General features: G+C 44.4%; 1 protein-coding gene and 1 long non-coding RNA gene across 2 annotated transcripts; one reads left to right on the top strand and one right to left on the bottom strand.

Annotated features, from left to right (window-relative positions):
* The first annotated feature begins 34,111 nt into the window (after positions 1 to 34,111).
* On the top strand, positions 34,112 to 60,056 carry LOC140843844 (nuclear envelope pore membrane protein POM 121-like). Its single transcript, XM_073214257.1, has 9 exons — positions 34,112 to 34,314; positions 35,713 to 35,922; positions 36,245 to 36,385; positions 37,689 to 37,860; positions 39,280 to 39,371; positions 39,990 to 40,060; positions 41,793 to 42,119; positions 43,668 to 43,790; positions 59,866 to 60,056. The coding sequence occupies exons 1-9, from the start codon at positions 34,112 to 34,114 to the stop codon at positions 60,054 to 60,056; spliced, it is 1,530 nt and encodes a 509-aa protein (XP_073070358.1).
* Positions 50,962 to 59,095, bottom strand: LOC140844006 (uncharacterized). The gene is made up of 2 exons (XR_012122062.1): positions 58,981 to 59,095; positions 50,962 to 53,943 (listed from the first exon to the last, which is right to left on the bottom strand). It is a non-coding gene; the product is annotated as an uncharacterized lncRNA (long non-coding RNA).
* Positions 60,057 to 72,089: the final 12,033 nt, after the last annotated feature.

The following is a 72,089-nucleotide window of genomic DNA, read 5'->3' as shown; positions in this document are numbered from 1 at the left end:
TACCCGGATGTAGCACTCGGGATTATATAGTGCATTGGGGCTCTGGGACTATGAAAAAAATTCAAAGTGCCTGCTTTTATGTATGCCCGGCCCCCTCAACTGATGCCGAGGTCTCACAATGTGGAGGGCAGACAGATTTTTTCTGTAAGAATTGGGGTTGTGAACAGACAGGGACATGCCATTGGCTGACAGGAAGCGCAGGGAGACCCCCTCCAGGCCTTATAAAAATCCAACGAGGTGCCACTCATGCCCAGTGCAAGACTCATCCCACCTGCAATCTCATTGATATCTCCTTCACAGATGCAGGAAAAAGGGCAGCAAACTGGGAAAAGGGGCTTACTTGGGGACTAAGACTGTACCAGAGTGGGTATGACAATGGAGTCTTATTTATGCTCAGGCTAAAAGTAGAAACTCTCCCGGCTATCCCAGTGGGACCCAACACTGTCCTACAGGACCGGCCGCGTCTCCCAGCCCTGGCCCCCGAGCAGACCCCAGCCCCTCCTGTAGACTCTACCGCCGCTCCCTCTGTTTCCACTCCTGGTCAAGTTGCCCCTTTCCCTAGCACAGGACGACGCCTCCTTAACCTCCTTGAAGGAGCTTTTCAGGCCTTAAACACCACCAATCCTAAAACTACTGAATCCTGTTGGTTGTGTTTCTCTTCTGGGCCGCCTTATTATGAAGGATTAGGATTGTTAGGCAATTTTAATAAAACAACCCGTCACGAGATCTGTAGCTGGGGAAGCCACCGGAAACTAACTCTAACTGAAGTAACTGGAAAAGGAAAATGTTTAGGTACAGTCCCCCCCACCCATAAAGCCTTGTGTAATGAAACCGTAGCTATAATCCCCTCAGGTAAAAATGAGTATCTAGTCCCTCCCCCCAAGGGATGGTGGGCTTGTAATACTGGAGTGACCCCATGTGTCTCTACTTCTGCCTTCAATTCCTCTCGCGATTTCTGTATTATGGTTCAGCTAGTACCCAGGTTAATGTATCATGATGATCTCTCATTCGTAACTGAATTTGAACCTAGGCATAGATATAAAAGAGAGCCGGTCTCGCTGACCTTAGCCGTGTTGTTAGGGATAGGAGTTGCAGCCGGAGTGGGAACGGGGGCAGCCGCTATTGTTCAAGGGAACCAGCATTATGAAGGACTAAGGACTGCTATTGATGAAGACCTAAAAACAATAGAGCAATCCATTACAAAACTTGAAGAATCTCTAACTTCCCTCTCTGAGGTAGTCTTACAGAATAGACGAGGGCTGGATCTACTGTTCCTAAAAGAAGGAGGACTGTGTGCAGCTTTAAGAGAAGAATGCTGCTTTTATGCAGATCATTCCGGGATAGTAAGAGATTCAATGTCAAAACTTAGAGAGAGGCTAGATCAGAGGAAGAGAGAGCGAGAAGCAGGCCAAGGACTGTTTGAATCTTGGTTCACCAGGTCCCCGTGGTTTACAACCCTGATATCCACTCTGGCTGGGCCCCTACTCATCCTTGTGTTGCTTCTAACTTTAGGACCCTGCATGTTAAACCGGTTAATAACTTTTGTTAGAGAAAGAGTGAGTGCCGTTCATGTACTAATGTTGAAGCAACAATACCACTCACTCAACTCACAAGAAGATACAAACATTCCATGATTGGAATGCCCCAAAAAGAGAAGTGGGGAAATGTAGGATCTGAAGAATCAAAAGTTAGCATAAGTACAGCCATCTTAAGGCCTAAATACCACCCCCTAACCCAAAAGAAGGAAAATCATTAGAATCTTGAAAAACAAGTCAGTTAGCCTGTGTCAATTGTAGTGACCTTTCTGTGTCAATTGTAGTGACCTTTAGTTAGCTAACCGTAAATCAGTTAATCATACACGCCTAGCTTATCTTACTAGAACCACCCTAGACATTCCGTAGGTGATCTCATCTAATCAGACCCCAGGATGTGGCGCCAGCAAAAGATTTATGAGCCTATAGAAAAAAACCCTGTATTGTAATTATGGAAAATTTTACCCCTTTTGAAAATGCTATAAAACCTTCTGCCTTAGTGTGCTCGGGGTCCTCGTTGAGACCCGCTGCGACGGGCTGACGTGGACCCCAGCTAGTTGGCTTCTGAATAAATTCCTCTTGCTTGTTGCATCAAGAAACGTCTTTGGTGAGTGATTTGGGGCGGCGCCTTCCTCAGGGGAATCCAACAGGGGGATCCCCCAACCTTTCAGGGAACTCCTCTCTGTGCGGTCTCCCACACTTCCTAAGTGCATAAACTTTTAATCTTAAACTTTCTCTCTCCAACCTTCCAGAGCACCTCTCCTTGCTCAGGTGGCCTGTACTTTTTCTCTCTTTAAGTAACTTCAAATAAATCTTTTACTCTGCTTCACTACTGTGTCTCTGCCCTTCAATTCTTTGTTGGCGCAGGGACAAGGACTGAGGAAAATACACAATGTTCACTCAAGAGTAATATTTAGTTCTGTTCTTCTCACACAGCCCACTTCTGACAGACTGCTTGATTTTCTTTTTGCCTGTTGTGTTCAGTAATTTGAATATAATATGACTAGGTTTGAGGGCTAGTTATTTATTCTTGATAATTATTCAGCTTGGTATTCTGTGAAATTTTCAGATTGATTTCATATCTATCACCAATTCTGGAAAATTGTCTGCCATTGATTTTGTATATATTCCTCAAAGAATTTCTGTGTTCACCTAGTTAGGAGCTGAGCTTTGTTTGAAGCTTGTGGTTGGCTATGGCGTGTATCCCTCAGTCAGCCTCGGATCTGGGATTGCTGTAGTGATACTTGCACTTACTGCAGGGGCTATCTCACCAGACCGCTTTTCTGGATATCTGTCCCCACTTGGCTGGGTCCTCCTGTTTGGCTTTGGCACTTCTCTTTGCACTGCTCCTGGAGGGAAGCTGTCTTTTGTAGCTCTTTGTGTTTGATTCTGCTGTCATGACTCTCAGTGTTTGCTGGCATTGACTGGAGTGGGATGCAGGTGATGTCATCATTAAGCCTGCATTTTAGGAAGGTAATGAGAACCTGGGTTTCCAGTGTTTGGCCTTGCTGAGAGCTTCTCTCTCTCATCCACAGTAATGCTGGATCTAGCTTGCATTTCTATCCCTGCTCCTCTGTGACAGCTTCATGGATTTCCACCAATGCCAGTGGCCATGATTTTGTGGCTTTACTCCCTGAAGTTTGTGGCATTTATTTCTTAATGCAGACATGGGATAGAGGTCTTGCCAGAGTTGCAGAGATGACTGACATTTCTGTCAAAGCAGGAGCTCTCAGGCTATACTTTTGTTATCTTGCCCTGAAGATTTGATTTTAATCCTATAGGGCATTTAAAGGTATGAGTCTGGGAAAAGTTTCAGCATCAGCTGCTGTTTGTTTCCCATCTCACCTCCCACACAATGGGGAGAGCTGGCTCAGGATAGTTTCTTGGTGGGCTTCCTGGAGGAAATGTAAAATAGAGTTCAAATACCCTTCTGTTTGCAAATAGCCTTCTAATGGCTTCACATTCTCCTAGTAGCCAGGCTTAACATTCAGTAATTTGTTAAAAGTATCTGGCAGAGTGCTCAATCAATTACAGGTCTATATGGTATTAGGGTTATTTCTGCCACTTAAAAGCAAACATATATATTCTGTTATTTCCTGCTGATACCTGCCACACCCTAAAATCAGGGTTAATTGTTTTGAAACCTCAGCTCTTTCATTGGTTTATGAAAAATCATTCATTTGTAGCTTATCAGTTTTTTATCTTGTTAGGAGTGGGAACTATTTTCTTCTATCTTTCTTCATCTCTGAGCTATCAAAGAGCTCCCTGATTATTTTTGAATTGTTCTGACCCATCTGACAGGATATCTCCCTGGGTCAACTAGTTAAAAGTATCTCTCTTCATTCGGTAATTTGTAGAGAAACAAAACTATAGATTATTTGTTAAGTGGCCCCTTATATCTGATCCCATTGTTTTGTGATAGATTTATCAGATGTTAGTTATCAGATCACCCTCTTCTTGTGGTTATATAGGTAGATGACACAATGACAAAATTCATTAAACTGTACACTTAAAAAGGGTGTATTTGTCCTTTGTCCTTTGTCATTCCTGAAAAAATCCTTAAAATGGGGATCCCCCAAATTTTCAGTAGGCTCTTCTCTCTGAGGTCAACCCACTTTCTGAGTGCATAACTTTAACTTTTCCCAACCTTTGAGGCCTCCTTTCTCTCTGAGGTCACCTGCATTTTTTCTCTAAGTAACTTTAAATATAGCTTTTACTCTGCTTCACTACTGTGTCTTTGCCTTTCAATTCTTTGTTGCAGCAGGGACAAGATCCAAGGAAAATACTCAACACCTGTAAGTCTGGGGAAAGGAAATCCTAGACAAAATACCTCTAAAACCGAAATCAGTCAGAGGCAGAAATAAAGTTTAAAACCCATTTATAGCTTACAAACTGCAGTCTGGGGGCTGTCCCTCTGTCTCTCTGACTCAGACAGAGGAAAAACCAGCACTCCCCTAAACTCTCAGTATCAGATAAGCCCTCCTTTGCCCAGATATATTGATATGGAGATGAACCATCTTCACACCTGAGGAACACCTATTGATATGCAAATGCACTGAAGCAGTACTCATCTCCACCCCTGAATGCCTGGTGATTGTACAGATTCACTAAAGCCAGGTGAGATTTTCTGGAAATATTGTAATTTATGACCCCAAAGAAGGAAGCTGCTCTCCTGGCAGGGACCTGAGCAGTAAATTTCTTGTGTTAACTAAATTTTAAATATTCAGAGACCACTTAATAAGTCTGCACCCCCAGCCCTTTGTAATTTCTGAAAAATCCTTAAAAGGGGGAACCCCCAACCTTTCAGTGCACTCTTCTCTCTGAGGTCACCTGCACTTATTCTCAAAGTAACTTTATTTATTTATTTATTTATTAAATTTTTTATTAAGGTATGATTGATACACACTCTTATGAAGGTTTCACATGAAAAAGCAATGTGGTTACTACACTTACCCATATTATCAAGTCCCCACCCATACCCCAATGCAGTCATGTTGTGACCAAAGTAATGAATCCCAGAAGACCAGCAAGGAGCCAACACCAATGCAAAAGCAAAGAGCCTTTATTTGAGCTAGCTCGAGCTCAATCTCTCATCTACACCAACACAGTGGCAAGATGCCAGAGAAAAAAGAGCACGTTTTCCCCAGAACAAAGGTTTTATGGGTTTCCAGGGCGGTTTGGGGAGGTGATGGCTGTGGCCCTGGCTGATTGGCTGGGCCTGGGTGTAGTTGGGGGTGATGAGTCATGGCTTTGGTCAGTTGGCAGGGTCCAGGGGTGGTGGGTGTTCTTGCTGACTGGAGGGGAGAGAGGGACTAAGCTCCGATTGGGTGAAATAGGATCCAGGTCCCGATTGGGTGAAATAGGATCCAGGTCCCAATTGGCTGAAATAGGATACAGGTTCCAATTGGCTGAAATAGAATCTGGGAGCTTGCCCTTTCATTCCCCCCTTTTTCTGGATCCTAAGAAGGGACCTGAAGGGTCCCCACCAGTAAGATGGCAAACTTTCGGCTTCTCTTCGGGGTCCTCGGTTCCCACCAGCGCCACCTGAAGACCAATCACCTCTTGCCCCCCCCCCAAATCCCAGCACCTAGTCAACAGCCACCAGCCCCATAGAAGTAACACCACAATCACCCTATGCCCCTTCCTATATAACCCAGCACCTTTCCCTAATAAAACGGAATTCTCTGGTGAATTGCTGCTGTGTGTTGCTCCTTTCCTTTCATTGGTGCCGAAACCCAGGAGACGGGACACCCCAACTGGGCCCCGTCTTCCCCCCAACACCAGCAGCAGCTTGCCCTCACCCTCTTTTTCCGGCGCTGGCTCATAACACTCACTACTCCTCTCTGGCCTTTAGGTAAGTTTTCCCCCGGAGTGGGCCACTCTTCCCCGATCTATCGCAGTGCCATTGACAGTGATCGTCCAGCAAGGCCCTGACGCTCGGGGATGAGGAGGGAACTCTCCCCGCCTCAGGCCTTCACGGCTGCAGCAGACCCTCAGGCCCCTTCTCCAACAGCCATAAACCCCCGCCTCAGGCCCTAAACTTTTTAAGCAAAATTTCCCCGGAGTGGGCCACTCTTCTCCGAGCTATCGCAGTGCCATTGACCGTGATCGTCCGGCAAGGCCCTGACGCTCGGGGACGAGGAGGGAACTCTCCCCGCCTCAGGCCTTCACGGCTGTGGCGGACCCTCAGGCCCCTCCTCCGATAGTCATAAATGCACTCACTGTCCCTTCCATCAGTGCCGAAACTTTTTAAGCAAAGTTTCCCCAGAGTGGGCCACTCTTCTCCGAGCTATCGTAGTGCCATTGACCATGATCGTTGGGCAAGGCCCTGATGCTCGGGGACGAGGAGGGAACTCTACTGGTCTCAAGCCTTCACAGCTGCGGCAGACCCTCAGGCCCCCCTCCAACAGCCATCAATGAGGTGACTCCTTTGCAGATGAGAACGCTCCCTTCCCACCCCCCACCTCCTTCTGTTCCATCCGCCGAAATCTGTTCTGTCTGCCGAAAACTCCTAGCGCTAGGTACCTCGTGACTCTGGCAAACTGCCTTCTTAGGGAAGTCTGGGTGATGACCCACACTTCCTAAGAAATTCCAACTCGTGTACGAGTTTCCGCAGACCACCAAGGATCATCAGGGATGCCCTTTGTCTCCTTGCGGTCTGCTTCCAGTCCGAGGATCTCCGTTCGTCTTCCCCTGTTTGTCTCCTTCTCTGTCCTTTAGCTCTGGGAGCCTCCTCATCCCTCCCTGAAAGTTAACCTCTTGAATGCCTGCTTAAGCATCTGGCTACCCTCTCCCTGATGCCTGATATAAAACCAAAACTTCTCCATAAATATTGCTCCCAAGATTGGCCGACATACCCCCTGGAGAATAACAACCAATGGCCCGCAGGGGGAACTCTTGATCCTAACATCACTCGCAATCTCTTTAACTACTGCCAGTGCCTGAAAAAATGGAAGGAGATTCCCTATATTGAAGGTTTTCGCCTCCTAGCTCAAAATCTCAGCCTCTGCACCAACTGCTCCCCGCCCAAAGTTCTCCTAGTCTGCAAGCCATCTCCCTCCCCTCCACACACTCCCAGTCCCTCTTCGATTACCTTTGACCCGGCTGACGAGCCTCTGCCACACAGACTTCCCCCTTCGGCCCCTCCCCTTCCTACAACCGCTCCACCCTCCGCCGCCGCCGCTGCCTCTTTCCCCGCAGCGGAAGCCTCCCGTCCTCTCCCTTCCCCTTCTTCTCCTACAACAGCCCCTCCCCCTTCCTCTACTGCTGCCACTGCTGCCTCTTTCCCCGCAAGAAGCCTCCCGTCCTCTCCCTTCCCCTTCTTCTCCTACAACAGCCCCTCCCCCTTCCTCTGCTGCTGCTGCTTCTGCCGCCGCCTCTTTTCCCACAGAAGCCTCCCATCCTCTCCCTTCCCCTTCTTCTCCTACAACAGCCCCTCCCCCTTCCTCTACCACAGCTGCCGCCACTGCCTCCACCCCCGCAGAAGCCTCCCGTCCTCTCCCTTCCATCTCATCCCCTCCCTCCACCACCACCTCCTCCCCCACCTCACCCCCTCCTCCTCCATCCCCCTCACCTCCCCCCCTCCCGCAGATCGAGACTGAGCCTTTCAGCCCCCCCTAACTAAGTTCCAGGAGCCTCCTCCGTCTTTGCCCCCTCAGACTCGGTCCCGAAGGCCTCCCAAAATTATCGCGGCTTTGCAGCCATCACCTGTTTCCCTGCACAGACTGAGCCAGAACCCTTCAGTCCCCCTCAGACCCAGTCCCGAAGGCCTCCCAAAATTATCGCCCCCCCTCCGGGAAGTAGCAGGATCCAAAGGCATCGTGCGCGTTCACGTCCCTTTCTCCTTAGGAGATTTAGCCCAACTAGAGAAATGCCTAGGTTCCTTTTCCACTGATCCCATGACATACATCAGGGAGTTTCAATGGACCCTCCAGTCTTACAGCCTCACGCATCATGACATTTTCATGCTCCTGGCCAATACCCTCCTCCCTGAAGAGCGTAGACGAGTTTGGGACTACGCCCAAATGCACGGTACCGAAACCCACAGGACTGACCCCACCTATCCCCCTGGCCCCACTGCTGTCCCCGAACAAGACCCACAGTGCGATTATAACACCGCCGTAGGTCTCCACTCTCGAGATATTTTTGCCTCCTGCTTAATAGCAGGTCTGAAAAAGGCAGCTTGTAAAGTAGTCAATTTTCAAAATATCCAAGACATAATTCAAAAGAGAGATGAAACCCCCTCTGAGTTCTTAGACAGACTCACTCAAGCCGTATTACAGTATACCAGCCTGGATGCAGAAACACCTGAAGGAAGACATGTCCTTATGACATACTTCCTACCTCAAAGCTACCCCGACATTAAAGCTAAACTCAAAAAGTTAGAACAGGGCCCCACTACCCCACAGACTGAGATCCTAACAGTGGCCTTTAAAGTCTTCCATAACAGGGAGGAGGAGAAAGAACGCCGTAAACAAAAGGCTGATCAGGCCAATTTCCAGATGTTGGCCCAGATGATAAAACCACAACCTGGCGCCCCTCTACAAACAAGCCCCCCCCAGGAGCTTGTTTCAAGTGTGGAAAAGAGGGACATTGGTCAAGGGCATGCCCCTCCCCCAGAACTCCTACCACCCCATGCCCCAGATGCCACAAAAAGGGCCACTGGGGGTCTGATTGCCCAACCACCCGAAGGGGAGGCTGGATGAACAACCCCCATCCTAAGCCCGCCGTAGTGGGGCTGGCAGTAGAAGATTGATGGGGCCCGGGGCTTCTCGCCCGACCATTTCCATCACAAAACAGGAGCCCAGGGTTACTTTAATAGTAGACTGTTGCCCCATTTCCTTCCTCCTAGATACAGGAGCCACCTTCTCAGTCTTTCGAGAATACCGGGGCCCTACCATGCCAGCAATTACTCCTATAGTCGGGGTAGGAGGTAAACAGATTTTCCCATTAAACCCCCCACCCCTTTTATGCACAATCTTAGACAATCCCATACCTTTCTCCCACTCCTTCCTAGTTGTGACCCAGTGTCCCATCCCTTTACTAGGACGAGACATCCTTTCCCTCCTCCACATTTCCATAACTATATCCACTCCCACAGCCCCCAGTACTCCCTTTCTGATGGCACTCATAGCCAACGACCCCCCTCTAACCAATGAAAGCTCCGGTTCCGCCCTCATACACCCTGTAAATCCCAAAATTTGGGACATTACAAGCCCCTCCGTGGCCCTATGTCCCCCTGCCTCTATCAAATTACGTGACCCCTCTCAGTATATCTGTCAGGCCCAATACCCCCTAACCACTTCAGCCCTCATAGGCCTCCAACCCATTATTCAAGATCTCTTAAACAAAAATTATCTCAGACCCACTCACTCCCCATTTAATATCCCCATATTAGCTGTTAAAAAACCCAACGGATCTTTGCACCTTGTCCAAGACCTTCGCCTTATCAACATGGCAATTGTCCCTATCCATCCCTTAGTTCCAAATCTATACACCCTTTTATCGCAGATCCCTGCATCAGCATCCCACTTCTCAGTCCTAGATCTCAAGGACACATTTTTTTCTATCCCTCTGGACCCCTCCTCCCAAGATTTTTTCGCCTTCACCTGGACGGACCCATGCACCAGACATTCTGAACAACTTACTTGGACAGTTTTGCCACAAGGCTTCTGAGATAGTCCCCATATTTTTGGACAAGTCCTAGCTCAAGACCTCAAAGAGTTTCATCATGATCACTCCAAGTCCACTTTATTACAATATGTAGATGATCTTTTACTCTGCAGTCCCTCGTGGGAACAGTCTCAACTTGACACTGCGTCTCTACTTAACCTTCTAGCTTCCAGAGGTTACCGGGTATCCCCCGTCAAAGCTCAAATCACTTCCCCTTCTGTCACTTACCTTGGATTCCTTCTGTCTCAACAAAGAAAGTCCATTACCTTAGACAGAAAATGACTCCTCTCTGACCTGCCCATTCCCAAAACCAAGACAGAAATCCTGGGTATTTTAGAGTGTGGATCCCTAACTTCTCCCTGTTGGCAAGACCCCTATAGGACCTCAGCAAGGGCCTCCTGAAGAACCATTATCATCCTCACCCCAACACTCCTTCATTAAGCTCCATCAAGCCCTTGTGGAAGCTCCAGCTCTCCATCTCCCTGATTTGTCAAAACCCTTCTCATTATACATTCATGAGAGGTCCAGTCAAGCTCTAGGAGTCCTAGGCCAATATTATGGCCCATCCTTTGCCCCAGTAGCTTATCTTTCCAAGCAGTTAGACCCCACAGTTCGGGAATGGGCCCCATGCCTACGGGCATTAGCCGCTGGACAGCTCTTGCAGAAAGAAGCTCATAAACTAACATTCAGGGCGCCCCTTACCATTCTGTCCCCACTTCACCTAAAAGATCTCTTAACCTACAAAAGTTTACAGACTCTCCCTCCCTCCAGTCTCCTGACCTTACTATCCTCTTTCCTCCAAAATCCAAACATTTCTTTCCTCCCATGCCAGCCCCTGAATCCGGCCACTCTTCTTCCTCTACCCTACTCTCCTCATACTCCCTTGCATGATTGCCTAGAAGCCCTTCACAACTTCCTTCCGTGCTACTCCACGACCTCCGAAGGAGCCCTCTCACACTTCGACCTCATCTGGTTTACTGATGGGTCCTCCTTTAAACATGAGGGCACCCACTACTCAGGATACGCAGTAGTGTCCCTCGAAGATGTCATTGAGGCACGAACCCTACCCCCTGGTACAACCAATCAGCAGGCCGAACTCATTGCAGCCACCAGAGCTTGCACTCTGGCCCGGGACACGTCTCTCACATTGTACCCTGACTCCAAGTACGTATTCCACATTCTCTTGTCCCACGCGGCAGTATGGAAAGAACGAGGCCTCCTCACCACAGAAGGAAATTCCATAACTAATTCAGCCTTAATTACTAAACTTCTAGAGGCTTCACAACTCCCACACCGACTAGGCATAGTCCACTACAAATCACATCAAAAGGATGACTCCCCCATTGCAAGAGGTAACAACAAAGCTGACAGAGTAGCCCGGTCAGTTGCCCTATCAGAAGACACACCAGACAACAATCCATCTGCCCTTGCAGTTTTAGCCTTATCACAAGACACCTTCTGCTCCCAGGACAAAGAGTCTCTCTTCCACCTCTTACATGATCTGTTCCATGCCAGCCCCCAATCCTTGATCCATTTTTTACAATCTTTTTTTCCTCTCTCTCCTGAAGACAAAACCCTACTTAACCAAACCACCTGCAAGTGCACCATCTGCCAACGCACTAACCCTAATACCCCCCTCGAGGCCTGACCCTTCCCGGCTCATCAAGCAAGGGGTAATGTCCCCGCTGCAGATTGGCAAATAGACTTCACTAACATGCCCCCTGTAAGGGCGTACCAGATACCTACTCGTGTTAGTAGATACATTTTCAGGATGGGTCAAAGCTTTCCCCACCACTAACAAATGAGCGTCCACAGTTGCCTCTATCCTTCTCACCCAGATCTTTCCTAGGTTCGAGATGCCCACTTCCCTCCAATCAGATAACGGCCCTGAGTTCACTGCCCAAATTATCCAGAACCTCTCCAAGTCGCTCTCGCTCTCCTGGCATTTACATTGTCCTTATGGACCACAAGCTTCGGTAAAAGTAGAAAGAGCCAATAGGACTCTAAAAGACATCCTGGCCAAACTATCTCTAGAACTACACCTTGACTGGGTTCGCTTACTTCCCTTAGCTCTACTCCACATTCGGGCCCTCCCAAAGAAACCTTCCTTCTTGTCGCCCTTTGAGATCATGTATGGCTGCCTGATTTTACCCCCGGGGCTCCCTTCCCACAAAGGACCAATTCCTCCCAATATGGCCCTTCCACTACTCTCTCTCCTCCGCACTGAATTGTGGAAATATCAGAATTGGCTCCTTCCTGATCCATCCGCCTCCCAAAATCCTCCTGTCTTACAGCCCGGCCAACTAGTGTTTTATAAGCCACCAGAGGATTGGCCCTCTCTCACCCCGAAATGGGAAGGTCCACACCCAGTTATTCTCTGCAACCCCTCGGCCACCAAGCTCTCACTGCCTGATAACTCTGTCACCCCTGGGATTCATATCTCCAGGTTGAAACCAAATACACAAGACCCACCTTCGCTGGACACCCAAGACCCATCAGTCACAATCCAGAGTCCTTTGGGTATAGCCCAAGACGCTGTCTACTCTACCACGCCTCATCCCTCTGATCCCTTGAAGCTCCGCATCTCCCATGCACCCCCTTTGCCATCCATACCCGAATCATGACTTTTTCCTCCTTTACTGCTCTCTCGCTTTTTTCCCCTCATTCCTGTTGTCTTCCCTGCCACCCCAGCCTCCTTTGTATGGTGATTCAAAGTCAGACAGACTTACACACAGCATCAAACAAAAGTTACTGCCCTCATTGCCACATCAGACTGCCTCCTAAAAAGGCTGCTCTGAGCCTTTATACCTCCACTTTCCTCCCTCCACCAAAGTGTTCACTAACAGCTACCTTTATTCTCCCTACCTCTGCTTCCTCTATGACCAAAGACAAGCCTATTGCAAGCGATGGCAAGACACCTACGGGGCATGTCCCTACTGGTCTTGTGCCATTCACTACATGGGTGACTTCCAGTACCCACAGTATTACTCCTCCAACCATTTCATGAAATATCCCAACGGCTCATTCTCCTTATCAATCCCAGATCCCTGGGACTCTCGATGGGCTGCTGGAGTCACAGCCTCAGTTTACTATGGGGGGTCCTCGACCCCCCACGGTATCCTTCATATCTCTCGAGAGTATGTTCCCTCTTGCTCCCAGATCTCTCAAGTTGCATCAGATATCAGACATTCTGAGAAAGTCATTATCCAAACTCTTGATGGCACCTCTTCATCTTCTTATTCCTCCTACTCTTGGTTACAGCTCATTCAAGACACCACCATCTTTCTCAACCACACCCTCAACACCGCCAATTGTTTCTTGTGCGCATCACTACAGCGCCCACTGCTGGCCGCCGTGCCCCTCAATATTTTCAACTACTCTTTCCATGCAGAAGGACAACCCCTTCGCCCCCTGGCAGACATAACGCTATGGGAACCAGAATACGCAGATAATCTCACCATCCACCACTGTGTAGGCCCAACTCCACCCCCTCCAGCGCACTTCACCGCCTCTCTATCTACACCCCTACCTCCGGCTCTAAGACTTTTACACAACCAGGACACTTCTTTTGGTGTAATGGCAGTCTTTTCAACTCACTGCCTCTCAACTCCGATACACCCTGCATTCTCGTCACCCTAATCCCACAGCTTACGCTTTACAGCATGGCAGAATTCCTTGAGCTCCAACCTCCCTTGCCCTCGCACACAAAAAGGGCTGCTTTCCTTCCCATCATGGTCGGTATCTCTTTGATCACCTCAGCCATTGGGGCAGGGTTTTTGGCAGGAACCTTGGGTCACTCTCTATGGGCAGTTAGAGATCTGGACGCCAAACTTGAGGGAGCCCTGACATCCACTGCCGATTCCCTAGCCTCTCTCCAAAGACAGGTCACTTCGCTAGCTAAAGTCACCCTTCAAAACCGGCGGGCCCTAGATCTGCTTACAGCCGAGAAGGGTGGCACCTGTGTCTTCCTCCGGGAAGAGTGCTGCTATTACATCAACGAATCCGGCATTGTAGAAACTGACATCACCAAACTCACCGACCTTGCCTCCAGTCTCCATTCTGCTTCCAATTCCAACCCATTCTCTTCAATACTAACAAACCCCCTCCTTACTTGTGTCTGGCCCATTGCATGCCCCATAATAGTCTTTCTTCTCATCTGTCTCTTCTTACCCTGCATAATAAAGTTCATCAAATCCCAAGTCGGAAAAATCTCTAATCAAGCTTTCAACCAGCTTTTACTCAGGAACTACCAGCTTCTGGCCACAGAAGATCCCTCACCCTCACGTGACCTCCTCACCACATGCTGAGATGGATCTCTCTCTCCACTGGAAACTGTTCCTGGAAACAATGGCTGCAGACGCCTGGCTCCTGACACCCATATCCTCTTGGCATCATTGGAATCAACAGGTCCTCGACCTATGGTTACAGGGAACCTTCATTGATTTCCAACCTGAAGAAGTCCACATCTACTCATCCTTACTGTGGGGAATCCTATCAACCCTTTCCTCCCAATCCTCAAGCCCTCACTTCCTTCTCTGCCCCTGTTTAGCAAGAAGCAGTCAGAGAGAAAGCAACGTCCACAACCCCGTAGAGGAGAAAGGGGGGAATGAAGGGTCCCCACCAGTAAGATGGCTATCTTTCGGCTTCTCTTCGGGGTCCTCGGTTCCCGCCGGCGCCACCTGAAGCCCAATCACCTCTCGCCTTCCCCCCCCACTCCCAGTACCTAGCCAACAGCCACCAGCCCCGTAGAAGTAACACCACAATCACCCTATGCCCCTTCCTATATAACCCAGCACCTTTCCCTAATAAAGCGGAATTCTCTGGTGAATTGCTGCTGTGTGTCGCTCCTTTCCTTTCAGGACCCAATCATGGGTCTAATAAGGTTTTGCAGTTGTAAGGAGATAAAGGCTGATACTGTTGTCTTAGCACCATTAGCTGGACTGTATTAATTCTATCTTTAATAAAAGTTATGAGTTTATTGAGGATACATGGTCTAAAGGTAACAAGATTACTAGGAACTTGTATTGAGCACAGAGGACTATCAGTTGGACAGCCCCCATGTGGTCTCTGACAATCTGGACCAATCTATTGATGATACAAGGCTCAAGGGTTAGTAAAAGGAGTAGGATGGCAAGGGGTCTCTGAATATTAAAGATAATTTCCTGCCTTGATTTCTCTCTGGGACACTGGCGCCTTCGTTTGGGTACACATCAAAAGACTGCATGCCCAGCCTCTAAGGTGGGCTGAGATATTGTCTACTTGCTAAAGAATCCTGCCTTTTACTATGCCATCCACAGCTGGGTCTGCATGCTAAGTCAGTTGCTCAGCTTGCAAAATTACCTAGTCAGATCAGGAGGAAAGACAGCACGTAGGCCTGGGCCTTTCAGTATGCTAAAGTGAATCTTATACATGATTACAAATGATTAGCATAATAAACATGTGCTACTCTTCTTTATCTGGGGAACATTAACTGATCTCACTGAAGAATGATTCTAGAGTTTAATGTTCAACATAGTTTTAGTAGGGGGGGTTCTTAGCATGTAGTTACATTGCTCTGATTGCAAATATCCTGCCTTGTTTTCTCCAGAGGCTCTCACTTTATTCTGTCTAAGCCTATGGTCCCTGTGTCATTCTCCTCTCTACAGATAGAGACTCTAGCTGCTGCTAGGGAAAAGGGGCGATGACCGCTCTAGCTGCTTCGTGCTGAGAAGGGGACGCAGTAAAGGGTGCAGCTAGGTCTCCATCACTGGTCAGTTGAGAGGGCGTCGGAAGGTTGGCGCTTCTATTCTGGGTTTCATTTCTATTACTATTTGCAGTTTTGTGGCTTCTAGGCAAGATAAAACAAATTGTGTTATTAGGTTATGTAGCAACATCTGGAGTTAGACTTTCCATTCTAACTGCCATTCCCAGTTTCATGAATCTCATCCTTGATGAGATTAAAAATGCATGGTTGAATATGAGAACTAGAAATAGTAAAACTTTAATTGCAATGATAGGAGAAAACTAAAACATCTGGAAAATCATAGCTAGATATTTTGAAGAAGCTAGAATTTTGGATCTAGTTTATGTCTCAATGACTAGTATTAGGATTTAGTATGGATAAGGCTGCATTATTGAAACAATACTTTTCTCTAAAATCACTCTCATTTTTATTAGAAGTAACCAGGTTAAGAAAATAATTAACAGCTGGCTTGATTATTTGCATAAGTGCAGCAAGAAGAGCAATTGATTACACAGGCTCTTTTAAATATGCTTTGCTGGAACTTTCTGTAAGGAATTTCAGATTGAACTTTTAAAGGCCTCTTGAGGCCAGACAGAAAAGCCAGACTTGCCATCAGTACCTGTAGATTTGGATGAATTTTTCTCTTCTCGAGGTCTCTGAGACATCCTGAGATTCCTGCACCTGCCAGGAAGTGACTTTCCTTACTCACCTGGTAAGGCTGCTGGGAACTTCGTAAGCAAGGTACCAGGCCAGTTCTTCCAAGGGGCTTCATTGGCTTTATAAAGTCAACCTTAGTTCCTTAAAGCTGATCATACCTGAGTTTATGCATGTGTCTCTCAGGTATGACATTCCAGTCAAAGCCTTGGTGGTATAACCCGTGTTTTTAATTGATCCTCTTATAAGGAAAGCAGGTTATTATTGAACTTATGCAAATAAACATACTGCCATGAAATATAAAAATAATCGCTGAGAGTTTTTAAATTCTGGAGGGATCAGGTAGAGAGAAAGATAAAGTTTCAATTCTGAGTATAAAGGTATTGTCATTCATGAAACTGTTGTCAGTTTAAGAGAAAAAGCTTAAAACACTTTATCAGCAACATCTGAAACAAAAAGTCACACAACCATCTTGCTTAGTTCACTTAATCCTATATAACCAATACCTGTTCTGCTGCAATCTAGTTCTTTACTAGTGTAGGAGTAATAAAACAGTGACTATAAATGGCAAAAGACTTACAAATGACAATGGTTAAAGATCTGATGAGAGCTTACTACAAGACAGTAGACATAAGGAAATTCGGATATTTCTGTAACAAAAAAACATTCAGTAACAAAGTTTAGCATCATTCCCTTTGACAGTGCTTTCCAGGTAATTAAGCAGGTAAGTATATATCAGATAAATAAGCCAAATTAGTCAAATACTTTCTCCAATGAGAAAAAAAATTCCTCTGACATGTTCCAGGGGCCCTCTGGAAAATATCAGAGTTAACTAGAGGTAAAAGTACCTTTTTGAATTTGATTTTGGGAAGTTGTCAGAAAAAAGTTTATTTGGCACTTGCTTAAATAGTATTATAGGTTGCTGTGAAGCAATACTTATCTATTTAACCAGAATGACAAAATACCTCAAAGGCAAATAAAGAAGTTTACACAGTTGTTAGCAAACTTTAGCTTTTAGTCTTTTTAATATTAAGATGTCATTTTCTTAAATACTCAGACAACTCATTGAGACTTTAAGCATGAGAAACTTCTTTGATAAAACAATTAGAAAGCCTTTTGCAATCTTTCACCATTAAGGGCAGACTAACAGTTTAAGAAAACTGTCTTTTTAACTGAAAACGAAATTCTAATTTTGCTGTGTACTTGATACTGAGACTCATTTGCTTTAATTTTATATAGCATGACCATATCAATTCTTTCGCAAACTTTCTACAACTTCCTTTTACATTCAGTTCTCCCTCTTTAAATAAACAGCTGTACTTCAGAACAAAGTTACTTTCTTTTATCAAAAGACACATTCTTTAGCATGTAGAACGAATTCCCATTCCTTATACTTTCTCTTATGAAAACATACATCTTTTATCATACAGAAATGTTTTCTTTATTACTTTAAGTAGTTTTAATTAGAACTTAAAACCATTAGAAACTTTAATTTTCAGTGAACACTGAGAAGTAGGCTATTTTAAATGGTTACACTAGCATTCTTTAAATTGACAAATTTATAAACATTTTATAATTTCTGTAACTATGAGTGAAGGGCCCCCACCAGTAAGATGGTGAACTTCTGACTTCTTTTCCGGGTCCTCAGTTCCCGACGCGCCACCTGAAGACCAATCACCTCTCTCCCCCCTCCCACTCCCAGCACCTAGCCAATAGCCACCAGCCCCGTAGAAGTGACACCTCAATCAGCTCATGCCCCTTCATATATATATATATATATATATATATATATAAAACCCAGCACCTTTCCCTAAGAAAGTGGAATTCTCTGGTGAATTGCTGCTGTGTGTAGCTCCTTTCCTATTATTGGTGCTGAAACCCAGGAGACGGGACACCCCAACTGGGCCCCATCTTCCCCTGACACCAGCAGCAGCTTGCCCTCATCCTCTTTTTCCAGCGCTGGCTCATCACACTCACCACTCCTCTCTGGCCTTTAGGTAAGTTTCCCCCGGAGTGGGCCACTCTTCTCCGAGCTATCACAGTGCCATTGACCGTCATCATCCGGCAAGGCCCTGGCGCTCAGGGACGAGGAGGGAACTCTCCCCGCCTCAGGCCTTGACAGCTGCTGCAGACCCTCAGGCCCCCCTCCAACAGCCATAAACCCTGCCTCAGGCCTTCAAAGTGGCGAGAGACACTCAGGCCCCTCCTCCAACAGCCATAAATGAGGTGACTCCTTGGAGGATGAGAACTCTCCCTTTTCCCCCTTCCTCCTTCCGTTCTGCCTGCTGAAATCCGTTCCATCCACTGAAAATTCCTAGTACTAGGTACCTCGTGACTCTGGCACTCTGCCTTCTTAGGGAAGTCTGGGTGACGACCCACACTTCCTAAGAAATTCCGACTTGTATACGAGTTTCCACAGACCACCAAGGATCATCGGGGAAGCCCTTTGTCTCCTTGCGATCTGCCTCCAGTTCGAGGATCTCCGTTTGTCTTCCCCTGTTTGTCTCCTTCTCTGTCCTTTAGCCATGGGAGCCTCCTCATCCCTCCCTGAAAGTTCACCTCTTGAATGCATGCTCAAGTATCTAGCCACCCTCTCCCTGACACCTGATATAAAACCAAAACTTCTCCATAAATACTGCTCCCAAGATTGGCCGACATACCCCCTAGACAATAACAACCAATGGCCCGCAGGGGGAACTCTTGATCCTAACAGAACTTGCAATCTCTTTAACTACTGCCAGTGCCTGAAAAAATGGAAGGAGATTCCCTATATCGAAGCTTTCCGCCTCTCCTCCCCCCACATCCCCGAAGTTCTCCTAGCTTGCAAGCTGCCGCCCTGCAGAAGCCTCCCGTTCACTCCCTTCCCCTTCTTCTCCTAAAACAGCCCTTCTCCCTTCCTCCCCCACCATCTTCTCCCCCATCTCACCTACTTCACCTTTGTCCCCTGTGGATTAAGTCTGAGCCTTTCAGCCCCCCTTTAACTAAGTCCCAGGGGCCTCCTCCATCTTTGCCCTCATCACCTGTTTCTCCCCTGTTGGGGACCACCTTTGTCTTCTCACATGTTTGTAGGCAGAATGGGAAAGCACCTTCCCCCATGTCTGAATGCAGCATAGGAAAGCACAAGCTTGAGAACAACCGGTGCAGTCCTTGGAAGTTATCTGTCCACAAAAACATATCTTGTCCTCAAAGACGAGCCAAGACTCCTCACTCTGAAAATAGGGAGACCTTGAAGATGTGTAGAAACACCGCCCCTGCTTCTAGCTATGCCCTTCCCCCACTTGCTGATGTGGCAGGAATGGAGAACAAAAAACATTCTGTTTACTCATTCCTTAAGCAACAAACTGGAGCCCTGCTGTAGCTCAGTTGGTAGAGCATGGGACTCTTAAACTCAGAGTCATGAGTTCAAGCCAAACTGGAGTGGCAGAGGCAAGCAGCTGGGCTGCTGGCTGGCAACGCGTGGGAGCATCAGCCCTCCCAGTTCCTTCTATCTTTCTTTATTTTCTTCGCCCCCCTTCCGCACTTCAAGACCTGCTCGACTAGGCGCGGCTGGACCGTGTCACTCCACCACAGACTGAGCCAGAACCCTTCAACCCCCTCAGACTCAGTCCCGAGGGCCTCCCAAAATTATCACCACCCTCTGGGACATAGCTTAGACAGACTCACTCAAGCCTGATTACAGTATACCAGCCTTGACCCAGAAACGCCTGATGAAAGACATGTCCCTATGACATACTTCCTAGCTCAAAGCTACCCCGACATTAAAGCTAAACTCAAAAAGTTAGAACAGGGCCCCGCTACCCCACAGATGAGATCGTAACAGTGGCCTTTAAAGTCTTCCATAACTGGGAGAAGGAGAAAGAACGCCGTAAACAAAAGGCTGATCAAGCCAATTTCCAAATGTTGGCTCAGCTGATAAAAACACAACCTGGGTGCCCTTCTACAAACAAGCGCCCCACAGGAGCTTGTTTCAAGTGTGGACAAGAATGACATTGGTCAAGGGCGTGCCCCTCCCCCAGATCTCCTACCACCCATGCCCCAGATGCCACAAAAAGGGCCACTGGGGGTCTGATTGCCCAGCAACCCGAAGGGGAGGCTGGACGAACAACCCCCATCCTAAGCCCGCTGTAGTGCGGCTGACAGAAGAAGACTGATGGGGCCCAGGGGCTTCTCGCCCGACCATTTCCATCACCAAACAGGAGCCCAGTATTACTTTAATAGTAGACAGTCACCCCATCTCCTTCCTTCTAGATACAAGAGCCACCTTCTCAGTCTTTTGAGAATACCGGGCCCTACCACGCCTGCCATTACTCCTGTATTCATGGTAGGAAGTAAACAGATTTTTCCATTAACCCCCCCCTTTTATGCACAATCCAAGACAATCCCAGACCTTTCTCCCACTCCTTCCTAGTTATGCCCCAGTGTCCCATCCTTTTACTAAGATGGGACATCCTTTCCCTCCTCCACGTTTCCATAACTATATCCACTCCCACAGCCCCCAGTACTCCCTTTCTGATGGTCCTCATAGATGACGACCCCCTCTATCCAATGAAAGCTCCGGTTCCACCCTCATACACCCTGTAAATCCCAAAGTTTGAGACATTACAAGCCCCTCTGTGGCTCTACATCCTCCTACCTCTATCAAATTACGTGAGCCCTCTCAGTATATCTGTCAGGCGCCATACCCCCTAACCACTTCAGCCCTCATAGGCCTCCAACCCATCATTCAAGATCTCTTAAACAAAAATTACCTCAGACCCACTCACTCCCCATTTAATACCCCCATATTAGCTGTTAAAAAAACCCAACAGATCTTTCTGCCTTGTCCAAAACCTTCGCCTCATCAACATGTCCATTGTCCCTATCTATCCCTTAGTTCCAAATCCATACACCCTTTAGTCGCAGATCCCTGCCAAGGCATCCACTTCTTAGTCTTAGATCTCAAGGACACATTTTTTTCTATCCCTCTGGACCCCTCCTCTCAAGATTTTTTCGCCTTCACCTGGATGGACCCATACACAAGACATTCTGAACAACTCACTTGGACAGTTTTGCCACAAGGCTTCCGAGATAGTCCCCATATTTTTGGACAGGTCCTAGCTCAGGACCTCAAACAGTTTAATCATAATCACTCCAAGTCCACCTTATTACATTATGTGGATGATCTTCTACTCTGCAGTCCCTCGTGAGAACAGTCTCAGCTTGACACTGCCTCCCTACTTAACCTTCTAGCTTCCAGAAGTTACCGGGTATCCCCCATCAAAGCTCAAATCTCTTCCCCTTCTGTCACTTACCTCAGATTCCTCCTATCTCAACAAAGTCCATTACCTTAGACAGAAAACGGCTCCTCTCTGACCTGCCCATTCCCAAAACCAAGGCAGAAATCTTTTCCTTTCTAGGTCTGGCTGGGTATTTTACAGCGTGGATCTCTAACCTCTCCCTGTTAGCAAGACCCCTATACAACCTCAGCAAGGGCCCCCCTGAAGAACCATTATCCTCCTCACCCTGACACTCCTTCATTAAGCTCCGTTGAGCCCTGTGGAAGCCCCAGCTCTCCATCTCCCTGATTTGTCGAAGCCCTTCTCATTATACATTCATGAAAGGTCCAGTCAAACTCTAGGAGTCCTAAGCCAATATTATGGCCCATCCTTTGCCCCAGTAGCTTATCTCTGCAAGCAATTAGACCCCAGAGTTTGAGGATGGGCCACCGGCCTATGGGTATTAACCGCTGGACAGCTCTTGCAGAAGGAAGCTCATAAACTAACATTCAGGGCGCCCCTTACCATTCTGTCCCCACATCACCTAAAAGATCTCTTAACCTACAAAAGTTTACAGACTCTCCCTCCCTCCAGACACCTGACCTTACTGTCCTCTTTCCTCCAAAATCCTATTCACCCCCTTTGCCATCCATACCTGAATCATGACTTTTTCCTCCTTTACTGCTCTCTCGCTTTTTTCCTCATTCCTATTGTCTTCCCTGCCACCCCAGCCTCCTTGTATGGTGATTCAAAGTCAGACAAACTTACACAAAGCATCAAACAAAAGTTACTGCCCTCATTGCCACATCAGACTGCCCTCTGAGAAGCTGCTCTGAGCCTTTATACCTCCACTTTCCTCCCTCCACCGAAGTGTTCACTAGCAGCTACCCTTATTCTCCCTACCTCTGCTTCCTCTATGACCAAAAACAAGCCTATTGCAGGTGATGGCCAGACACCTACGGGAGATGTCCCTATTGGTCTTGAACCATTCACTACATGGGTAACTCCCAGTAACCACAGTATTACTCCTCTAACCATTTCATGAAATATCCCAACGGCTCATTCTCCTTATCAATCCCAGATCCCTGGGACTGTAGATGAGCTGCCAGAGTCACAGCCTCAGTTTACTATGGGGGGTCCTCGACCCCCCAATGGTACCCTTCATATCTCTCGAAAGTATGTTCCCTCTCATTCCCAGATCTCTCAAGTTGCATCAGATATCAGACATTCTGAAAAAGTCATTATCCAAACTCTTGACGGTGCCTCTTCATCTTCTTATCCCCACCCCTCTTCCAATTTCTCCTACTCTTCATTACAGCTCATTCAGGACACCACCATTTTTCTCAACCACACGCTTAACACAGCCAATTGTTTCTTGTGCGCATCACTACAGCGCCCACTGCTGGCCACCGTGCCCCTTAATATTTCCAACTACTCCTTCCATGCAGAAAGACAACCCCTCTGCCCCTGGCAGACATACCCCTATGAGAACCAGAATACGCAGATAATCTCACCATCCACCACTGTGTAGGCCCGACTCCACCCCCATCCAGGGCACTTCACTGCCTCCCAACTCCAGCACACCCTGCATTCTCGTCACCCAAATCCCACAGCTTACACTTTACAGCATGGTGGAATTCCTTGAGCTCCAACCTCCCTTGCCCTCACACACAAAATGGGCTGCTTTCCTTCCCATCATGGTTGGTATCTCTTTGACCACCTCAGCCATTGAGGCAGGATTTTCTGGGGGAGCCTTGAGTCACTATCTATGGGCAATTAGAGCTCTCAACGTCAAACTTGAGGGAGCCCTGACATCCACTGCCAATTCCCTAGCCTCTCTCCAAGGACAGGTCACTTCGCTAGCTAAGGTCACCCTTCAAAACCGGCGGGCCCTAGATCTGCTTACAGCTGAGAAGGGCGGCACCTGCGTCTTCCTCCGGAAAGAGTGCTGCTATTACATCAACGAATCCGGCATTGTAGAAACTGACATTACCAAACTCACCGACCTTGCCTCCAGTCTCCACTCTGCTTCCAATTCCAACCCATTCTCTTCAATACTAACAAACCCCTCCTTACTTGTGTCTGGCCCATTGCATGCCCCATAATAGTCTTTCTTCTCGTCTGTCTCTTCTTACCCTGTATAATAAAGTCCATCAAATCCCACGTTGGAAAAATCTCTAATCAAACTTTCAACCAGCTTTTATTCAGGAACTATCAGCTTCTGGCCACAGAAGATCCCTCACCCTCACATAACCTCCTCACCACACGCTGAGATGGACCCTTCTCTCCACTGGAAATTGTTCCTGGAAACAATGGCCACAGATGCCTGGCTTCTGGCACCCGTATCCTCCTGGCACCACCATTAGAATCAACAAGTCCTCGACCTATAGTTACAGGGAACCTTCATTGATTTCCAACCTGCAGAAGTCCACACCTACTCGTCCTTACTGTGGGGAGTCCTATCAACTCTTTCCTCCCAATCCTCAAGCCCTCACTCCCTTCTCTGCCCCCATTCAGCAGGAAGCAGTCAGAGAGAAAAGCAACGTCCACAACCCCATAGAGGAGAAAGGGGGGAATGAAGGGCCCCCACCAGTAAGATGGCGAACTTCCGGCTTCTCTTCCAGGATCTCGGTTCCCAACGGCGTCACCTGAAGACCAATCACCTCTCTCCCCCCTCCCACTCCCAGCACCTAGCCAATAGCCACCAGCCCCGTAGAAGTAACACCACAATCACCCCATGCCCCTTCCTATATAACCCAGCACCTTTCCCTCATAAAGCGGAATTCTCCAGTGAATTGCTGCTGTGTGTCGCTCCTTTCCTTTCAATGAGCTTTACAGAACAATCTCTCACTAAACATAAAGTATATCTTCTTAACTTAGCAAAACTTTAAGGTTTTAGGTTACCACAAAGATTCTCAGGCTGTAGGTAGGTATATACACTGTAACACACAATTAAAAAGGTGTTCACTTGCCACACTCATTTAGTTCACTCATTCGTAACAACTATGCTAGATTACTTACAAGACCTTTACTGAATATTAGACAAAGCCAAGCCTTTAAGCATTTTATTCTTAAAAGGTTTAGCAGATAACATCCACTTAAATGACCTTAGGTAAACTTAGGCAGCTGATAACTACAAGGACATGCCCGCCTCAGGCAAAACCAAATTAGCATTAATGCTTAACATTTTTCTATCAGATTTTCTGTAAGTTTTAGAATGCCCAATTTCACAAGCGCTTGTCTTTAAATCAATTTCATTAATACCATCCAGAGGTAGAAAGATATTTTCATTTACACACTTAGACACACAAACATACAGACTGAGACATAATGATAGTGTTTCCTCTGGCAGCCATCCAACACTGAAAACTGGCTACTCACTAGAACAAAAAGTTTGCCACTGACCCTTCTGGACTTCCGCACTGAGGTTGTTAGCTTTTCCCCTAATATCTTTAACCTGTAAAAGAGTGGTTAGATTAAATGTTCCCTCTGGCAGCCAGCCAATGTTAAAGGATGGCCACTTGGAGGTGCAGAAAACACAAAATTTTCCCTTCCTGACGTCCGTGCTCAAATTGTGAGCTCTTTCCCTAATGTCTGAGAAAAATGGTCTGTCATGAGAGACAAGGGGGTCGTCTGAGTCTGTCCCACTTCTTCTGTCAACAAGACTAAGACCAACACTACAAACAACAGGTGCCTACAGAGAAGAATCTGCCGCGGCTGCGGAGGCAAAACTGAAAGTAAGTTGAGGGCCTGTTGGACTGCAGCTGCAGCCGACTTTCCTCACAGATGAGGACTTCATCCTCCAGACGGGGGTAAGGGACGTCAGTGACCCACCAGCGCGTCCATCTAAGTCAGTGCCGACCCAGATACAGACTGGCGCTCCTACAGGCTTATACAGGCTTGTTCGAGAACAAAAACAGTAAGACACAGATAAAGAAAGAGTGAGACACAGGTAGACAAGGACAGACAGATAACTGAGTGCACTCACCAGCCAGAACAGGGCCCTCCGGGTTGGGAGTCCTGGGGGTCTCTGGGATCCTGGACAAGCCCCCAAATGTTGTGCCCAAAGTCATGAATCCCAGAAGACCATCAAGGAGCCAACACTGATGCAAAAGCAAAGAGCCTTTATTTGAGCTAGCTTGAGCTCAGTCTCTCATCTACACCAATGCAGTGGCAAGATGCCAGAGAAAAAGAGCATGTTTTCCCCAGAACAAAGGTTTTATGGGTTTCCAGGGCAGTTTGGGGGGGTGATGGCCGTGGCCCTGGCTGATTGGCTGGGCATGGGGTTGTTGGGGGTGATGAGTCATGGCTTTGGTCAGTTGGCAGGTTCCAGGGGTGGTGGGTGTTCTTGCTGACTGGAGGGGAGAGAGGGACTAAGCCCCGATTGGGTGTAATAGAATCCAGGTCCCGATTGGCTGAAACAGGATACAGGTCCCAATTGGCTGAAATAGGATACAGGTCCCAATTGGCTGAAATAGAATCTGGGAGCTTGCCCTTTCAGTCATTGTCCATCAGTGTAGATGCAACAGATCCACTATGTGCCTTCTCTGTGCTACACTGTTCTCCCCATGATTTCCCACACAATGTGTAATAAACATAATACCCCTCAATCCCCTTCTCCCTCCCTCCCCACCTGCCTTCCCACACCTCTCCCCTTTGTAACCACTAGTTCATTCTTGGAGTCTCTGAGTCTGCTGCTATGTTGTTCCTTCAGTTTTGCTTTGTTGTTATACTCCACAAATGAGGGAAGTCATTTGGCACTTGTCTTTCTCTGCCTGGCTTATTTCACTGAGCATAATATACACCAGCTCCATCCATGTTGTTGCAAATGGTAGGATCTGTTTCTTTCTTATGGCTGAATAGTGTTCCATTGTGTATATGTACCACATCTTCCTTATCCATTCATCTACTGAAGGACAGTTAGGTTGCTTCCATATCTTAGCTATTGTAAAACGTGCTGTGATAAACATAGGGGTGCATATGTCTTTTTGAATCTCAGAAGTTGTAGTCTTTGGGTAAATTCCAAGGAGTGGGATTCCTGAGTCAAATGGTATTTCTACTTTTAGTTTTTTGAGGAACCTCCCTATTGCTTTCCACAATGGTTGAACTGGCTTACATTCCCACCAGCATAAACAACATGCTTTTAAATAATCAATGGATCGGTGAACAAATTAAAACAGAAATCAAGCAATACATGGAGAAAAATGAAAACAAAAACACATCAGCTCAAAATTTGTGAGACATGGCAAAGGTGGTTCTAAGAGGAAAGTACAGAGCAATACAGGCCTACTACAATAAACAAGAACAATCCAAATAAACAGTCTAAAATCACAATTAATGAAACTAGAAAAAGAAGAACAATTGAAACCCAAAGTTAATAGAAGGAGGTACATAATAAATTCAGAGCAGAAATAAACAAAATAGAGAAGAATAAAACAAAAGAAAAAAAATCAATGAAACCAGGTGCTGGTTCTTTGAGAAAATAAACAAACGAGATAAAACCCTAACCAGACTTATCAAGAAAAAAGAGAATCTACACATATAAACAGAATCAGAAATGAAGGAATAATCACAATGGGTACCATAGAAATAAAAAGAATTATTATAGAATACCATGGAAAATTATATGCCAATAAATTGGAGAACTTTGAAGAAATGGACAACTTCCTAGAAAAATGCAACCTTCCAAGACTGACTCAGAAAGAAACAGAAAATCCGAACAGACTAATTACCAGCAATGAAATCAAGTGGATAATAAAAACCTCCTCCAAAACAAAATTCCAGGCCCAGATGGCTTCACAGATGAATTCTACCAAATATTTAAAGGAAAGCCAAGGCTCATTCTTCTTAAAGCATTCCAAAGAGTGAAAGAGGAGGGAAAGTTTCCAAAGTCATTCTATGAGGCCAGCATCACTCTAATACCAAAACCAGAAAAGATATGACAAAGAAAATTATAGACCAATATCCCTGATGAGCATGGATGCAAAAATCCTAAACAAAATATTAGCAAACCAAATTCAAAATACATCAAAAGGATCATCCATCATGACCAAGGGGGTCTTATTCCTGGGATGCAACAATGGTACAATATTCATAAATCAATAAATATCACACACCACATTAACCAAAAGAAAGATGAAAATTCATCATCTCTATAGATGCTGAAAAAGCATTTGACAAAATTCAACATCCATTCATGATAAAAACTCTCAACAAAATGAGTATAGAGGGTATGTACCTCAACATAAAGGCCATATATGACAAATCCACAGCCAACATCATACTTAATCGCAAAAAGCTGAAAGCTTTTCCCTCAAGATCAGGATCAAGACAAGGATGCCCACTCTCCCCACTTTCACTGAACATAGTATTGGAGGTCCTAGCCAAAGCAATCAGACAACACAAAGAGATAAAAGGCATAGAAATTGGTAAGGAAGAAGTTAAACGATCAGTATTTGCAGATGACATGATATAAATAAAAAACCCTGAAGAATCCACCAGAAAACTACTAGATCTAATTAACTGAATTCAGCAAAGTTGCAGGATACAAATTAATACACAAAAATCTGTTGTATTGCTATATACTAACAATGAACTAGAAAAAGGGAAATCAGGAAAATAACTCTATTTACAATTGCATCAAAAATAATAAAATACCTGGGAATAAACCTAACCAAGGAGGTGAAAGATCTTTATTCTGAAAACTACAAGACACTCATGAGAGAAATTAAAGAGGACACCAATAAATGGAAATCTATCTCATGCTCATAGAAAGAAAGAATTAATATTATCAAAATGACAATTCTGCCTAAAGCAATTTACAGATTCAACACAATCCCTTTGAAAATACCGACAACATTCTTCAATGGACTAGAATAGTTCTAAAATTCATATGGAACCACAAAATACCCTGAATAGCCAAAGCAATCCTGAGAAGGAAGAATAAAGCTGGGGGTATTACACGCCCCACTTTAAGCTCTACTACAAAGCCACAATAATCAAAACAATTTGGTACTGTACTAACACAAGAACAGACTGATAGGTCAATGGAACAGAATAGAGAGCCCAGATAAAAGCCCTTGAATATATGGTCAATTAATATATGATAAAGGAGCCATGGATATACAATGGGGAAATGATAGCCTCTTCAACAGCTGGTGTCGGCAAAACTGGACAGTTACATGTAAGAGATTGAAACTGGATCATTATCTAACTCCATATACAAAAGTAAACTCAAAATGGATCAAAGAGCTGAATGTAACTCATGAAACCATAAAACTCTTAGAAGAAAACAGGCAAAAATCTCTTGAATATAAACATGAGCAACTTTTTCCTGAACACATCTCCTGAAACAAAATAAAAAATGAACAAGTGGGACTAAATGAAATTTAAAAGCTTCTGTACTGCAAAGGACACCATCAGCAGAAGAAAAAGGCATCCTATAGTATGGGAGAACATATTCATAAATAGCTCATCTGATAAGGGGTTTACATAGAAAATATATAAAGATTTCATATGCATCAACACCCAATAAAAAAATAACCCAATAAAAAAAAACTTGGTGGAAGACCTGAACAGACACTTCCCCAGAGAAGAAATATAGATGGCCAACAGGCACATGAAAAGATTCTCCATTTCACTAATCATCAGGGAAATGCAAATTAAAACCACAATGAGGTATCACCTCACACTAGTTGGGATGGCCACTATCCAAAGACAAGAAATAACAAATGCCTGCAGCTAACCGGCACAGACCCAGAGGCTGCTGCCAGTGTGCAGCTGCTTGGCACAGGCAGAGGAAGCCGGTGCAAGGTCCGGGAGGCACAAAGGGTAGCCACTCTCACAGGAGAACACGCCTGGTGCGTCTGTAAGCCCCTGCAGTTCTCTAGGCTATCCTGAGGTCTGCCCCACCCAAGGCAGCTCAGGGGATTAATCCAGAGACGATTCGCTGTGTGTGGCTAACCGGCACAGGCAGCAGAGAAGGGCAAGGCGACCAGCAAGCAGGAAGGGACTTTGTTCTCCCAGCTGACACACATGCCACCTGCCGATGATCACTTCTATCACCATGAAAAGGCAGAAGAATCTGGTCTAGCAAAAAAATCACTCAAACAACCCCAGAGAGAGGGCCTGGTATGATAGATATAACCAATATTCCTGAAAAAGAATTCAAAACAAAAGTCATAACCATGCTGATGGACCTGCAGAGCAATATGCAAGAGCTAAGGGATGGAGTCTGGAGTGAGATAACAGAAATGAAACAACCAATAGAAGGACTTAAGAGCAGACTGGATGAGGTGCAAGAGACTGTTAATGGAATAGAAATTAGAGAACAGGTATACAGAGAAGCTGAGGCAGAGAGAGATAAAAGGATCTCTAAGAATGAAAGAATATTAAGAGAACTGTGTGACCAATCCAAATGGAACAATATTTGCATTATAGGGGTATCAGAAGAAGAAGAAGAGAGAAAAAGGGATAGAAAGTATCTTTGAAGAAATAATTGCTGAAAACTTCCCCAATCTGGGAAGGGAAATAGACTCTCAGGCCATAAAAGTGCACAGATCTCCCAACACAAGAGACCCAATGAAGACAACACCAAGACATACAATAATTAAAATGGCAAAGATCAAGGATAAGGACAGACTATTAAAAGCAGCCAGAGAGAGAAAAAAGATCACCTACAAAGGAGAATGCATCAGGCTATCAACAGATTTGTCAGCAGAACCTTACAGGCCAAAAGAGAATGGCGTGATATATTTAATGCAATGAAACAGAAGGGCCTTGAACCAAGAATACTGCATCCAGCAAGATTACCATTTAAATTTGAAGGAGAGATTAAACAATTTTCAGATAAGCAAAAGTTGAGGGAATTCGCCTTCCACAAACCACCTCTAAGGGTATTTTAAAGGGACTGCTCTAGATGGAAGCACTTCTAAGGCTAAATAGATGTCAACAGAGAAAATAAAATCACAGCCAAGAAAGCAGACCAACCAAATACTAACTAAAGGCAAAAAGTAAAATCAACTATCCACAAAAGCAGCCAAAGAAACACAAAAGAGTACAGAATAAAACACCTAACATACAAAGAGTTGAGGAGGAAGAATAAGAAGGGAGAGAAATAAAGAATCATCAGACTGTGTTTATAATAGCATAATAAGTGAGTTAAAGTTAGACAGTTAGTAAAAAAGTTACCCTTCAACCTCTGGTAACCACAGATCCAAACATGCAATGGCAGTAAGTACATATCTATCAATAATCACCCTAAATGTAAATGGACTGAATGTACCAATCAAAAGATACACAGTAAAGAATGCATAAAAAAGCAAGACCTGTCTCTATGTTGCTTACAAGAGACTCACCTCAAACCGAAAGACATACACAGACTAAAAGTGAAGGGATGGAAAAATATATTTCATGTAAACAATAGGGAGACAAAAGCAGGTGTTGCAGTACCTGTATCAGACAAAACAGACTTCAAAAGAAAGAGAGTAACAAGAGATAAAGAAGAACATTACATAATGATAAAGGGCTCAGTCCAACAAGAGGATATAACCATTATAAATATATGCACCCAACGCAGGAGCACCGACATCAGTGAAACAAATACTAACAGAATTAAAGGAGGAAATAGAATGCAATGCATTCATTTTAGGAAACTTCAACACACCACTCACTCCAAGGGACAGATCCACCATACAGAAAATAAGTAAGGACACAGAGGCACTGAACAACACACTAAAACAGATGGACCTAACAGACATCTACAGAACTCTTTACCCAAAAGCAGCAGGATACACATTCTTCTCAAGTGCACATGGAACCTTTTCCTGAATAGACCACATACTAGACCACAAAAAGAGCCTCAGTAAATTCCAAAAGATTGAAATTCTACCAACCAACTTCTCAGATCACAAAGGTACAGAACTAGAAATAAAGAAAACAAAAAGGATCACAAACACATGGAGGCTTAACAACATAGGCCAAAATGACAAAATAACAAAAGCAATTAATCTAAAAATTAGTTAAGAAAAATATTTAATGAAAAGGTATAAAAGAAGATATTATATACAATAAATGAAGAAGAGAGGGAGTAAAAAATGTAGTGATATTAGAATGTGTTTGAACTTAAGTGACCATCAGCTTATTATAGATTGTTATATTCACAGGATGTCATACAAGTACCCTCTGGTAACCACACACCAAAAACTTATGATACACAAAAAGGAAAGGGGAGGGAGGGATCCTAACCACAGCACTAAAGAATGTCCCAAAGACACAAGAGAAGAAAGCAAGAGAAGAAGAAAGGATCAGAGAAGAGCAACCAAAACAACCAGGAAACATTGAACAAAATGGCAATAAGTACATACACATCAATAACTATTTTAAGTGTAAATGGTATAAGAGCTCCAATCAAAAGACATAGCATGACTGAATGGGTAAATAAAAAAAAACAAGACTCTATTTGCTGCCTATAAGGTACTCATTTCAGACTTCAGGACACACACAGACTGAAACTGAAGGGATGAACCAGATATACTATGCAAATAGCAATTAAAAGAAAGCTGAAGCTGCAATACTTATATCAGAAAGAAAGACTTTGACATAAAGACAGTAAGAAGAGACAAAGAAAGACATTACATAATGATAAGGGATCAGTCAAACAAGAGGGTATAGCAGTCATAAATGTGCATCCAACATAGGAGCACCTAAATTTATAAAACAAATACTAACAGACCTAAAGAGAGAAATAGACAACAACATAATCATATTATGGGATTATAACACCACACATCAATGGACAGATCATCCAGGCAGAATATAAATAAGGAAACACAGGGCTTGAACAACCCATTAGACATGGTGGACCCAATAGATAGATACACGAAATTCCACCCAAAGCAACAGGATGCACATTTTACACAAGTGCACATGGAACATTCTCCAGAATAAATCTCCAGCATCAATATATTCAAATAGGTTGAAATCGTATCAAGTATCATTTCAGATCACAGTGGTATGAAGTAAGAAATCAATTACATGAAAGAAACAACATCGAAAACCCACAAAGGAGGCAACACAACACGCTTCTGGGTGACCAGTGGGCCCACAAACAAATCAGAGGAAATGAAGCAATATGTGGAAACAAGTGAAACAGAAACATAGCGCTTCAAAATACGTGGGATGCAGCAAAAGCTTCAAAGAGGGAAATACATGGCAATACAGGCCTACCTCAAGAAATAAAAACAATCCCAAATAAATAGTCTAAACTTACAACTGAAGAAACTAGTAAAAGAAGAACAAATGAAACCCAAAGTTTGTAGGAAGGATAAATAAAAGATCAGAGCAGAAATAAATAAAATAGATAATAATGTTAATAGAAAAAAAACCAATGAAACTAAGAGCTGGTTCTTGGAGAACATAAGCAAAATAGACAAATCCTTAGCCAGATTTATCAAGAAAAAAAGAGGACAGAAATAAACAAAATCAGAAATGAAAATGAAGTTACAATGACAGCACAGAAATACAAATAATTATTAGAGAATTCCATGGAAAATTATACGCCAACCTAGAATAGACAAATTTCTAGAAAAGTACAACCTACTAAGACTGACCCAAAAAGAAACAGAAAATCTGAACCGACAAATTATCATAACAATATTGAATTGGTAATCAAGACTCCCAACAAACAAAAGTTCCACGCAAGATGGCTTCACATCTGAATTCTACCAAACATTTAAGGAAGAGCTAATAGCCATCCTTCTTAAAGTATTCCAAACAGTAAAAGAGGAGAGAATACTTACAAACTCACTCTATGAGGCCAGTATCACTCTAATACCAAAACCATGCAAAACACTACAAAAAACTTTTATAAACCAATACCCTTGATGAACATAGATGCAAAAATGCTCAACAAAATATAGCAAACTGAATTCAAAAATACATCAGAAGGACCATACATTATGACCAAGCAGGATTTATTCCAGGGATTCCAGGGTGGTAAAATATTTGTAAAATCAGTATGATACAGCACATTGAAAAAGGAAAGCTAAAAATCATATGATCATGTCAACAGATGCTGAAAAAGCATTTGATACAAGCCAACATCAATTCATGATCTACGAAGTGGATATTGAGAGTCCTAGGCAGAGCAATGAGACAAGAAAAAGAGAGGAGTCATCTAAATTGGTAAGGAAGAAGTAAACTGTTGCTATTTGAAGATGACATGATACTATATATAGAAAGCCCTAAAGAATCCACCAAAAAACTATTAGTATTACTAACGACTCAGCAAAGTTGCAGGAAACAAAATCAATACACAGAAATCTATATGCTAACAATGAACTATCAGAAAGAGTAATCAGGAAAATGCTTTTCTTTTCCTTTTCCTTTTTCTTTTTTGCTGTCTCGCCAAAGGGTCTAGTGCTGAGAACCTACTGCCCGCGGCGGCCGCGCAGGCCGAGCTGGCTGGGGGGTCACCGCGGCCTGGGGGGCACTGAGCTGCGAGCCCCGAGCTGCCTGCCAATAGCGCGCCGTCTCCCAGCAACTTGGGAGCGCGCGCCGCCAGCGCACAAGGCCCGCCAGCGCACAATGCCCCCCAGCGCACAAGGCCCGCCAGCGCACAATGCCCGCCAGCGCACAATGCCCGCCAGCGTACAAGGCCCGCCAGCGCACAATGCCCGCCCGCCTCTAGCCCAGGCGCACTAGCGTAAGCAGGCAGTCTGGCAGACGGAGCCGCGGAAGCCGCTCGCCTGCCGGACAGAGCTCGCTCGTCGCTCCAAATGGGAGGATTTCTGAGCAAGCTCCGCCCCCAGCATTCCGCCCCCGATCCGGAGGCCAGGCGCCGGCGCCCGCGCCCGGCCTTCCTCTCAAGCCCCGCCCGCCCGGCAAGCCCCGCCCCGACGGCTCCCTCGGCCCGCCCCGATCCTATTCAGCCCTCAGTCCCCTTTCGTTTCCTTGGGTCCCCTCGGAGACCTTCCCGCTGGTAAGACACGCTGACCCTCCCCAGACCGAGGACTTGACGTTGACAGTATTTTTTTCTCAAGTTCTAAGTGGGTTCTGTGCCCTTTTCACCTTTTCAAACACCTTGGTGCGTTTCCACCGTGTCCTGCCTCCCTTTTGCCTCTGTTAAGAGATGTGCTGCCAGAACTGTTCCCTTTTTTCAGTTCTTTTTTTGGGGGGCTTTTTCTATTCCTTTTATTTTTACTTTTTATTATTTTTGGTATCATTAGTGTTCAGTTACATGAGAAACACTGTGGTTACTAGACTGCCCCCATTATCAAGTCCCACCCTCATACCCCATTACAGTCACTGTCCATCAGCATAGGGAGGTGCTATACAGTCACTACTTGACTTCTCTGTGTGCTATACTGCCCTCCCCGTGCCCACCCCACTACATCATGTATGCTGATCCTAATGCCCCTTGTTCCCCTTTTCCCTCCCTTCCCACCCACCCTTCCCAGTCCCTTTCCCTTTGGTATCTGTTAGTCCATTCTCAGGTTCTGTGACTCGGCTGCTGTTTTGTGCCTTCAGTTTTTTCTTTGTTCTTATGCTCCACAGATGAGTGAAATCATTTGATACTTGTCTTTCTCTACCTGGCTTATTTCACTGAGCATAATACCCTCTAGCCCCATCCACGTTGTTGCAAATCCTTCTTTCAGTTCTTATAGCTCTGAACTTTAATACAGTATGGGTTAGGAGAATACTTGGTAAATCACTTAAAATATCCCTGCTTCACATGAGAATACTATCTGTCTGTACAGTATAGTACTATAATAGGTTTTATTACTTTTTTATCTTTGGACCAATACATTGTATCAGCCCAGCTCAAAGAGGTGTACCCAGGAAACCTCCTGAATGGATATAACTTGGCTGATAAAGATGATTAGATTAAAAAGACTTGTGTTCTCCTTTAGTCCCAGTAGCTGAGTGATAACAACAAAATTCAAAACTTTGGTGACAACCCTAGATCCTTGATAAGTACATTTATTTGAAAATGTGAACATTCAGGTTTTTAAAATGTTTGACTTTGGGTGTATATTTCTGATGATTTAGCATAAGAGATTGAAGGATTCTTGTATACTGCGTCCTTGCACGTCCTTACGCACACTTTTCTTCCACTGTAGTTTTACTTGTAGGAGCAGTTTTTCAATTTCCCCCTCAAAGTTGTTGAATCCATTGCAGGGACAGCTGTTAAGTACCTGCCACTTTCTGCCCTTAGGTGGAATGGGGAAAGTTGCCATAAAAATGCTGTGTTTTGTGTTACTTAGAGGCTTAAGCTCTCTGGAAAATAACTGAACCCACATGGTTCTTAAGGAATTTAAATTTTCTGTCATTTTTCTAAGCTGCTTTGATTCCATAATGTGTCTCCCATTCTCCACAGGGACTGTGGGACTTCACCACACCAGTTTGGCATAACACCTCCAAGAAGATACCCAATCCAGCAGGCCCCGTATTCCCGTGTGCTTCCCACGCTGTGCTGGAATGGCGGTCACGGGAAGCGTGTGCTGTCTCCTGGTAATTCCAGAGTGGTGTGCAGGCCTTCGACAGAGAGGAGTGCTCCTCCCGGGAGCAACCTGGCTCATTTGCCAATGTGAGCATTGCTCGAGGAAAAAACTCCCAGTGTGTCCACTTTATTCTCTTGCAGTTGTTCATCTGACAGAGTAACTGTAACTCAGAGGAAAGGAAAAAGCTCCTTATGTGAAGGAGAAATTTCAAGTTCTAGTTATTGAGCAGTTTTTTATTTTCTGAGTTTTTCCCAAGACTGTACTTTTAACAGCTAAGGGCTATTTGTGTGAGTGTATAAGTTACCCTTTTTCTTGTTGGATAGCTTCTGATTTCCAGCGCCTGAAGTTCATGCTATGGAGCATGATCATCAGAATATCTTAATGCTAGAATCCTGTTTTCTGTTACAGAGCAGCGCAGATCCCTAAGGCCCCAGACCCGTGGTCAAAGGAGGCTGTTCTGCTTGCCCTCGAACGTTGGAAGAGGAGGAAAAGGACAGTGGAGGAGGAGGAAGACCAAACATCTGCTGCTGGTCGGGAGGGTAAAAGAAGGTACCACGCCCTGCAGAGTACTCAACGTGCCTCCCACACGGGCTCCTGGGGTTTGTTGAAAGAGAGATCACTCCCCAGAAGAATCAGAGGCCACCTCCTGTGTGTGAACAGCAGGTCCCCTTCTTCAGCTCTCATGGAAGAGCTTGGTAACAAGAGCTTTAATGCCTTGCCTTTCATTAGGCACAGGTTACATGCATTTTGTAGTATTCCTTTTCCGTAAGTACTAGAGAAAAGCCGACAGTCAGTGGTGGTCCTGAATGCCTTAGTCCTGCTGTCCGCGGGGCGCTGCTGGTTGGCTGTGCTGCCCTGCAAGAGGAGGCAGACACCAAGGAAATTCACTGCGAGAGAGTGAAGCAACTCAAGATGTCACGGGGTGGTGGTGGGTGAGGGGGTTCTAAAGGTACATAAGCACTAGCCCAGAGGAGGAAAACCTCAGGGGCATAAGGAAATGAGGGAGGGAAGGATAATGGCCTGCAAAAATCTGAAGGACTATCACATGAAAGGAGGACAATTGGCTTGGCTTGGCTCCAGGTGGGATCCATAGGCGAAGTAAGTGAAAGAGGAAGTAGGATTGCCTCTAGTGCAGGGATAAACTGCTCTGTGGTTGACATTCATGAGCCAGGAGACAGTGAGCTGTCTGTGCTGTCACAACGGTTGGATGACTATTTCACAGGAAAGATGGTTAGGGAATTTGTTTCAGTTTGAATCTTAGAAAAAGGGGTTGGTTCCTCCTAAATTTTTTTTAACACCTTTACTGAGGTATAATTGAGAAAAATAAACTGTGCCTCTTTGAAGTGTACAATTTGATCAATTTTGACATGTATCCTTATCAGAATTATTGTCCTATAAATTTTCCTCTTTGAAATCAGATAGGAATATTTTGAGTAACTTGCCACAATAACTATTTTGTCTAAATTTCATACCCACGAAACCATCCCCACAATCAAGTTAATGAACATCACCATCACTGCCAGAAGTTTCCCGGTGCCCCTTGGTGGAGCCTTCAAACCTCCCTCTCATCCTGCCCCTGTTGCCAGGCATTCATGGGTTCCCATTCTGTCACTATAGATTTGTGTGCATTTCCTAGAGTATACGTAGGTAGAACCATAGGTTTAATTTTTAAAATACTGAGCTTTCCCTTTCTGACTTTGTGAGACATGTTTAGCTGAATTAACAGTAAAGTTAACAACATTATCCTTTTCCATTACGTTGGAATGATTTTGTGACCGTTGATGAAGCCTTAAAACAATGTCGGTGCCTTTCAGTAGCACATCTGTGTTTTCCCATTTTATTTCCCTGTTAGGCGTGGGCCTCTGAAGAGCAGCCTCAGTTCCCAGAGCTCAGATGATGAGTTGCACGAGAGACCCTCCACCTCTGCTGTAAGCTGCTCGAAGGGCACGTGCACATGTGGCATCCGTATGTTCAGCTGCAATGCCATTTCCAGTTCCTACAGCTCCACTGGAGGCATCTCTCAGGTACACCCACCTAGTGGTGTGAAAGAAGTGGGTTCTTTGCATTTATTAGTTGATTATGCAGTGTTTACTAGCCAGCTTCTATCAGATGCTGAGATCTCCTCTAAGCTAACAGCCGTTACCAACCCTTGAATGATCGCTATGGACCAGTGGAACAAACTAGAAAGGCCAGAATGCCTATGTGGAAAGCTAATACAAGACAGAGCCATTATTATACATAAATGGACAGAGGATGAATAATTCAAAAAATGGTACTAATTTGATTAAAAAGGTAGATTGAATCTGAATTGTATTGAGTCATAAATTCATCCTCTAGGCACTGGGAATTTAATGAAAGTTTTAAAAATATGTGGTTATAATTCTTTTTAGAAAGGATGTAGTGTAGACTGGAGAACAGATCAAGTTTTGCTACCAGAATGACTTGGGTTCAAATCTTGACTTTGGCACTTAGTAGCTATAGACTCTTGGGCAGGTAAAGGACTTAAACTCTCTTTTTCTCATCTCTAAAGGATTGTTGTAAAGATTGAAGGGAATGTTTGAAAAGCACCCATTACAGTGCTTGTCAGTAAGCAGACACACAATATACAGGAGCTAGAAAAAAAGTAACGCACGCATGAAGGAGGTTTTTGAGAGGAGAAGGAATTTGACATAAGTTTTTATCTGTACAGAAGGCTCTTAGTGTAATATAAATGACACATTAATGATAAATGACAAATACAGGAGCTGAAGGCCCCAGCCAAGCAGTTATGGCAATGCAGAGGATAACAGTACGAAGCTCTACCTGGATCTATTCTGCACTAGGCCCTCTGCTGAGCACTGTTCACACATTTCCTCAATCAGTGATCACAACAGACCTGACGTACAGTCACTGCCCCTTCTTACAATTTTACATCAAATGTCATACATACACAAAGGAAGAAAAAATATCATGATGAACCTCCATGTGGCTCCAGCAGTTAACAGTGTTTGGTCAGTCCTGATCCATCAACACCCCCACCCCAAATTGGTTTTCCTCTTGTGTTTTTAAGTACAAACATGTTTCACCTGTAGGTACTTCAGTGTATTTTTGAAACTTTTTGAACATTAATAACCACAATGCCTCTATTCCTCTGAATAATAATGACTTAGTGTTAGTTATTATCGCTCCAATTTGCCCTTCTTACCCTCACTGTCTTATTACAGTTACTTTGAATCAGCTGCTCTTTCTGATGCAAGTTTTCCAACTTTGGCCAATGACGGCCCTTTTAAATAGTGGCAATTGACTCACTTTTCAGAAGCCCCATGTCACAAAGAAATGTTTTTTTAGTCACTTGAAAAGGAGAGTTTATATACAGTGTTGGATTAGAGCCACAGAATTATGTTGAATGTCAGATCTTATGTTATTCCTTAGGGTCAGTCACGTGACTTGTGTTTGGCTTTTAGCTCTGGAAGAGGCGGTGTCCCAGTGCCTCACCCATCTCCAGCCCAGCCTCATCTTGCTCGCAGACACCAGAGAGGCCAGCAAAGAAAATAAGGTAATCGGTGATTTGCTGTGTGGATTAATGAGAGGGTGGGAAAGGAGGGAAATTTAGTTGGCTCTTAGGATTTCTGAGATTCTGATTTGCAGAATCAAAACGGTTCACATCTAAGGGGCAGAGACGGTGCCACCCTGAATCGATCTCATCTTTTGCAGTCATCACTCAGTGACCACACCAGCCTCTGCTCCACCTCATGCTGCAGCGTGAGGGGCTGCGGCATAAGGGGAAGGGCTTGCATGGGACAGAGTGAACAGAGTGACTGATGGGAGTGGGCAGCAGGCTTCACATTCTAGACCCCATCTGACCCCCTAGGTGCCCGACTAGAATGCCACTTTCTTAGAGATAGAGTTGTGACTAGGACTCTCAGAAACTTGGCAGGTTGTATGTAACATTCTGAAGATTGTTTTCTGCTTGTTTTAAGACAAAGGTGTCTGTGTGGCTACTGTGAACTGCCTCCCTTCATTTCTTTAGGAATTTTCTTTGCTTCTTTTTGTTGTCTTGACACACTGAGATCTTAGTCACGGTTTTTCTAGACTTTGGTCAGCTGGTAGTTAGGAGGGTGTAAGAAGTTATCCAGCACTTTTCTAAACTTAATTGTGCCTCTTCTTCCTACAGAGAAGAGGACGTTTCTCAGGAAGCTGGCTCTACTGTTCTGCCGGTAGACAAGGAGTCCCAGGGAGAACAGGGTAAGTTGATGAACGTGTGGCATGTGTTGGTGGTAGTGTGTATGGTTGGCGCATGGACCACGACCCACTGGACACACGTACTAAGCCTTGATTTGTGTGGGGTCTGTTAGTTACAGAGAGAGACGTTCCTGTCCTTCAGCTTTATGGTCTGGTAAGGGAGAAAGGTGGCCCAGACTCGTATAGCATAACTCAGTCCACCTGCGGGTTCGGGGTAAGGTAAGCCTAGGTGGGGAATCTGAGCAGTCCAGGCAATTTCTGTCCAGTAAGCAACCATGTGCACGCATTTGGAGCAATGACCACTTCACGTCGTCTTGACTGTTAGAAAGAATCTTGCCAACACCATCCAAGAGCCCAAACCATGGAAATAGTATTTCAGAGACACCTAGTGAAAGTTCAGTATTAAAAACTATCATTAATCTTCAATTGCATGAGGAGCACTATGTTTACTAGACCGTCCCTTCACCAAGTTCCCCTCACATACCCCATTAGTCTCTGTCCATTATTGTAGTAAGATGCTACAAAATCACTACTTGTGTTCTCTGTGATACACAGGCCTCCCCATGCCCAACCACCATTATACATGTTAATCATAAGGCCCGCTTTCTTCTTCCACCCTTCTCCTTCTCTTCCCACCCATCCTCCCCAGTCCCTTTCCCTTTGGTAACTGTTAGTCCTTTTTTGGGTTCTGTGATTCTGCTGCAGTTTTCTTCCTTCAGTTTTTCCTTAGTTCTTATACTCCACATATGAGTGAAATCATTTGGTACTTGTCTTTCTCTGCCTGGCTTATTTCACTTAGCATAATACCCTCTAGCTCCATCCATGTTGTTGCAAATGGTAGGATTTGTTTTCTTCTTATGGCTGAATAATATTCCATTGTGTACATGTACCACATCTTCTTTATCCATTCATCTCCTGATGGACACTTAGGTTGCTTCCGTTTTTTGGCTACTGTAAATAGTGCAGCAATAAACACAGTGGTGCATGTGTCTTTTTCAAACTGGACTGCTGTATTCTTAGGGTAAATCTGTAGGAGTGGTATTCCTGGGTCAAATGGTATTTCTATTTTAGGCTTTTTGAGGAAACTCCATATTCATTTCCACAATGGTTGAACTAATTTACATTTCCACCAACAGTGTAGGAGGGTTTCCCTTTCACCACAACCTCACCAACATATGTTGTTGTTTGTCTTTTGGATGGTGGTGATCCTTACTGGTGTGAGGTGATATCTCATTGTGGTTTTAATTTGCATTTCTCTGATGACAAATTATGTGGAGCATATTTTCACGTGTCTATTGGCCACCTGAGTTCCTTCTTTGGAGAACTGTCTGTTCAGCTCCTCGGCCCAGTTTTTAGTTGGATTATTTGCTTTTTGTTTGTTGAGGTGTGTGAGCTCTTTATATATTTTGGATGTCAACCCTTTATCGGGTCTGTCATTTATGAATATATTCTCCCATACTGTAGGATGCCTTTTTGTTCTATTGATGGTGTCCTTTGCTGTACAAAACCTTTTCAGCTTGATATAGTCCCATTTGTTCATTTTTGCTTTTGTTTCCCTTGCCTGAGGAGATATGTTCATGAAGAAGTTGTTCATGTTTATTTCCAAGAGATTATTGCCTATGTTTTTTCTCAGAGTTTTATGTTTTCATGGATTACATTCAGGTCTTTGATCCATTTTGAATTTACTTTTGTGTATGGGGTTAGACAATGATCCATGTTTCCTCCTTTTTTGCAGCCACCACCTCTGGCTTTGGAACTACAACCCAGACCACCACCAGCGGGACCAGTAGCTCAGTGTTTGGCAGCACTCCGTCATTACCCTTCACGTCCGGGGTGTTAACAGGCCCTGCTGGCAGTGGGGGCTTTGGGATGAGTGTGGCTGCACCCCACAGCATCTCCACCACTGGGGTGTTCGGCTTTGATGCAGGACAGAGTGGGAGCACTGGCAGCACGGCCCCTTTCTTGGGAGGCTTGAGTCAGAACTCCCTGGGTGCAGCTGGCCAGAGCACATCCTTTCCCTTCCACGTGGCCGGCACACCTCAGAACATGTCTGTGTTTGCAGGTGAGATGTGGAATGGGCTCGGTTTGCACTGCCAGGCGCTGTTTTAAGTGACGACATGGTCTCTTCTCTCTGAGCTGTATGCTGTGGTGTAGAGACAGATGTTATCAAGATGTTATCTGTAAGCAGTGTCAGGTAGCTGTGTAACTCATGACCAGAGGAGCTATTTAGGTAGACAGCAGCAGCCTTTCTGAGGCAATTGCAAACTGAGGCCATGGCCATAGTTCCAGAGTTGGGAGCAGGGACAGTGGCTGGGGGTGAGGGCATTGCAGGCATAGGGGCAAAGGAGCAAAGGTAGACAGGAGCCTAATGTTTTCATGAGCAGACAAAAGCCAGGTGTGGCTAGAGGTTTAAAAAGGAAAGTGGGATAAAATGACACTAAGAGACAGGCAGAAAGAAATTCATTCATTGCCTTTTGAAATGTTTTTGTTAAAGTACTAAGGGAAGTCACCATAGAATTTCAGGCTCAAGGAAGTGATTTTATTTGCCATGTGGAAGATGCATGATAAGGAGTTTGGGCCCAGGGAGCTTCTGTTTTCTTCACTGTACATAAGAGCTCCTTGGAGCATGTTAGGGGGAGATGTGTACCAAGGAGGGCCTCTCTCAGTAGTCATTATGGAGAGGGGGAGAAAATAAAATGCAAGAGCCATGCTGGGAAGTTGTGAAGTCTGGGAAATTGTGGTTAGGAATTTGAAGCAAGGCCGGTCAGCACAGTTGTGTGTATCTGCCCAGCAATAGTGAGCCTTGAGGTGTGAACCTAAAATAAGTGGATAGAGAGTGAACCCAACCTGGTTAAATGGCACAGGGAGCAGGAGGGGCAGGGGACTGACTACAGGCCCTGATGAGGCAGAGGATCTGGAGTGGGTGCGGTTGGCACGGGAGCAGGGACAGCACTGTGCTCACATCCGAGATCTGGGGGAGGATCAGTTCCTGGTTGCAATAAGGTGTGACCCCTAGAGGCCAGGTGGGGTGGAAGATTACATGCAAGGTCAGCACCGTGGCAGGCACCCACCCCACCTCAGGCCTAGACAGATACAGATACATGTGAGAGGATCTTCCCAGAGAGCCACTGTGGACGGTAGCCCAGCACTGGGCAGGAGGCGCCATGAGGGCAAGCGTGTGCAGGAGATCGAGATTGAGTGGGCCTGTGGGAGGATGGGTGCTGGCTGTGGTGTGGGGCTGCGGTGAATTAGAGGAGAGGGAGCAAGCAAACGGGGAAGAGACATAATATTAGTCATGAGAGAAGGGAGGTGCACCCAGTGTCCCCCTCAGCTGTGCTGTGGTGGCCAAGGGGGTGCAAAGGTTCTCCTCAGGTGGCCAAAGTGCAGCTAAGGGGCTTGTGCTCTGCTGCAGCTGGTGGTGGGGGGGGTGAGCTCCAGCTCACGTGGAGCACAGGGGTTAGGACCCAGTCACCCCATGTGCGGTGCGGGCTAAGGGATCCTGTGGGGATGCATTTCCAAGCAGACATACCCCTAGTTCATTGCTGCTTATTTTGACACCTTCTTCTTGTGGGCCTAGTTGTCACAGTTCTTTGCGGTCTCTCCATTCCAGGCACATCCACACCCACCTTTGGTCAGAACACCCCTGCCCCTGTAGTGGGTGCATCAGGCAGCAGCCTCTCCTCTGGGGCATCCTCAGCACCTGCCCAGGGCTTTGCTGGACCTGGAACCTCTGGTAAGTCGCAAGTCTCTCTAGTCAGGGTGACCTGCGTATTCCTTGAAGATGAGGTGGGGTTGTTGGGGGAGTGTTGTGTATTTTCCTTGGCCCCTGTCCCCACTGCAAAAGAGAATTGAAAGGCAGAGACAGAGCAGTGAAGCAGAGGAAAAGTTTTATTTAAAATTACTTACAGAAAAAGTGCAGTCAATCTCAGAGAGAAGCACCCCGAGAGGTTGAAAAGAGAGAGTTTAAAGTGAAAAGTTTATGCACTTAGAACGTGCAGGTGACCTCACGGAGAGGAGCTCCCTGAGAGTTTGGGGGTTCCCCCTTTTAAGGATTCTTCAGGAATGTGACTAAGGGCTGGGGCTGCAGACCTGTTAGGTGGTCTTTGAATAATACTTAGAACTAACTTAACACAAGCAACTTCCTGCTGTGATTTCTCCCTGGGAGCCCAGCCTTCTTGGTCTGGGTGCATATCAAACAAGACTGCCTGCCTGGTCCCCAAGGTGGGCTGAGTTATTGTCTGTTTGCTAGAGAATAAGTTAGGAATCTTACTTCTTAACATCCTGGGTATTAAAATGCAATCTTATCTTTAAGATGGAATCCTTCCTGCCTGTGACTATGTTGTTTTTGCTGGACTTGCTTGCCATTATTAATTTCCCAGATTGCAAACTACTTGATTAGTGCCAAAGGCGGTGGGGGTGGGGGTGGGGAATGGCATGTAGGTAAAGTTAAAAAAATAAGCTGGGCCTGCATGATTAATACAATAAAGTCATGGGCTATGCTGAGGTACCCTCCTTTCTCTGGGGAATATTCAAACACTCCAGGCCAAGTTGGTCCTGGCTTTTTGAGCTTTAACTGATTCACTTTGGGTCATTTTTAGTGGGCTTTTTCCTGGCCTTATTCCCTTTCCATCCCACTCATATCTATTTTCCTGCGTAACAGGGCACAGTGCCTCAAAGAAGAGGCCAAGAGAGAAGTGACCTCACTGGCAGTCAGGTGCCACTGAGGAGCAGGGAGGGAGTGGAGGCCTGGGACTGCTGAATGCCTAACTCTGGAGATCTGATATGGCAGCACAAACATACATTTCATGGTGTTTTCATGGTACTCTCATGATTAGGGGGTTGGAGAGCTAAGATAGGCAGAATACCTGGAGAGACTGAGATTCCAGCCACTTGTGGAAAGTAGGGATCCATATCTGGCTACTCTGGGACAAAAGAAAGCCAGGCAATCTGAGAGATTTCCAAACAGCAAGAGGGCTGCTAAAGGGCCAAGGATTGCACAGAGCTTATTGCTCAGGAGAAAGGAGAGGCAGAGAAAATTGTCCAGGTGCACTCTGCACAGCAGGTTGGGAGCTTTCACGATCTTCTGGAACTCCAGCTCCCTGGGTGGCTACACAGCTCCAAGGACCACCTCTGTGATAAGCAGCCTACTGCGCCTTTCTCCCAGCCAGCCCCACCTGGCTTGCAAACCGTAAAACCCAGCCCTTGCATTCGGCCAGCCCTGTCTACAGCAACTACAAATGCAAAGCATAGAGCCTTATACCTGTGTGTTCGGCTAACTGGTTCTGGCAGTGGAAACAGGCACAGCAGCCAGGAAGCAGGAAACAGCTCTTTCCTCCCCCCAAGCACCAATGCTACTCCCCTTCAACCACCAACATTGCTTCAGGGGCTGAGCAGCTCCAGAGAGTAGAGCTTCTGAGCACTAGAGGGTGCCATATACAAATATGAAATGTCAAAGGAACCTGGTTCAGAGTAAAATTATGAATATGAATACAACCCCTGAGAAAGATTCAAATGAAATCGTTTCATAAATCTGCCTGAAAGGCATTTCAAAATAAAAATCATTAACATCCTCATGGAAGTACAGAAAAATATTCAAGAACTCAGGGAGGAATTGTGGTTGGAGTTCTAATCATTATTGAACACAGTATCAGAAATGAAACATAAAATGGAAAGTTTTAAAAGCAGATTAGATATGGTGGAGGAGATGATAAATGAAATACAAATTAGAGAAGAGGAATACAAAGAAGCTGAGGCACAGAGAGAAAAATGGATCTCTAAGAATGAAAGAATATTGAGAGAACTGTGTGACCAATTCAACCTGAAGAATATTTGTGTTACAGGGGTACCAGAAGGAGAACAGAGAGAAAAGAGGATAGAAAGTGTCTTTGAGGATGTAATTGTTGAAAAGTTCCCCAGTCTGGGGGAGGAGATAGTCTCTCAGGCCATGGAGGTGCACAGATCTCCCAACACAAGAGTCCTAAGGAAGACAACACCAAGACATATAGGAATTAAAATGGCAAAGGTTAGGGATAAGGACAGACTATTAAAAGCAGCCAGAGAGAGAAATAAGATGACTTACAAAGGAAAGCCCATCAGGCTATCATCAGAATTCTCAGCAGAAACTTTACAGGCCAGAAGGGAGTGGCATGATGTATTTAATGCAATGAAGCAGAAGGGCCTCGAACCAAGAATACTTTATCCAGCTGGGTTATCATTTAAATTTGAAGGAGGGATTAAACAATTTCCAGATAAGCAACAGCTGAGAGAACTTACCTCCCACAAACTGCCTCTACAGTGTATTTTGGATGGACTGCTTTAGATGGAAGGATTCGTAAGGTGTACTAGGTGTCACCAGAGGTGGTAAAACCACAGTAAAGAAAGTAGAACAGCTAATGACTAGGCAAGATTAAGTGAACTATCTCCAAAGTCAGTCAAGGGATAGACAAAGAGTACAGAATATGATACCTAATATATAAAGAATGGAGGAGGAAGAAAAAGGAGGAGAAAAAAAAGAACCTTTAGACTGTGTTTGTAATAGCATATTAAGTGAGTTAAGTTAGACTCTTAGATAGTAAGGAAGTTACCCTTGAACCTCTGGTAACCACAAATCTAAAGCCTGCAATGGCAAAAGTACATACCTAGGGACTATCTCCCTAATTGTAAATGGTCTGAATGCACCCATCAAAAGACATAGAGTCACTGAATGGATAAAAAGCAAGACCCATCTATATGCTGCCTACAAGAGACTCACTTTAAACCCAAAGATATACACAGACTAAAAGTGAAGGGATGGAAAAAGATATTTCATGCAGCTAATAGAGAGAAAAAAGCAGGAGTTGCAGTACTTGTATCAGACAAAGTAGAGTTCAAAACAAAGAAAGTCACAAGAGACAAAGAAGGACATTGTGTAATGATGAAGGGATAAATATAACCATTATAAATATCTATGCATTCAACACAGGAGAACCTACACATGTGAAAGAAATACTAACAGAATTAAAAGGGGAAATAGAATGCAATGCATTCATTCTATGAGACTTCAACACTCCACTCACTCTGAAGGACAGATCAACCAGACAGAAAATAAGTAAGGCAAATGAAGCACTGAACAACACATTAGAACAGATGGACCTAAGAGACATCTACAGAACTCTACACCCAAAAGCAGCAGAATACACATACTTCTCAAGTGCACATGGAACATTTTCAATAATGGACCATATCCTAGGCCACAAAAAGAGCCTTGCTAAATTCAAAAAGATTGAAATTGTACTAACCAGTTTGTTCGACCAGAAAGGTATGAAACTAGAAATAAATTAGGCAACAAAAATGAAAAATCCCACAAACACATGGAGGCTTCACAACATGCTCCTAAATAACCAACGGATCAATAACCAAATAAAAACAGAGATCAAGCAATATAGGGAGACAAAGGATGACAATGATTAACACCACAAAATCTGTGGGATGCAGCCAAGGCTGTGCTAAGAGGAAAGTATATTGCAATACAGGCCTACCTCAGGAAAGAAGAAGAATCCCATATGAACAGTCTAAACTCACAATTAATGAAACTAAAAAGAGAAAAACAAATGAGGCCCAAAGTCAGTAGAAGCAGGCATATAATGAAGATTAGAGCAGAATTAAATAAAATTGAGAAGAACAAAACAAAAAAAAGAATTGATGAAAGCAGGAACTGGTTCTTTGACAAAATAAAGAAAATAGATAAACCCCTGGGCAGACTTATCAAGAAAAAATGAGGGTCTACATACATAAACAGAATCAGAAATGAGAAAGGAAAAATCACTACGGACACCACAGAAATACAAAGCATTATTAGAGAATACTATGAAAAATTATATACTAACAAACTGGATAAGCTAGAGGACATGGACAGCTTTCTAGAAAAATACAACCTTCCAAGGCTGACCCAGAAAGAAACAGAAAATCTGAACAGACCAATTACCAGCAAGGAAATTGAATCCACAGTCAAGAAACTACCTAAGAACAAAACCCCTGTACCAGATGGCTTTACCGCTGAATGTTATCAAACATTTAGTGAAGACCTAATACCCAACCTCCTTAGTTTTCAAAAAAATAGAAGAGGAGGGAATACTCCCAAACTCATTCTACAAGACCAACATCACTCTTAATACCAAAACCAGGCAAAGACACCACAAAAAAAGAAAATTACAGACTAATATCTCTGATGAACATAGATGCAAAAATACTCAACAAAATCTTAGCAAACTGAATTCAAAAACACATCAAAAAGATCATCAGGATCAAGTGGGATTCATCCCAGGGATGCAAGGGTGGTACAACATTTGAAAACTTCCATCAACATCATCCACTACATCAACAAACAGGACAAAAACCACATGATCATCTCCACAGATGCTGAAAAAGCATTTGACAAAATTCAACGTCCATTCATGATAAAAACTCAACAAAAATGGGTATAGAGGGCAAGTACCTCAACATAATAAAGGCCATATATGACAAACTCACAGCCAATATTATACTTAACAGCAAGAAGCTGAAAGCTTTTCCTTTAAGATCAGGAACAAGACAAGCACACCCACTCTCCCCACGTTTATTCAACATAGTTCTGGAGGTCCTAGCCATGGCAATCAGACAATACAAAGAAATAAAAGGTATCCAGATTACTTCAAGCTCTACTACGAAGCTACAATAATCAAGACAATTTGTTACTGGGAGAAGAACAGACCCACAGAGCAGTGGAACACAATAGAGAGTCCAAATATTAACCCAAACATATATGGTCAATTAATATATGATAAAGGAGCCATGGGCATACAATGGGGAAATGATAGCCTCTACAACAGCTGGTGGTGGCAAAATTGGACAGCTACATGTGAGAGAATGAAACTGGATCATTGTCTAACCCCATGCACAAAAGTAAATTCAAAATGAGTCAAAGACCTGAAAGTAAGTCTTGAAACCATAAAACACTCTGAGGAAAAAAACAAAGGCAAAAATCTCTTGGATATAAACATGATCAATAAATTAGTTCAACCATTGTCGAAAGCAGTATGGAGGTTCCTCAGAAAACTCAAAATAGAAATACCATTTGGCCCAGAAATTCCACTACTAGGAATTTACCCTAAGAATGCAGCAGCCCAGTTTGAGAAAGACATATGCACCCCTATGTTTATCGCAGCACTATTTACAATAGCCAAGAAATGGAAGCAATCTAAGTGTCCATGAGTAGATGAATGGATAAAGAAGATGTGGTACATATACGCAATAGACTACTATTCAGCCATAAGAATAAAACAAATCCTACCATTTGCAACAACATGGATGGAGCTAGAGGGTATTACGCTCAGTGAAATAAACCAGGTAGAGAAAGACAAGTACCAAATGATTTCACTCATCTGTGGAGCATAAGAACAAAGAAAAAACTGAAGGAACAAAACAGCAGAGTCACAGAACCCAGTAATGGACTGACAGCTACCAAAGAGAAAGGGACTGGGGAGGATGGACTGTGACTGTAATGCCATATGTGGGGGGGGGGGAATTGATAATGGGGAACATCTACTGACCATAATGTTGTTCAAGTGATTGTATATTAACCATACCAAAAAAAATAAAATAAAATGTAGAAAAAGAAAGAACCTCAGCTGTTTCATGGGCACCAGGCTTGCCTTTGGGGTGATGGAAATGTTCTGGAGCCAGAAAGGGGTGATGGTCACACAATCCTACGAATGCACTAAATATCACTAATGGTAAAATTTACCTGTCTTTTACCACAATAGTTTTTAAGACAGAACATACAGATGAGAAAAAATGTTAATGTCAATACCCACAATTATTTCCGTATTTTTACTCCATTTCTGCCCTTGGACATAATTCATATTTGTGAAACACAAACCAGAAAATACCACCCTTCAAGAGGAAATAAACTATCTCATGATGGTAGGTAAACAATGGAGAATCCAGAATGACACTCCCCTCCAGAATTCTAGTCACTTGCTAAGCTCTAGCAGCATTCTCTCTCTCTGCCCCTACAGAATTTTTTTTCTTTCCCAAAGGCAGTTTATATCTGATGGATACCTGACCCTCAAAATTCATTCCTAGTACTCAAATACAACCATGTTTGTTAGCTAAGTTCTTTACAATAACAGGATAAAAGGGTAGAAACTAGCAGTTCCACCGTCTACTTAACAAGTTTACTTGTTTACTAGTTTTTGCCCAAATAATCCAGTGTAACAATCCCTCTCTACAAATATGGCCTTTTATAGCTAAACACAATACAGCTATTGTAATCTTGAATCCATAGTCACAAAAAAATTAAGATTGAGACCAGCAAATTCTCTTAGTTTATGAAAGGTATTAAGGATTTTACCTGCTCTAAGTACCTCACAGAAGTTGAACCATACTTTATTTATCTTTTTGTGACTAGCTTATTTCACTTCGCATAATGCCTTCAAGGTTCATCCTTGTTGTCGTGTATCAGAATTTCTTTCCCCTTTAAGCCGAATAATCCCACTGTTATGTGTACATGACATTTTGTTCATCCACTCATCCATCAATGGACATGACAGGTTGCTTCCATGTCTTAGCTACTGCGAATAATGCTGCTGTGAACCAAGGTTCCTGAAGCTCGGTGTTCAGTGATTTTGGGTATATATATGCAGAAGTGTAAATGATGCCGGATCATAGGATTTTATTCTTTGTTTGAGGAAATACCATTACATATTCCTTAGCAGCTGCACAATTTTACATTCCCACTGAGAGTGCACAAGCATTCCAATTTCTCCACATCCGTGACTGTCCTGACCTGCAGGACTATCAACGGGGGTCAACGACCTGGAGGAGAGAATTGAAAAATAAAAAAGAATGGGGCAAGGGACACAAAGAACGACCAGCAAGACAGGAGGTCTGATCAAGCTGGCACAGTTTATTGTTTACAGGCTCAATTTATACAAGTAGCAAGTAAGGGGTGGGTCAGGAGATAATTGGACCTTAGGTGGTGCCGGCGGGGAGGTGTAGAAGGGTGATTGGGTCTTGGTTGGCGCAGACGGGAATGGAGGACCCGGAAGAGAAGCGGGGAGTTTGCCATTTTGGGGGCGGGGGAGGTGTTTCTTGCTTAACAAAGGACAGAAAAGGCACATGCTGTGAGGTAGCCTAACCACTAACTCTAACTTAGAAATGCAAATGTTGCTAGGTAAACTAACCCCTAGCTCTAACCTAGAAGTTCACTAAATGTGCTTCTTAGTAATAGGGGAAAACTTGCTTCTAACGCGTGGATGGGTTCATTGTTGCTGACTTTACAGGAAAGATTTCTAGCTGATTTTACAGGAAAGATTTTTACTCAAAACGTTGCTGTTGTCTTAAGGCTTTTATGACCGAATCTGCTTAAAGGCCCACAGATTTGCTCCCAACATCTCCCCCGTTTTTCTTATATTGAAACAGCCAGCCTAGCTCTGGCTGGGTCAAGGCCTGTGCCTGTCTTAGGTTGTACGGCTGAAGGAAATCCTTACCCGTCATGGGGCTATAGTCTTCTAGCGACTATACCCTGTCTTAGGTTGGTATTCCCTATACAACCATATCTTACCCGTCATTGGCTACCAGTCTTGATTTGTTGTAAAAACGAATGTTTTTGAGTGAGAATTCTGTAAAGCTGAGTACTCCAAGGGGGCGGGTACAGGGGTCTGATCCTCAGTGGGTACCTTCCATATGGGTACCTGGCACGCGAGGAGAGCTCCTTTAGTCTTACAGACTGTGCTGAAGAGAAGGGAGTTGCTTGATGACGCATGAAATGTCCTTATTTTTTGAGGAGAGGAAGATGCTGGAGACAAACCTCTATGTAATCAGACATGTCCCTCAAGGCAGGTTTTTCACTGCCATTACCCTGGGTACTCAGCCAGCTTACTCAAGGACTCTTAGCATATCTGCTGGAGGAGGGAGCTTCTTCATCATCACTATCACGAGCAAGTCTGTGATAGTGGACTTGAATAGGCTCGCCTACAAGGGTGTCTATTTGCTTTTTTACAAGGCTCGTCAGATGTTTAAGAGCCCAAGGGCCAAAAGACAAGAGCAATATTAATCCTATAAGGGGGCCTAAGAGAGAGGGCAAAAGAGTAGTGAGCCATGGCGAGGTAGAGAACCAATTTTTATACCAACTTTCACTCTGCTCTCTTTCTCTAACCCTTCTCTGACCCTTCTCATACTATCTCTAACAACCCTTGTTTTGTCAGCATAGAAACAACACTCTTCTTTTAGGGCGGCACAAAGCCCGCCCTGCTGCAGAAAGAGCAGATCTAGTCCCCTGCGGTTTTGGAGAACTACTTCAGCGAGGGACGAGATAGAATCTGTCAGGTCAGAGATTCCTTTTTGCAATTCCTGGATATCTTGATCTATAGTGGCACTGAGTTCGTGATAGCGAGAGTTAGAAAGAACTAAGGAAGAGATGCCCGTACCGGCACCTACAGCTCCTAAGCCAAGCAAAACAGCAATAGTAACAGCAGTAATGGGTTCTCGGCGGGAGCATTTAGGGAGGGAAGGGTCTGAAGATTGTTCCCAGATATGGAAGAACTCGTCAGACCGGTAGTAAATAAGCCTGGGTATAACTTTTACAAGAACACAAAATCCATGTTCTTGCAATACGGGGTTGTAAACACAGGGGGTGAGTCCATCTAAGCAGGCCCACCAAGCGTCTTTTGGGGGAATAATATATCGGGGTCTCTGTTCAATGGGGAAGATTTCTCAACAGAGGTGAGTATACTCATGAGGGATCTTTTGAGGAATATTAGTTATACAAGTCCCATTACCGACTACTTGGGCTAAGGTTAGGCCTTCCCAACTAGTACATTCCCAACGACAGCTGTGAGTATCATTGGGGGTAGAGAAATTGCCAGGGATGGCAGTGCCTTCATAGAAGGGGGGGAGGAGAGATAACATAACCAACATTCGGCGGTAAGCTCAGGGGTGGTGGAATTAATACTGAGAAAGGTCTGATTTATGAGAGTGAAGACAAGGTTTTTAGAACTCGCTGGAGTGGGCACTAGCGGTGTAGGGAAGGGTTTAAGACTACTAGTTGTAAAGCTATGTTTAGGTGAGAGGGTGGAGAGCTTTGGTGAGGGAAGGTGTTTCCCACCTAGGACTGTATTTGGGCCTATGGCAACAGAAGGGGTGGCGGGGAGCTCTTTAAGGAGTCTAATAGAAAAGGTGATGCCTTCATCATAATGGTCTTTATATAAATGAAGGCCCCAAGTGTATCCTTGCTCCCAGTTTGAGGCTTGCATCCCTTTTTCAGTAAGTGTGATGGAGAGAGGATTGCACCACCCTTTAGCTCTATTTTCAGGTTTGCACTCGGGGAGTATTTCAGGGTATTTATGCCCCTCAAAGGGGCTGTGGGAATAATTGGCTTTGACAGTGATAAAGTCCCAGGAAGAAGAGGGTTTCCAGTAAGTATCCCCTGTAGTCTCACACCCCCATGATGCACAATAATAATCTGTCTTGCCTCTGCATTTATGGAGGAGGTGACGGGGCAGGTGTTGCCCGGGGCAAACATAAAAGGGAAATGACCTAAGAACTGACTGGCGCCCCGGGTCAGAGCACCCAGGGTAGGTGAGACCTGCACGAGGGATAAAAGGCGCTTCACTCTGCTCGAAGAGATGTTCTACTCCCCAAGGGGCTCCTGCACCGAGGGCTAGCTTGCAGAGATCGGGCTGTAGAACGTTTGGCCACCAGACATCTGGTGATGTTTGAGAGCGGGACCAAACAACGTCTCCTCTTTCAGACAGCACTACCCAGGTGTAGTTCCAGGGGAAATGCCGGGACTTCGCGGGAGGTGGCGCTGGCTGATGACTCAGAACTGTAGTCGTGATCAGGAGAACGAGGATTGTTGGTGACTGCATCTGCAATGGAAGGAGAATTTGTCTCAGGCCGGGAGGGAGACTCCCATCTGGACGGTGGTGAGTTAGCAGTTTTAACTAGTCTCTCAGGGAGCCATCAAGGCTCAGAGTTTTGCTGGTCATAAATGCAGATGGACCCTCTGCCCCAGATTATAACAGGGTCAGGACCTTTCCATGCAGAGGTCAGTGGGTCTTTTCATTTTACTAACGCTTGAAGCTCATTGGTTTTTGGGTGCCATAACCGATCGGCAGCTGAGCGTCTGTGGGAGCCGATCGTCAAGAAATTAATGACAAACAAGGCATGACTAAGTTGGTTATGGGGGCTGATGGTCGTATACACGAGGGGATTGTTCTTGAGGCGGGAGAGCGTGTTTTTAAGTGTTTGATGAGCTTGTTCTACAATCCCTTGCCCTTGGGGATTATAGGGGATGTCTGTGATATGTTTTATCTGGAAGTCAGATCAGAAGCGCTGGAATTTAGCTCCTGTGTAACCTGGCCCATTGTCAGTTTTTATAATTTTTGGCTTGCCCAGCACTGTAAAACAGCGCAAGGTGTGGGTAATGACATCTTTAGAAGCCTCTCCGGTAAGGGGCGATGCAAAGATAAAACCACTAAAGGTATCTATAGTAACATGAAGATATTTCATCTTTTTAAAGGGGGTGAAATGAGTGACATCCATTTGCCAAATTTCATTCCAGATCAGTCCCCGAGGGTTCACTCCTAAATGAGGAACAGGAAGATGTGGAGCACAGTCATTGCATCTTTTGACAATTTCTCGGGCTTGCTCTCTGGTAATTTTGAACATGAGCCGCAGAGTATTTGCTGAAAGGTGGTGGAGGGAATGAGCATGCTGAGCTTGAGTTAGGGGTACACTGCTAAAAGTTGGTGCTATTAAGGGAAGAGTATGGGTGGCTTGGTCAGCAAGGGCATTGCCTGCTGAAAGAGGGCCAGGGAGTCCTGTGTGAGCTCGCAAATGGCCAATAAAAAGGGGTTGGAGCATCGGACTATGAGATATTGAATTTGTTTGAACAGATCAGTGGTGTTAGATGAAGGTTTAATAAAGGGAGTGGTTTCTAGGAGAGGTACTGAGTGAGCTATATAAGAGCTGTCTGTATATAGATTGAAAGGGGCATTAGGGAGTGATTGGAACACTTGGAGAACTGCATAAAGTTCAACAAGTTGAGCAGATGAAAAGGAAGTGGACAGGGAAACAGGGGTTTTACCTTGAATAACATATGCTGCTTGCCCTGTTGCTGAGCCATCTGTAAAGATAAGGAGGGCTTCTTGCAAAGGAGAGGGGGAGGTAACTTTAGGGAAAACTAGGGGATGCAGTCTGCTAAACTGAATCAAAGGGTCAGTGGGATAGTGATTATCTATGGTCCCAGCAAAGGAGGCACAGGCGATACCCCAGTCATCATTGGTTTGTAGCAACCAATCTATCTGCTCTGTAGTATACGGGACTACAATGATATCAGGATCTTTACCAAAATACTGTCTGCTTAATTTTCTCCCTTTTATGATAATAGAGGCAGCTAGGGAAAAGTAAGGTGTTATGACTTTTATAGGTTTGTTGGAGAGGTAGACCCAAAGAAGAGGCTTGCCTCGTTGTTCAGGGGTCTTGGCTGACTGCCAAAAAACTCCTACTGGAGCATGGGTGGTGGCACAAATGATAAGATATAAAGGAGAAGAGTAGTCAATCTGAAAAGAGGTTTGTAGAGAGATAGCTTGATTTATCTGTTCTATAGCAGCAACTGCTAAGGGCGTGAGGGTGCGGGGGGAAGAGGGGATGTGAGTCACCTGTTAATAAATTGTTTAAGGGAGTTAAGCTTTCAGGGGGAAGTTTCAGGTATGGTCTTAAAAACTGTAGGTTGCCTAGCAATATTTGAAAATCGTGCAGTGTTTTGAGAGAGGAAGTTTGGAGCTCTATTTTGGGTGTGAAAATCTTGTGAGCCTGGAGGCTGTAGCCTAGGTAAGTATAGGGTTCAGAAAATTGAATTTTATTGGGAGCAATTTTTAAATGAGAGGCCTCTAGGGTTTCTATAAGGTGTTGAAAACAGGCAATGCCTTGGGCTTCATCAGGAGAAGCAATAAGGATGTCATCCATATAATGAAGGAAGTAAATATGAGGCCATTGTCTCCTAACGGGGACTAAAACTCAAGCTATGAATTTTTGGGCTAGGGTAGGGCTATTCACCATACCTTGGGGAAGAACGCGCCATTGATATCTAGGCATTGGTTTGTTAAAGTTGATTTGGGGAAGGCTAAAGGCAAAATGAACACAATCATCAGGATGGAGAGGGATAGTAAAGAAACAGTCTTGCAGGTCTATAACAATTTTATAATAGTTTATGGGTATGGCTGCGGGGGATGGGAGACTGGGCTGTAGAGCACCCATAGGTACCATAACTTTATTAATGGCTCGAAGGTCTTGCAGGAGCCTCCATTTGCCTGATTTTTTTGCAATGACAAAGATGGGGGTATTCCAGGGGGAATTAGAAGGTTCAATATGACCTGCTGCCAGCTGCTCCTGTACAAGCTGCGTGGCTGCATGTAATTTTTCTGTCTTCGGAGGCCACTGATCAACCCAGACAGGCTCGGTTGTTTTCCATGTTATTTTATCAGCATGCTGCTGGGGTACAGGTATGATTGTGGCCTCTAGGAGAAAGGGAATCTTAGTCTCCTTTTTTGAGTATTTGATACGATGGTCACAGGAGTTTTAATGCCTTGTGCATTTTTTCCTAACCCTTGGCCTGGCAAGTAGCCTTGTGTCAGCATCTGCTTGGTCACTAACTCATTTGGGCTACACATAATAATATTCATTTGACAGAGAATGTCTCGTCCCCATAAGTTGACTGGAAGCTTAGGAACTACAAAGGGAGTAACTGTCCCTGAATTCCCTTCTTGATCTGACCAATGAATGGACTGGGAACTAATTTGTGGGTTTTGAGACTGCCCGATTCCTTGTAAGTGGGTAGTGGAGTCTGTAAGGGGCCAGGAAGAGGGCCACTGTTCTTTAGCAAGAACAGTGGCATCTGCTCCTGAATCTAGGAGGCCTTGAAAGGCTTTTCCATTAATGGACAGAGTTAACATGGGGCGAGCGCATGTGATTTGTTGAGCCCAATAGATGTCTATGGTGCCGATGTCACCCATTTCGCGGTGCTCTTTAAGGCACTTGTTAGAGGAAGGGATAAGGGGTAAAAGGAGGAGCTGGGCAAGAGTAGTTTTTGCTGGGATGTATAGGGGGCCCTTAAGCGTGGAGGCTAAGATTTGGATATCTCCTTTGAAATCTGGATCAATCACTCCGGGGTGTATTTGAACCCCTTTTAGGGAGGCTGAAGCGCGTCCCAGAATTAAGCCAAAGGTGTTAGCGGGGAGGGGGCCTCGGATGCCCGTCTGCAAAAGCTTTGCCCATTCTTCTGGAGTTAATATTGTGCTGGTGGTGGAACAGAGGTCCAATCCTGGGCTGTTTTTTGTGGCTCTCCAGAGGTCTGAGATTGACTTTGGATTACTGTCTGACATTGGTTTTGGGTCGCTGTTGAGGGGATGAACCCAATTGCCCCAGGGTTCATCCTTTGCAGGGGGGCTGGCGGTTGCCCCCTGAAGGGGTTTCCCTGGTTCTTAACAGGGAGGGGGAGACCTTGAATATCGGTTTTTGACCAACAGTCTCTGGCCCAGTGATATCCTTTTTGACATTTGGGACAAGGGGTGGAGGGGGAGAATGGATTAGTTGATTTAGGGGCATTGCCTGAACTACTAGGGAGGGGCAGATTAAAGCTAGAATTGGGGGGTCGAGGGTCTTGAGGCAGTGGGCAATCTTTGGCAAAATGACCAGGCTGCTAACTTGCGGTCATCATGCCACAAATCTCCTTTAGTTCCAACCTCAGGAGCAGTACTCATGGGATGTTCCTCATCTATATCAGGGTCACCACTTTCTTCCTCAGGGTTATCGGGGTCAAGTAATCTAGGGGAGGGGCTTCGTGGGATAGAGACTCCACTATGTAGGGAGACAGGGAAAGTTAAAACAGGGTTGGATGTTTTCTTCTGGTTTTGCCCAAGTGATTTTGAGGGGGGGGAACGCTCTTAGAAGGGGGTTTTTGGATGTAAGTTATGTGAGTCAATTTGGAGAGCTCTTGATCTAAATCACGGATGGCCTGCAGGAGTTGAATCTGCTCTTTTCTGTTTTTGACCATGTGCCTGAGGACTGAGAGGTCATTTGTCATATGCAGATGCTCATGGGAGAGAGTTGATGAGGCAGGGAACACTTGGTCAAGGACAGGGAAATGATAAGGTGGTGGTGGGAGGAAGGGAGGCAGGCTTACAGGTGGGCTTATAGGTGGAGGGCAGGGCATAGTGGCAGGGATGGGCGGGGTGGCATGAACAATAGCAAGGCCTTTTGATGGCCAGTTAGAATTATTATGGCGCGCTGCCCCTTCCTCTAGCGTGGCCTCATCAGCAGGACTAAGGGGCTCATCAGGGTTTAGGTCAATGAGAGTAGGGTAAATACTTGGGGGAGGAATAACAGGATCAGCAGAACTATCAAGGGGAGGGGACGGAGAAAGAGACTCAATTGTTGGCAAGGGAGGGAGCTCGCTTGGGTCCTGGGAGGGGTTTGTAACAGGATCTGAAGGGTGTGTTTTAAAAGAAGGGGAAGCTGGCCGGGAGGCTTCGGAAGGGGGATGGGAGCAGGATTTCAAGGTTTTTTCTCCCTCAATAACAACTTTCTGAAAATCGGGCCATTTGCGATGAACGCGCAGGATATCATTAATGAGATTCCAATAGCTAAATGCTGACACAGGCACTTTTCCTGGACCAAAAGCTCTGTAATAGTCTTGAAGGCAATCGCCCATGCGTTGCCATTTCTTTTCACTAATGGTCCCTCCTTGAGGGAGCCAAGGACAGACATCTTCTAGGAAGACAAAGAAACATTTCAAATCTTTTTTCTTAACCCTTGTTCCTCGTGTCCTGAGGGACTCCTTGAATCTGGCTATAAATAATTCTTCTCGGGAGGGGGGATTCTTGCCCCATAATCACTTTACTTACCATCCTACTTTGTCGCCGCGGAAATACACACACGAGTCTGTCTCACGCCGGGTTCAGAACGTGGCGACTCAGGCGAAGGTCTCGCTACAGACACCTCCTTTTGTGGGTGGGTGGGTGGGTAGGCCCACCCTCCAGGGGCGACGTTCACCACCCTCCTGGGGGCGATGTTCCTTCCTCTTCGGTCGATCGGGCCTTCTCACGGACCATCTGGGGCCCCACGTTGGGCGCCAATTGTCCCGACCTGCAGGACTATCAACGGGGGTCGACGACCTGGAGGAGAGAATTGAAAAATAAAAAAGAATGGGGCAAGGGACACAAAGAATGACCAGCAAGACAGGAGGTCTGATCAAGCTGGCACAGTTTATTGTTTACAGGCTCAATTTATACAAGTAGCAAGTAAGGGGTGGGTCAGGAGATAATTGGACCTTAGGTGGTGCCGGCGGGGAGGTGTAGAAGGGTGATTGGGTCTTGGTTGGCGCAGACGGGAACGGAGGACCCGGAAGAGAAGTGGGGAGTTTGCCATTTTGGGGGTGGGGGAGGTGTTTCTTGCTTAACAAAGGACAGAAAAGGCACATGCTGTGAGGTGGCCTAACCACTAACTCTAACTTAGAAATGCAAATGTTGCTAGGTAAACTAACCCCTTGCTCTAACCTAGAAGTTCACTAAATGTGCTTCTTAGTAATAGGGGAAAACTTGCTTCTAACGCGTGGATGGGTTCATTGTTGCTGACTTTACAGGAAAGATTTCTAGCTGATTTTACAGGAAAGATTTTTACTCAAAACGTTGCTGTTGTCTTAAGGCTTTTATGACCGAATCTGCTTAAAGTCCCACAGATTTGCTCCCAACACTTGACAACATTTGTTATTTTCTGTTTTTTGGTCATAGCTCTCCTGATGGCTGTGAGGTGCTGTCTCACTGTGGTCCTGATCTGCATTTCCCCAATGACCAGTGATGTTGAATGTCTTTTCTTGTGCTTACTGGCCGTTTGTACATCCTCTTTGGAGGAATCAAGCCCTTTGCTCATTTTCCAGTCAGGTTATCTTTTTGTTTTGTTTTTGAGTCGCAGGACTTTTTGACATATTTTGGATATTAACCTCTTATCATATTTATGGTATGTAACTGTATTTTGTCATTCCATAGGTTGCCTACCCATTAGCTGTTTTTAATATAAAATAGTCTGGCATCTGTGTCTTTTAAAATATTTAACTTTATTTTCCACTGAGAGTCAAGATGACTAAAGTGCAGTGAGTTTTTAAGGTTTGCCTAGCAACTCTGGGATATGTTACATGGACCTGCCCAGTAATTAGCATAAGGTGATCACTTCCACAGAGAATCTGTAACTCATATATTAAGGCCCCTCACCTAGAGCAATAGCCCGGCACTAAGTTCACCAGCACACAGTGAATTATATGTTTCATTCTGTTCTAGTATATACTGATATACAATTCACTTTTTAAATCCATTTTACATTGTACACTTCAGTGGCATCTATTCCATTCACAATGTACAACTATACCTGGTGCCCAGCTCCCAAACATCACCACCCCACAACCCTATGTCCATTAAGCAGTTCCTTCCCATTCTTCCTCCCCCAGCCCCTGGCAACCACCAGTCCACCTTCTATCTCCAGGAGCAAATTCTACTTCTGTGACTGCTCTACAGACAAAATTGAGCAAGGACTTCACCTGACTGTTATTTTCCTTCAGTTGTCACTGATCTTCAAGTGGCAGAGATAATTGCCTCAGAAAGTAAGAGACTATTATAGGAGGCTCCATCCTCCAATGTATAAGGCATCAAGAAACCTAAAAAGTATAATGTGCAAGTTGCTAATTACACCTAAGTCTTACATTGACAATGGATACCTTTTTTAATTCAGTGTGCCTGGAATGAGCATGGTAAGAGATTCTCTCAAGTCTAACAAATTCTCTGTTTGCAGACTCTGATGATTCAGGTCTGTCTTCCTACCTAAACATCTTTGACTTGTTAGAGAAGGCCTCTCTGGAAAACAGTAACAGTTTCTTGGTAACATGTCAGCTGCAATTATCACTGATGGAGCAGTTAGAAATAACACAAAGGAAACATTGGTGGGGATCTGGGTATTTTAATGAAACCCTCTCCAATAATGAAGAAATTACAATAAGATAGAAAGACTTAAGAAAAGACCCACTCATGATAAAGGCAAACCCTCTTCTCAGAACAAATTAGGAGCATTACTTGAACACATTAGTACCCAGCATAGCTACATACTCAAAATAAATAAATAAAATAAAAGCCAATTATATCATGATTAAACCTGAGTTTTCAGCCCTGGCTCACTTAATCCAGTGTGTTAACAGAAGCAAGTCACTTAACCACTCCAGGTCTCTACTTACTTCCTGTAAGAGAATGGAGCTAAAAATCTCTTGACAAGGCATCTCAGCTCTAAAGTGCTGCTAATACTGACCCTTCCCCATTTGTCACCAAATAACTATACCATCACATATATTCTGTATTAAATGCTATACTTAACTGTTAAAATCCAGGATTACATTTTATTAATGTCAAGTTTTTAATGGAAATCCCTAAACTCTTGAAAAGTTCTGGCTCCTTGCTAATATTTTGAAGAGAAAATCTAAATGAGAAAGAGTATTATTTACTCTTACCTTGTTTGGCATCATCACAAGCTGTTGGCCTTTACAAATAGATCCTGATTCCAGCTTTCCCAGGACCACAGTACCCACATCCTGTTTAATTTAAAATGAAAAATCAAGTTTCAGACTTTCATTATATAAAAACGCAACGTGAAATCTTGCAGAGCTTACTCACAATGAGTATCTTTAGCTCAAGTGGTAAAATGTTTAGGATTAATCTTAAACACAGAATAGGTAGCAAATATTCCATATTTGTATCATTAGCATATGTAAAATTATGATTCTAATAAGTAGTTATGCCTAAGATTTTAAAAGAAAAGGTGCAAGAGACAGCACAAAATTTTTTATCTGATCTGATTTGCTCAAATTCAGATTCTCCCTATCACTCTTCCGGGGCCGTCTCCTTCTCATCCAAATCTCAGCTCAAAAGTCGTGTCCTCCGAGTGGCCCTGCGGGGCTGCCCGCCTGCTTGTCCCCACGCTTTGGCCCACGACTCGGTTTCCCCTCTCGGCCTCCGGCGCTCTGGAGCGATGTGGTCTCCTTCCTCGGGGCCCGGCTCGCGGTGTCCGACGGCTGTGGGAGCCCGCCCAGCGGGGAGGCGTCCTCTGTGGCCGGCCGCCTCCTGACCCTGCGGGGGTTCCCACAGGGGGGCCCACCGGCCAGGGCCCCGCGGCTTCGCTGAACGCCCAGAACCGCAGCCCCGGGGCCCCCACGGCGCCCGGGTGTCCGCTCCGGGTCGGGGGGTGGAGCTGGGCGGCCGGCGGGGCGGGGCGGGGCGCGCTGTCTCCCGGCCTTTCTGGAGCTCCGTGGGGGCAGTGGCGGCGCGCGGTGCAGGCACCAGCCCGGCAGCGGCACCATGAGCGGTCAGTGGCGGCGGCGCCGCTGTGACCCACCTCCGGCTTTGGGGTCCCCGCGTCCCGCTCTCCGCAGACCCCCGTTGCAAAGCTCCCGGTTCCCTGATGCCAGGCACGCCCAGTTTCTGACCCCGGACACCCGCAGTTCTCAGGCGTCTCTCTAGTCCCTGACTCTTGTCCATCGCTTACAACCCACTCCTAGACATCTGCCCCCCGTTTTCCTGCCTCTGCCCGTGCTCCGACCTCCCTGCCCGGTTACCAGGCTCCCAGTCCTCAGACCTCCAGGGTCTCAGTCCCTCTTAACTCCTCAGCCCCCTGCTACCCAGTCATTCCCACCACCAAGGCCTCTTGTCCCCGTTTGCTCCAGGCTCCACGCAGAGAGAGTGTCATCCCTGGAGACTTAGACCTCCTGGCTCTCCGTCCCCAGAGGTCTCTGAGCTCTCCAGCTGCTTCGTCTCCCCTGTCCCTTCTATTCTCTCGTCTCCTGTCCCCCAGCGCTTTGCTGTTCCAGTCATCAGTTGTTCCCAGTCAGCCTGGGTTTCCCTTTCCGGTCCTTGCTTCTTACATTTTGGTTTTTTCATTCTCCAGCTCCTTCCAGTTCTTTTCGTAGCTTATTTGAGGTCTCCCTTGTCCATGCCTGCAAACCTTCCCTTCCTGTCCAATGCTGAGCCCATCTGGGGACCATCCTTTGGTTTTCCCAGTCTGCCCCTCTCCCTCCCATCAGTGAGGGATGTAGTTTTGGTGGGGAGGTTGGGAGGGACAGGGAAGTGCGTGTGGACAGCTTGTCCTCAGTGTATTTGAAGTTTAGTCCCTGGACTTGATGGTATTCTCAGTCCTTTCCTCTGAAGAGATCTCTTGGTGGTGTGGTGCTAAGTCATTCCCAGGTGTTGCATGTGGAGGTGGGAGTGACTCAGGGAAGCCTCTCAGGTTGCCTAACTGGGATCTGGATTTACTTAGTAGCACCCACCTACCCTTACCGTCTGTTTTCCCTTCTCTATGGGATTGCCTCTGAAGAGTCCTTGTGTCCAGCCCCCTTGGCCCTAGCCTTTAACCCAGGAGTTTCTGGAGGTCAGAGGGATCTGTCTCTCTTCATTTTTCACTTTTGGGTTATCTCTGTGGGTCATTTTTTACAAGTTGTGTGCCTATTGTTTTGCTGGTCAAGAACAAGATTTGTGAAATTGATGGTCCTAATGAGGAAGCTGCCAAGGGGGTTTCCCGAGAGCTACTCCAGCTTCTGTTGCCAGAGTGAATGATTTTTGGCCTAATTCAAGTTTGGTGCTTGAGCATTATTGATACCACAAGAAAGATGTGATAAGTTGGTTCCCACCCATGAGCTCATACAGCTTGGTTTAAGTGCAGGCCCTGGAGCCAGACAGCCTGAGTTCACATTCTGCCTGTGACCCATAAAGCTGTGAATTTAGAGCAAGTTAGCCGACTTGAAAGTGACTTTCTGGAAGTCCCAGCAAAATGGGGATAAATAATAGTACCTGTCACCTCGACTTGTTGCAATGACTGAATAACTACAGGTAAAGTGATTGTTACTGTGCCTCTCACATGGTTTGTAGTCAGGAACTTAAGAGTTATTGTTTCCGTAAGGACCCATGTGGGGTTCAGGTGGCGTGGTTTTCTAGCGTAGCTCTGGAACAAGGGCTGAGGCTAGGCACTCCCTGAAAATCTCTTCCTTTTAATATGACAGGGAGTCTCTATCTCAAGCTCAGAGTGCTGGGCCATTCTCTCTTCTGCCTTCTTATCAGGAACAAGTGAAATTGACAAGCCAAGGGAAATTGATCATATATTCTTCAAGGAGCAATTTTCAATCAAAGATAAAAATGTTTTAAAATTTAATAGAAAAGTATCATTAGGTCTAAGGCCCAACAAATTAGAAAGGAAATCAACAAATGGCTATTTCAGGAAAAGGCTTTAAGGATGAAAGCCTTCTTTTGCAAAGATTCTAATTAAGGCAGAAGAAGTGGCTGAGGATGGAAGGGGGGATGTCCTAGGTATTTTCAATCATTTTCTCTTCTTTCCTTTTTAATTGAGAAATGATTGACATACATCATAAGTTTAAGGCAAACGGCATGATAACTTGAATTTCATATGTTGTGAAATGATTACCACAATGGATTTAACTAACATCTATTTTCTCACATACGTACAAAAAAAGGAAAGGATAGAAGAATAAAGGAAGACTTTCTCCTTGTGTTGAGAACTCAGGATTTACTCTCTTAGCAGCTTTCCTATATATCATACAGCGGTGTTAACCATAGGCATCATTTTGTTCATTATATTTCTAGTACTTATTTATCTTGAATGTGCAGTTTGTACCTTTTGACCAGTTTGTACTTCTAATTTCCCCTCCTTGTTTCTTGAAAATACAGTTGAAATGGGTTTTTCCTACCTGCGGGATTGATAGTTGGCACACAGTAAAGTACTGTGGCATAGAAATATCTCCTCTCTTTTGTCTTTTTTTAATAGAAAAATTTGAAAATCACAAAAGTGGAGAGAATAGTCTAGTGAACAAATACCAACTCATGACCACTTCATCTGTATACCTGTCTACCTATTGTCCTTCTCTCCAGTTTATTTTGAAGCAAATCTCAAGACACTCATTTCATCTGTGAATATTTTGATATGTATCTCCAAAGTGTAGGGACACAATTAAAAAAATGTGGCTCATTTCCAGTATCATACCTATAAGAAATTAGTAATAATTCATTAATATCATCATATTGTTCACATTTCCAATGCCTTATAATTTTATAGTATATTTTAAAGACTTGGGACCTAAATGAGGTTTAAGCAGTGCAGATTGGCTTGTCTTTGAAGTTTTTTAGATCTCATTGTGTTTTATAGTTGGTTATTTTTTTAGTGTTTATTCAGAGTTGTGCAAACATTACGGTAATCAATTTTAGAACATTTTCATTACTCCAAAAAGAATCCCGTACCCATTTGCACCCATTCCTCATTCTCCCTCCCCTCAGTCACAGGCAACCACAATTTTACTTTCTCTCAGTGTGGATTTGGCTATTCTGGATATTTCATATAAGTTAATCATACAATATGCGGCCTTTTGTGTCTGGCTCTTTTACTAAGTATCATGTTTCCAAGGCTCATCATTTGGCCTGTATCTTTCTTCGGTCCTTTCTGTGGCTGAATGCTGTTTCGTTGTATGGATATTAAATATTTTGTTTATGCATTCTTCAGTCGATGGACAGTTGACTTGTTTCCATCTTTTGGCCACTGTGAATAATGCTGCTGTGAACATTCATGTGCACGTTTTCATTTCTCTTGCATAGACACCTGAGAGTAGAATTGCTGGGTCTATTTGAGGAACTGTCAGACTGTTTTCCAAGAAGGCTGCTCCATGTTCCATTCCTACCAGCCCTGTGCAAAAGTTCTGATTTATTCACATCCTTGTCAACAGTCATTTTGGTAATAGCCATTCTAGTGAGTGGGAAGTAATATCTCTTTGAGGCTTTGATTTGCATTTCTCTAATGATTAATGATGTTGAGCATCTTTCCATATGCTTATTGGCCATTTGTATGTTTTCTTTGGAGAAATGTCTACTCAGATCCTTTGTCCCTTTTTTAATTGAGTTTTTCTTATTGTTGAGCTATAAATTCTATATAATTTCAGGATACAAGTACCTTATCAGATAAATTATTTACAAAAATTTTCTTCCATTCTGTTTTCTCACTGTCTTGATGGTGTTCTTTTTTTAAACTCTATGTCTCCTTTCATCTCTTTCTTTTTTCCTCTTGGAATTTTTGTTGAAGGAAGCCATTTATCCTATAAGATTTCTTTGTGGGATTTTGCTGACTACATCCTTTTGGGGAGGTTTGACATGTTTCTCAGTTTCTTGTATATCCTAAACATTGAAAGTTAGAGTCTGCTATATATTTAGTTGAAAATGTTTGAGCAGAGTCAGAAGTTAGATGGGTTACAGGCCGAATACATTAAGTGCAAATAACCAGGAAGTGGAATGGCTGGGTAGTTCATACACAAGACAAAAGAGTATCATGAGGCCAGAAACATCTAAGATGACCGTTGAGAGAAGAGGATTGGATAAATATATGTGGCAGGGTCACATGACAGAAAACCTCACAGATGTTAAAAGGAATAAAAGGCATTTATAAAGATCACTATGGCTATATCACAACAGTAACATTCTCTAAAAAAATACTGGGGTGCAGAATTATACCTAAAATGTATATGCCTTGATGCACATTAAAACATGCACATGAAACAATGTTTATAAATTCATGTAAATATGTAGATGTAAACAAATTGGCAGCAGCAAGGACACCTGCCACATGTGGTGGCTGTATTAGGGGGATAGTGGCCAAGATTTGTTTCCGTTCTCTTAAAGAATCCAGTAGGTAGGAATCCTTGATTACCAGTGTCTGCAAGACAAGGAATTCTGATTTTCAGACAATGATTTTGCTCTTACTGGAAAAGTAGACCTTGTAAGGCCAGAAAGTCCTTGTGATTCTTAACACTGTCTTTTGTAAGGTCCTCAGTGCTCACTTCCATTAGCAATTATTCTGTCAAGAATCCTTCTCAAGTTAGAAAGACACTGAAATCCCCATTTCAAGGATGGGGAAACCAGGTCCTGAGAAGTCAGATAATTTGTGGAAAAGACAAACTCTAAGGGTCTGATACACCAGAGTTTGGGGCTCAGTGGGAAATTTGCTGCTGTTTCTTGCTTGATGTTTATGTACATTTTGGCAGGTCTTTTCTTAATTTTCTGGAATGTTGAAGGTCATGCTTTTCTCTTTGGCACTGACTGGGTCATCTCCAGCAGTGGTCTGTAGTTGGCACAAAGAAGTGGCTGCAAGAAGTGAATGGAAAAAAGAATGTGGTTTTTCATTCAAAGCAGGAAAAGCAATGATATCAACTTTTCCCCCCTAATGAAGGCACTGGGTTGATCTGTTGTGGCAGACTGTACCAAGTGAGTGTTCCACTGTCAGCAAACATTTGACCACCTCATGCACAAGCAAGTGGCAATGGACTAAATCTCATTGACACCGACTCTCCTGTTTTCCTGTTGTGTGGCTCTGCCTGGGTGAGCAATGGGAGTCAAGTTCTTAGAGCTCTTAAAATGTACAACTGAAATCTAAAATTTTATGAACTGTCCAAATTCTGGCAATGTGAGCATAATTCCAGAGAAAGCACCTTCCATTCTGCCACCATCTTGTCTACACATAGGCCATGCATTCTCAGTGGGGGTGATACCACACCCTTGGGGCCAAAAATTGGTTCTCAAGGGAGAGAAAAATTTTACTGTTAGGCACAAAGTACAGATATGCATGTTCTGCATAAACAGACGTAAAATATGTCTGTGGTATTAAAATGTCATGGAGGCAGTAATTTTAAGGAAAAAATGTCTAAAAAGGATCCTAAGGGGGAAGTAATGAAAGAAAGGTCAATCAATACTGATACAGGCTTACCTTGTTTTATCATTATCATATACATTGTCATTTTACTCTTTCCCTTAACATTTCAGGATAAAACTTTGCCACATTGCCATATGGTCCTCATATTGACCACTTTCTAAAAAATTGAAGTATTGATAGGCAATCTCATGTTGGGTGCAAATGTACAACACAGTGGTTCAACAGTTACCCATATTATTGAATCCTTACTACCTCTAGTGTGGTTACTATTACTGTAGAATGATGTTACAGAATCATTGACTATATCCTCCATGTTGTACAGCCATCCCTGTGACTAGCTTACATTGTGGTGGTGAATTATTGTGCCCCTTTATCCCTCTCACCCTCCCCCCTGCACCCACTCCAACCACTCCCCCTTGGTACACACTAGTCACTTCTCAGTGTCTATGAGGGTATTGACCCCTTTTATGGACTTCATAATGCATCACTAGTCCATTATTTTGCATGGAGCAGAATTTGTAAAGTCTTTGACTCTACTCATAGAAACAGCTTATTTTCCTCCCTTCAGTTTTTTGCTGTTTGTCATTCTTACTATAAATAATGATGCAGTTAACACTTTTGTTTGAGGGAGTTTTCCTTCCTTGAAATTGATAGTGTGTAAGCTACCATCTTTAGGATGATTTCCCTGAAGGAGCATTAACATGTGTTGGTCCTTCTTAGTTGCCCTGTCTTTCAAAGTTGTAGTGATTTAAAATACTTCCAGGAAGAATGAGGACTCTAGTGGCAGCAGAGCCTGGCCAGAGATTCAGGGTTTAACAGTGAGCAGACATTTATTGGCTGACAGTTTGGTGCACCTTCTATTACTTAGAAGAGGGCTGTATTGTTGGTCTCTGTCAAAGTGAATTAAGCAGACCTACCAAAAAATGTCTTGTTGGGGTCATGGGTGTGTTAGCCAAGATTCTTTTCAATTGTGTGTGGCAGAAGCTGATTTCAGCACAATGGGAACTTAAAGTGTCTTGTAGTGGAAAAGCCTAGAGATAAGGCTGTCTTTCGGCTCAGTTGTATTCAAGTGCTAGAGTCATCAGGACTACCTTTCTGTCCCACTCACAACTCTTCTTTTCTTTCTTAGCTTCATGAGGGTGCCTCGTCCATGGAGGCGAGATGGTTACTACCGGCTCCTGGTCACATCCTGCAGTGTAGCAATGCCCGAAGGAAGAGCGGGCTTCAGAAGTCCTCGGGTTGACTCACCATCCTGGAACCCATCACTGTGACTCTGGGTGACCAGGTCTGGGTCATATGCCCAGTCCAGAGCCCGAGGGCAGTGTCTGACCTACTTGTCTGGGTAGAGGCTGAAGTAAAGGTGAAGGGCTGTTGTGATTTTGAATGGGGGTGGTCAGGGAAGACCTAGCAGAGAAGGTGGTACCTGAGCAGAGACCTGAGGGAGGGGAAAGTGACTCCTGGGTTTTGCTCCTGAGCAGCTGGAAGGGGTAAGAATTACCTTTTACTGAGGTGGGAAGGCAGTGGAGGAGCAGGTTTGGGTGTGGGGTGAAGAAGTTTGAAGCCTCCAGGGAGAGTGAGGACTGTCCAGGGCAGCACCCCATGGGGCCTGTGCTCCTGGGCTCCCTAAAAAGAGGGAACCTTTCCCACTCACATCTCATTTTTCCTTGCCTGCGTCTGCACATCTTGTAATCTGCTCTTTACTCCCCCATCATAAAAAAAGAAAAAAACAATGAGAACCCACAATGACATTAAAGACTATTGTGAAAACATAGAATATACCTATAAATATTGCCTCTTTAGCACATTAAACATTTGGACTTTTAGGTGTTCCCCTTCTGTCCTTGTTGAAAGCATATGCATTTCATATAATTGCATGAGTCTACTCTGAACTAGTGTTTCCACTTATAGTCGAGCACCTATCCATGTTCCTTCTCATCAGAGTTATTGAAAAAGGCTGAGTGACATTCCACCAAATGGATGTACCACAGTTATTTAACCATTCTTCCATTGTTTTTTGTTTTTCTAAAGCAGGGATTGGGAAACTGGGCTGGCCACCTGTTTTGTGAATAAAGTTTTATTGGAACACAGACCCATCTATTCCCTGACTATTTTTTTTTATGAAGGTCTGATTGATATACACTCTTATGAAGGTTTCACATGAAAAAACAATGTGGTTACTACATTTAGCCATAGTATCAAGTCCTCACCCATACTCCAATGCAGTCACTGTCCATCAGTGCAACAAGATACCACAGAGCCACTATGTGCCTTCTCTGGGCTACACTGTTCTCCCCATGATCCCCAACACAATGTGTACTACACATAATACCCCTCAATCCCTTTCTCCCTCCCTCCCCATCTGCCCTCCCACAACCCTCCCCTTTGGTAACCACTAGTTCATTCTTGGAGTCTCTGAGTCTGCTGCTATTTTGTTCCTTCAGTTGTGCCTCATTGTTATACTGCACACATGAGGGAAATTATTTGACATTTGTCTTTCTCCATCTAGCTTATTTCACTGAGCATAATATCCTTCAGCTCCATCCACGTTGCTGCGAATGGTAGAATTTGTTTCTTTCTTGTGGCTGAATAGTATTCCATTGTCTATATGTACCACACCTTCTTTATTCATTCATCTACTGATGGACATTTAGGTTGGTTCCATATCTTGGCTATTGTAAAAAGTGCTGCGATAAACATAGGGGTGCATATGTCTTTTTGAATCTGAGAAGTTGTATTCTTTGGGTAAACTCCAAGGAGTGGGATTCTGGGGTCAAATAGTATTTCTATTTTTAGTTTATTGAGGAACCTCCATATTGCTTTCCACAATGATTGAACTAGTTTACATTCCTACCAGCAATGTAGGAGGGTTCCCCTTTCTCTGCATCCTCGCCAGCATTTGTTGTTCTTAGTCTTTTTGATGCTGGCCATCCTTACTGGTGTGAGGTGATATCTCATTGTGGTTTTAATTTGCGTTTCCCTAATGATTAGTGATGTGGAGCAGCTTTTCATGGGTCTGTTAGCCATCTGAATTTCTTCTTTGGAGAAATGTTTCTTCATATCCTCTGCCTATTTTTTGATCGGGTTATTTGCTTTTTGGGTGTTGAGATGTGTAAGTTCTTTATATATTTTGGATGTTAACCCCTTGTTGGATATGTCATTTACAAATATATTCTCCCATACTGTAGGATGCCTTTTTGTTCTGTTGATGATGCCCTTTCCATACAAAAAGTTTTTAGTTGGATGTAGTCCCATGAGTTCATTTTTGCTTTTGTTTCCCTTTCTCGAGGAGATGCATTCAGGAAGAAGTTGGTCATGCTTATATTCAGGAGATGTTTGCCTGTGTTGTCTTTTAAGAGTTTTATGATTTCATGACTTACATTCAAATCTTTCATCCATTTTGAGTTTACTTTTGGGTATGGTGTTAAACAATAATCCAGTTTCATTCTCTTGCATGTAACTGTCCAGTTTTGCCAACTCCAGCTGTTGAAGAGGCTGTCATTTTCCCATTGTATGTCCATGGCTTCTTTATCATATATTAATTGATAATATATGGTTTGGTTTATATCAGGGCTCTCTATTCTGTTCCATTGGCCTAAGGGGCTGTTCTTGTGCCAGTACCAAATTGTCTTGATTACCATGGCTTTGTAGTAGAGCTTAGAGTTGGGGAACATAATTCCCCCTGCCTTATTCTTCCTTCTCAGGATTGCTTTGTCTATTCGGGGTCTTTTGTGGTTCCATATGAATTTTAGGACGATTTTCTCTAGTTCGTTGGAGAATGCTGGTGGAATTTTGATAGGAATTGCATTGAATCTATAAATTGCTTTAGGCAGGATGGCCATTTTGACAATATTAATTCTTCCTATCCATGAGGACGGGATGTGTTTCCATTTATGGGTATCTTCTTTAGTTTCTCTCGAGTGTCTTGTAGTTTTCAGAGTATAGGTCTTTCACTTCCTTGTTAGGTTTGCAACTGTTTTTGATGCAGTTGTGAATGGAATTGTTTTCCTGATTTCTCTCTCTGATAGTTCATTGTTAGTGTATAGGAATGTCACATATCTCTGTGTATTAATTTTGTATCGTGCAACTTTGCTAAATTCAGATATTAGATCTAGTAGTTTTGGAGTGGATTCTTTGGGGTCTTTTATGTACAATGGCATGTTATCTGCAAACAGGGACAGTTTAACATCTTCCCTGCCAATCTGGATGCCTTTTATTTCTTTGCGTTGTC

This window comes from Manis javanica, chromosome 10 (assembly GCF_040802235.1).
Source record: "Manis javanica isolate MJ-LG chromosome 10, MJ_LKY, whole genome shotgun sequence".
NCBI classification, from domain to species: domain Eukaryota; kingdom Metazoa; phylum Chordata; class Mammalia; order Pholidota; family Manidae; genus Manis; species Manis javanica.
This window is presented reverse-complemented; position numbering and strand designations above follow the sequence as displayed.

Excerpts from the sequence above, each read along its gene's own strand:
- LOC140843844 (XM_073214257.1), top strand. The coding sequence starts at position 34,112 with ATGGGAGGATTTCTGAGCAAGCTCCGCCCCCAGCATTCCGCCCCCGAT. Across the intron at positions 39,372-39,989 it reads AGGCCAGCAAAGAAAATAAG|AGAAGAGGACGTTTCTCAGG; the intron begins GTAATCGGTGAT and ends TTCTTCCTACAG. Across the intron at positions 40,061-41,792 it reads GGAGTCCCAGGGAGAACAGG|CCACCACCTCTGGCTTTGGA; the intron begins GTAAGTTGATGA and ends CCTTTTTTGCAG.